The sequence below is a fragment of the Podarcis raffonei genome, chromosome 7 (genome assembly GCF_027172205.1).
Source record: "Podarcis raffonei isolate rPodRaf1 chromosome 7, rPodRaf1.pri, whole genome shotgun sequence".
NCBI classification, from domain to species: Eukaryota; Metazoa; Chordata; class Lepidosauria; order Squamata; family Lacertidae; genus Podarcis; species Podarcis raffonei.
Genome location: NC_070608.1, coordinates 25,856,107 through 25,927,633, shown reverse-complemented (window position 1 = coordinate 25,927,633; position 71,527 = coordinate 25,856,107). Strand labels below are relative to the sequence as shown.

Here is a 71,527-nt window from a genome sequence, read left to right as displayed (position 1 = left end):
AACAGTAACCATGATTCAAGACATCAGCACTGCCAGAACCACATGGATGTATGATAGCAAAATGGAATTCCTGTACAGAATACCTGGAATACATACATACACACACACACCCTAAAATGTGAGTTATCATTTAATGGTTCCAATTTATTCACAACTTTCAAATTGAGTCACTTGCTAAAAGCTAACATTTTCATCTCTACAATTTTAGATACTGAAATGATATATTCTGATAATTAAGAATAAAATTAATACTATATTTTTTTAGCTAATATGCATTTTGGAAAAAGAAAATGCTCGGGTCAGTAAATTAAAAGCAATATCTCAATAATTTGTGAGCAAAGCACTTGCCATCTGGGCTTGGGACTAGGCACTGAAAACTCTTGGGTCTGATTCCCATTTGAGTTTAGAGCGGGCAGAAAGTGATGTAATTTCTCTTACCATGATTTCTGCTCATTTATTCCCCCGCGTAGATTTTATGCTCACTCAGCCCCAAGCAATCAAGATTATTAAAAACATCATAAAACAAATTAAAGTTATTGTAAAGAAAGCCATACTGTAAAAATGCAAATTCTACCAAATTAAAAACCACCTACTGTTTGCTTATCCACAGCAATAAGCAACTAATCCAAACAAAACTGCCTTCCAAGACTTCAAGAAAATGTTCAGGTTCAACTTTTGGCAGGTTTTTAGAGGAAGAGAGTTCTATTACTTTAGGGCCCACAGTAGCCCTATTCATACAAGCACTGGGAATCTGGAACAGCAGGAAAAGAGATTACAAACCCTGTGTATGGTGGCTCCCAACCCATGTGAGTTGGACATGCATGTTTGTCACCATTCAAGGTTTGAATGCTACCACAAATGCTCAAAATGCAACATTTGTAGTGCTTTGTTGCAAACTGCGTCGTGTGTCTGGTAACAGGTGTGCACTGTCCAAATTTCAGTTCAAGGACACCAAGAAACAAAGTACATCTTCTCTGGGAGATCTGTGATGACTGCATCTCCCAACGTTTTCTGAAAAGCAGCTTTGGGGAGCAGACTGTTTCTTTGGAGCAGTGGTCCAGAAGGGTTATTCTCCCACTCAAGACCTCTGTTTGTCCCACGGGAAGGGAGACACAGAGCAAATAGGGAGAGAGGGCACTTTTGATCGGGAAAGGATTGTGAGGGGAAAGGTTAAAGGTTCCCTCTTCCACTACTGCTCCAAAAAAAAAAAAATGGCAGCCTCCATAGACTGAACTTCACTAACAAAACAAACATTAGTTTGCTTTGATATCCTTGTATCTGTCGATTCTCTTGTTGTTGTTGTTTAGTCATCTTAGTCGTGTTCGACTCTCCGTAACCCCATGAACCAGAGAATGCCTTGGCAACTCTCACTTTCTTCTCAAAGCTTCTCCTTTTTTATGTCCATGGAGTTTTCTTGGCAAAATACTGGAGTGGTTTGCCAGTTCCTTCTCCAGGTGGATCACATTTAGTCTAAACTCTCGGCTATGACCTGTCCGTCTTGGGTGGCCCTGCACAGCATAGCTCATAGTTTCTCGGAGTTATTCAAGCCCCTTTGCCACGACAAGGCAGTGATCCATGTAGGGGGTCAATTCTCTTACTGCCTCCCTAACAGCATAAGAAGCTTGTTGCCACAGACCAAAGGTTCATCTACTTCTGCATCCTGTTCCCTCACAGTGCCCAACCAGATGCTCTAAGAAAGTCCACAGTAAGGGATGAAGGCAATGGTCTTCTCCTGCTGTTGCTCTCCAACAAATAGTATTCAGCAACACATCACCTCTGAATAGGGAGGTCCGACTCAGCTATTATGGGCAAATAACCATCTCCTGCATGGTCTTATCTCCTTTTAAAGCCTTTCTAGGGTCCCCCTGAAAGTCACTGCACATGAAAAACTATCAAAAGAGTGAGAATGAGTCATGTGTTGGAAGTATTTCGCATGAAGGGGCTTTCTGCTTATGTGAAGACACACCTGAATTCTGAAGTTTCAGAGTCCAATGAAGACTGCACCATGCTCTTTTCTTTCAAAGTTCGGATCAGCTTTGTGCTGATTAACTTTGAGGTTCTACTGCATAGCTAAGCCGCTTAGAGATTTTTCTCACAATCAAGCAGTGTATATGAATTTTGTTAAAATAAAAATAGATAACAGAAATAAGATCACATTGGAAAATATGGTGGTTTCTGCTCTGTTTACACACACACACCCTTCTGTCTGTCACGCCATTAGGATGGGGAGGAGGGCAGGGTGAGCAAGTGAGAGGAATCAGTGGCTATAGCAGTAAAAAAACCGTTCACACCACCACTAGTTGTCTTGCGCTGCTATCACTCTCTCTAGCCACCCAAAGACCATCTAAAGTTCCAGGCATCCCCAGACTTGCCCCTCCAGATGTTTGGGGACTACAACTCCCATCATCCCTAGCTAACAGGACCAGTGATCAGGGATGATGGGAACTGTAGTCCCAAAAATATCTGGAGGGCCAAGTTTGGGGTGCCTGAAACACTACACCAGGCATAGGCAAACTTGGCCCTCCAGATGTTTTGGGACTACAACTCCCATCATTCCTAGCTAACAGGACCAGTGGTCAGGGATGATGGGAATTGTAGTCTCAAAACATCTGGAGGGCAGTTTGCCTATGCCTGCACTACACCAACCCAGATGGAAAAATGAGAGGAGGAAGAGCCCTACAGCCACAGTGACCTCCACTCCCTGGGTCACCTGCCTTCTCGCTCCAGGTGGCAAAATGATTGAGGATGGCTCTGCACTATCCAAAGACACAGCAGTTGCTCCAGAGATTGCAAAGAGCCCCCTTCCCTCCTTCATCGTCCTCTTGTCTGTCTTGTGCGAGGTGAGGGGCTCATGTAGCTGGCTGTGGAGTGTTTGCGGGTCGCTTTGGATTGCCATGGGCGACATAAAGACAGTGACAAATAAATAAACTGCGTTCAGGACAGCTCAGTTGGTTATGCAGCGCGTGGTGCTGACAATGCCAAGGTTGCAGGTTTGTTCCCTGCAGAGGCAGCTGCATATTCCTGCATTGCAGGGGGTTGGACTAGATCACAGGTGTCAAACACAAGGCCCGCGGGCCGAATCCGGCCCGCCAGACCTCGTCATGTGGCCCGTGTAGCCACCGCCGGCCGCCAGCCTTCACCTTTTATTCTCGCTTTTTTTTTTTTTGACACAAGAAAGCCGCCTCTTCAGCGCATGCGCAGCAGCCTACAAGCCAGAGAACGTCTGCCCTCTAGCGGCGCCGGCCGTTCTACACAGGAAACCTCCACTTTACATGTCCTTTACATAGTCCTACAGATACAACCGGCCCTTTGAGGGTGACCAAACTGCTGATGCGGCCCCCGATGAATTTGAGTTTGACACCCCTGGACTAGATGATCCACAGGGTCCCTTTTAACTCTACAGTTCTATGATAATAATAATAATAATAATAATAATAATAATAATAATAATAATAATAATAATAATAATAATAATAATATCATCTTTATTGTCATTACCCCCTCTCGGGGACAACGAAATTCTATGACGGAAGAATGGGGGCTCACTGAGGTCTGTGGTACTCCAGGCGCTGTTGGGACTACAGCTCCCATCATTCCTCACATCTCGCCACCTTATCCGGGCTGATGGGAGTTGGAGTCCCGCATCATCTTGGAAATGCTCTCCCCACACCCCCTGCTCTAAAAGTACTGCCGGAAAGGGCTCCCTTTTAAAATAACGGCGGTCATTTCCCCCCGAACTGACTCTGAAGGGAAGAGACGCGAGCCTTGAGCCGCCTCTCTCCCCTCAGGCCCGGCTGTTTCGGGTGGGCGAGGCTAGGCCGCGCAGCCGGGTGGGCGGTCCTCGGTTTCCAAGGGAACCGGCTGGAAGCCGCGAGCGAGCGCGCGCGCCCGCGGCTCCTTCCGCTAACTGCCGCTGTTGTCGTCGCTGCGGCTTCTGCCGCTGCCGCCGCCATGTTGATGCTGGGCCGCGGGCTGGACGCCAGGTAACGGCTCTGCGGAGAAGCAGAGGGACAAGCTCCCCTCCGCCTTGGCTGCTGGCCGCAAAGCGAGGGATCTTCGCTGACCGGGGTCGGTGGGGGGAGGCGCAGCGAACAAGGATGCTCGCCTTGGGGTGGACGGGGGGACGCGCGATGGCCGCGCCTTCCCCGTAATTGGGGGTTTCGGGGAGGGGGTAGGTTTGACTGACTCGGGGATCCCCCCACCACACCCATACAATGGGTCCCCGGTTTTGTATCCTAACAAGCAAGTAGCCCATCCCCTTCTCTTCATCCCCGAGTGTGGCTCGGCCGCGGGGGGGAAAGGCACTCTGTACGCGCTCAGGAACCCTACGCGTATTTTAGAGCTCGGCGCTGAAATCCTTGGGGGCGCATATTTGGGAGGTCCCGCTGAACCTAAGGGGCCGAGGAGCTAGATTCAAAGCTCCGCAGCAAGTTCTCCTTGCGCAAATCCGAGCGCGATGGAAAGCTTGGAGGAGAAACGAAGCCCGGCCCCAGTCTCAGGCGCCCCGTCGCTAAAAGCACCCACCCCAACTTCGCTGTCGTTGCGCCTGCTTCGAAATCGCCCTCGGGAGATGTAATGACTCATTCTTTTCTCCATTCCACACACACGTTTAAGATACTAAGGAATATGTAATCCTTCTGGGTTTTAGAAAATGAGCTATACTATTTTTGCAATGCAGCTCGAATATGTATTTGAAAGGTTTGTGCCTGTAGCCAAGGGGGCGCAGGGGGGCAGCTCCCCCTCCCCATCAAGTAGAACAATAGATATACTGTACTTAACTAACTTGGTTCTGCCCCCCTCCCCAAATCCTGGCTACGCCCATGGAAAGGTTTTTAACCCATCTTTCAGGGCACACAGCCCTCATATGGTACCTCCTGAAAATACATTTGCAAAGTACACGTGCACACCAGCAGCAGCATGGTTTAGTAAATGCAGACTTGAATAAATTTGTTTTCATATATTAATAGCCAGCACTGAAAAGGGCATACACCACTTGGTGGAATGCAGGGGGGCTGTTCCAAAGGTGTGGGGCCACCGCTGCGAAAACTGCCCCTAGTATTCACCAGCGTAACAGCTCTTGCTGGCATTCAGGTTTTTGAATCCTGTAATACTTGGGCATGTTCATACAGGTAACTGAAGACTTGCTCTGAATATATTGTTCATCACTGAACTCCCAGGAACATTTTTATTACTTCCAGCAGATAATCAGATGTGGCATTTGGGGAATCCCAGGAGCTGGGGAACCTTGGAACACCTATATTCCTATATGCTGTTCAAACTTGATGGAGGGGGAAGTATACTTGAGAAAACTATAGAAGATTAACAGCAGCAATAGCTCAGTTATGAGCCCCACGTTGGGGAAAAAGATACCTTCATTGCAGGGGGTTGAACTAGATGACCCTTATGGTCTCTTTCAACTCTAGAATTCTATGAATCAATGATATTCACCCTAAACACTTACCAATAGAGTGGATTGTTGTTTTCTTCTCTTCAAATGAACTGAGATCAAAATAATTGTTGTAGTATTACCAGAGTTGTATTACCAGCTGTTGTTAACGTTGCCTGACCATAATGCTTTAACTTCTTTGTCTAGGGACAACCAGACTCGTCAAGTACGAGAATCTGTGTCAAAAGTGGAAAAACATTTTGGTGAATTGTGCCAAATATTTGCAGCATATGTACGAAAAACTGCCAGACTGCGAGACAAAGCAGATCTTCTAGTAAATGAGATTCATGCTTATGCAGCTACAGAAACACCAAGTTTAAGGAATGGATTGAAAAACTTTGCAAATGAGTTTTCCAAACTTCAAGATTATCGCCACGCAGAGGTATACAATGCACTTCATGGTGGAAAGTTTGTATTTTAAATTATAAGCTATTACTTTTATTTGCACTTATGACTTTATGCACTTAAGAATAAGAGGTTGGATCCAGAGTATGTTAGTTGTGCTAAGGTCCTATGAGACAAGTTAGTCTGAACTTTTTCACATTGATTTCAGGGGGATTCAAGTGCATCTTTTCTTGCTCTGATGCAGCCCAAGGAAACCACTGAATCCACTGATCAGCTAACAATATAAATACTGGGGAATTAGCAGCACTACTACCCCTTGCAAATGACCGTGGCCATTTTTGAAACTGTAATTGCAATGTACTCATGACCACCTTGAATCTGTTTTCATGAATTGTGGTATATAAGTATTTTAAATAAAATAAACTCCTGCCATGATGGTAAAAAACTTTTGAAAAAAGGGCAGTCAGGTGTAGGCTCAAAAACAGGTTCTGCATACTAAGCTGATACTGCTCCTCTTTTTCCTGCTGCCACTTCCTCCCCCAGTTACAACACTGCTCTTCCATCTTGCCATTTTAAAATGATTATTCTGTTCTTATGTGCTCTTTTCTGAACTGTGACCTGTGTTCAACACTGTTGAGATGAGTGCACACCCTGCACATTTTCCCCTTAAAGAATGATACAGTTGCTAGTTGGGTTCTTAGGCTTGGAAAGGCAAAGACAGGTTGCAAAGCTGATATGACTTGGAAATGTTTCCAGTAATCAAAATAATAAATGTTAGTATCTTGCATAGATCTAATGCTACTCTCATGACAGCAGTTTATTCCTGTTTTATTTTTTATCATCGTAATTTATAAGGTGCTTAAAATACTCCTAAGCAAAAGAGCAAAAAAAGCACCTGCCTTATTGGCTTCAAATCTAATAAACACAAAAAGAAGAGACAAGCGTTCAGATAGCATGTGTCACATCATGATTTCACTTAGTAGCCACTGTGGTACAAGATCCAAATTGCAGCTAGTCTATGAAGGTGCATGGAGACATCCTTGCTGTCTTGCATTTCTCAAAATGGTCATGTTTTATAGTTACACAAATTGCCATGCCATTTTCTGCTTTTCCCCCTCGTATCATCCAGCAAACTTTTCCTTGCAGAAATACCCCGTGTTTGAAAAAAAACTCATTTAGAAACTTTACTCAAATTGAATAACTAAATCTTCAGATGATGAGGGCAAATTTTACCAGATGGTACTGAAAGTTAATGACACATTTATTTACCTGTGTTTACTTTGGTCCTGCCATGGGACACGGGTGGCGCTGTGGGTAAAAGCCTCAGCGCCTAGGGCTTGCCGATCGAAAGGCTGGCGGTTCGAATCCCCGCGGCGGGGTGCGCTCCCGCTGCTTGGTCCCAGCGCCTGCCAACCTAGCAGTTCGAAAGCACCCCCGGGTGCAAGTAGATAAATAGGGACCGCTTACTGGCGGGAAGGTAAACGGCGTTTCCGTGTGCTGCGCTGGCTCACCAGATGCAGCTTTGTCACGCTGGCCACGTGACCCGGAAGTGTCTCCGGACAGCGCTGGCCCCCGGCCTCTTGAGTGAGATGGGCGCACAACCCCAGAGTCTGTCAAGACTGGCCCGTACGGGCAGGGGTACCTTTACCTTTACCTTTTACTTTGGTCCTGCTTTATTACTGTAAATGGGAATGAGGGGGACAGTATTAAATGTTTTCTTACCTACTATGCTTATTTTCTTCAATATTTCGAAAAGACAACTGTGTTTTGAGAGATGTCATTTGTATTTCAATTTATTCTTTCAGCTAAAAGGCATATAATTAATCAACTGTATTTTAAAGTAAAAATGCAGGTGTAATTTGTCAGATACTAAAACCAAAACTGAATTTTCTTACTGCCGAACTGTAGTATGTTTTCCTTCTTCCTTAGTTGTGTGTTTGAATTTTCTCAAAACCAGTTTTAAGACTTGATTGCCAAAATTTAAAGTTAAAATAATACTTCATTGCTCCTCTTTACAGGTAGAAAGACTTGAAGCAAAAGTTGTTGAACCTCTGAAATGTTATGGGACCATCATCAAACTTAAGAGAGTAGGTGATGGATTTTGTTTTCCATTGCATGTTTATTTTCTTTTCGAGGAAGGTAAATAACTAAGCAAGTTCAACTGATGCTTCTGATCTCATAAATTAGTATTTCAGTAATCAATTGTTGGTAAATTCAGCAACAAAATGTCATATCAATAATTAAACTTTACATACCTGAACATAACACTAAAACCTAAGGTCATACAATGAAGTAGAGTTAGACAGCTTCATGGAGGATATGGTTGTCAGTGGCTATGCTACCCGAATGATCAAACAAAGTATGCCTCTTAATATTGATTGGAAACCACAGCAGGAAAAGGCTGTTCTGTTGACATCGTGTCATGCTTTTAGGACAGCACAAGAATGATGTGAATCAGTTAGTAATCTAGCAACCACATTCTGAACTAATGCAGTTTCAGAATCCTATTCAAAATGCTGCACCAGAGGCAGCTCTTGCGTTTATGAGACTGAAATTCAGAATACACACAGTTCCCGCTATCTGCATGCTCTTTATACCAAAATTCACTTATCCACACATAAAGAAATATGCCCAAACCTTGCTATATGCTTGGCAGATTCACGTATCTGAACAGCAGCTTACTTCCTTATTTGGGGGTTTGCTACTCAGCAGTTCCCATTTTCTGGCAGAAACCATGGAGAGAGGGAGGGGGAATGAGATCAGAGAAATCAAAGAGCAAGAAAAAGCAGATAAATTAGGGAGCAAGAGAGATCATACAAATCAGTTTTTTGCTTTGTATCTCTTTTTCTAATTGGCTGCAGCAATTTCAGGAAGAAACCATGGAGACATGGGAAAGAGCACACAAATACCTCATTAGAAGTGTATCCATGGGAAATATTGAAAAGCTATAGGCCTGGAAGTGGGAAATTACCACCGATTTAGGATTGCCTCCCATGCATTTAAGATGATATTTTATGGAAAGATAGTGCAAATATTGCCATTAAGAATGGGGGGAAATGGGAGTTCTGTTTTCAACCTTTCGTTGCCAGTTATAAGAAGAATCAAGTTTTTTTTCTTGTTTTCTTTTACTTTATTATCTTTTATTTGGCAATTGCATATATTCTGTGTATATTGAACTTTGTCATGTGATATCTGATTAAGATTGTCTTGTATTAATCCTAGTATTATATGGATACCCACAGCATTTCTTGAAGATTAGAGAACCTTTTCTTTAGAAAATCCCATCTCTGATTATTTTTATTATATATTCATTTGTATCCTGCTTTACTACCCAACAGGGGCACAAGACGGCTTATAGATAAAATAGGAATTTCTAAGGACAGAAAAAAATCATTTAAAAAACCAACATTAATAGAATCAAAACTATATATGTAATATAGTAGCATACAGATAATTTCAATAAAAGCACAGCACCAGTCCTGTCATTAAAAGCAGTTTCCAGTTCATAATCCCGTCTCGATTAGTAGTCTTAACTTCCAAGACCTGGTATTGCACAAAATGAATAGCTAGTGTGGTAAAACTGCTTTGACTTGAAGGCTAGTTATAAGGAACTCAAATGAACAGAAATCTTTTCTGTAAAATCTTTAGACTTTGAGTGTGTCCCTATATATGATTTCAGGAGGATCTCAAAGCAACTTTATCAGCAAAGAATCGAGAAGCAAAACAGCTCTCTCAGCTTGAAAAGACGCGTCAACGAAATCCATCAGACCGGCACATTATTGTATCCTTTGCAAACAAGTGTTCAGCAGCTTTCAAATATGCGCTTTACTAGATGACTGTTGCAAAATTTATGTGAGAGATATGCCTCTTCCACCTAGTATGTCCCTAAAGCAGTGGTTTTCAACCAGTGTGCCTTGAATGATGGTCAGGGGTGCGGCAGGCAACGCTGGCCTCTGTCCCTCTTTCCTTCCCTCCTCCTCCTGATGCCCTCTCACATCTCTGCTCCCTAAAGGCTTGCACAGCTGTTTGTTGCAGTGGCCCTGGCTACAAGCTCCCCAAGCGAATAGTGTCTCTGGGGCTGGCCAGGGATGCTGGTTGCCAGGAGCTAAGGCAGCCTTGGAGTAAGCAAGGGAGCTGAGCCAGCCAGTCCGTCAGTCCTTGCTGTTGGGAATGGGCAGACAAGTGGAAGACTGGGCAGGCTGGCACTGGCCTTTCTTGCGCTTGCTGTGTGCATGGCCTGCCTGGGAGCTGAGTGACCGGTGCTGAAGGAGAGCCCTTCTGCCATGCAGGCCCAGCAGCGTCCACTGCTGCCTCCTAAGGTAAGGTGCTGGCCTCATATTTACCTTTGACCAGTCTCCATTGGGCCACTAAGATTGGGGACATCCTTTTCCCAGCCCCTGTGAGGCAGTATGAGGAGGCAGCTGTCTTTGGGGCAGGGGAGTGCAGTTTAGAGACCAGGGGTGGCAACACTGACTGCCCGGAGGGCTTCCAATAAGAGGGGAGAGGAGAGGAGGAAGCTGAGGGAACACCCTGCAAGGGCGGGTGTTTGGAAAAGGGTGAGAGGCTGCCAGCTCTGCAGGCAAGGGGTGACATAACTGTGCTCCTGGGCCCCACAGGGAAGCTGCAGAAAGAATGTAGTTGGTCAAGGGAGCCGTGGACTCAAAAAGGTTGAAAACCTCTGCCCTAAAGTATTCTGGCTGATTGATAGCAACATCAGAAGATAACATTACAGTGGTACCTCGGGTTAAGTACTTAATTCGTTCTGGAGGTCTGTTCTTAACCTGAAACTGTTCTTAAACTGAAGCACCACTTTAGTTAATGGGTCCTCCTGCTGCCGCCGCACCACCAGAGCACGATTTCTGTTCTCATACTGAAGCAAAGTTCTTAACCCAAGGTACTATTTCTGGATTAGCGGAGTCTGTAACCTGAAGCGTATGTAACCTGAAGCATATGTAACCCGAGATACCACTGTATTAAAAAGGAGTTGTCTACCAATGAAGCTCCTGAGAGGAAAACAGTCTTCTTTTCTTTGTTCCCTGTTTTGTCATAGTTTCTAGATTTATTTTTTTTAAATCTATCAGAAATTCATTTGAATGCCTAAGAGACACTGGGAGCCAACTGAGTTATTTGTATATAGATATGCTTTTATGTCTGTAGAATACCAGTGTGTTAGCACTTTCCATAACTTAAAATATTTCATTTACTGCAAACTTCAGTCACAGGTAGGTCTTCTTTTTTGGATGAAATATCAGATTAAATTCTACTATTGTTAATTATGTTTCATCAGTTATTTGTATATCAGCATCCCAGCTGTACAAGTTACTGTATCTTTTTTACAATCATTATGGTGAAGCCAATAACCACCAGATGTCATCAGCTGCTCCAAGGCTCTGAGTTTGACAAATCATGTTCTTTTCTGGTAAAACAGCAGCTTGAAAAAGTAAATGAAGAAGTATTCTATTGCTTAAAAAAAATACATGCATGTGGTGGTCAGCTTGTTTTGGCTTCAAAAAATTTCTTAGAGAAAGGCAAAAATGCTAGAAATTCAATTGTAAGAGACTTTAACTTCCTTTCTGGTGCAGGAGACAGTAGTGTAGCAAAGGTCTTTGAGACAGTACCAGGTTAAAGTGGCCTGAAATTCAGTTCTGACTTGGTTAGGTGCTTTTTGAAGTTGTTCATTCACTCAACAGAAACCTTTACCATTACTTTGATCGCTACAGCATTTTCCACACTATTGCCTTACATAGAGGGCAGACTTCAGTTGGTGTTACTCCACTGATGAAAGACATCCATCAGAAGGGGAGGAAATCGATTTCTGGAGATTCCTCCTCCCCCTTTTGTCCCACAAAATCTCCTTCAGACTCCAAGCCTCTGGAGATTTGCAGGGGCTGTAAAGAGAAATGATTTCAAACTGCTTAACTGTTCCAATTGTTGGATGTCTTCCACCAGCACAGTAACCCCGAATTGTATTCCACCCAGAGTTTATTATCATCATAAAGCAATTTTTTAAAAAATCCTTTATTGGTATTAGCAGCATTTTCGCATGTGAGCCATTAGACCAGTTATTTTCCAAACCGTGGAAATGGTAGCTGTGATGCAGTGTAACGCATTATCTGCTTTGGACGTCTGAACTGACAGTTACTGACCAATAAAGAGATCTTTGATAACTCAGAACTGTGAAAAGGGCGAGTTCCCTGTTAGGGATCATTAGGAAAGGGTTTGAAAATAAAACTGCTAATATCAGAATGACATTAAACAAATATATGGTGCAACTGCACTTGGGGATCATGTATACAGTTCTGATCACCTCCTCTCAATTAGGGTATTTTAGAACCTTAAAAGTTCAGAAAAGCTAAGCCAAATAGTCATTGGGCTGAAATAACTCCCTATGAGGAAAGGTTGCAAATGTGCGTCTTTAGAATGAAGAAAATCAAGGCAGTGAATTGGCATGACCAATGTCTATACAGTAATGCATGAGGTATATAAATAGATATGATGGTGATGATGTGGAAAAAAGTAGATGGAGATGGTTTTCTCCTCTCAGTACTAGAACCCAGGGTCATCCAATAAAGGTGAATGGAGGAAGATTAAAGAAAAACAAGGGGAAGTATTTCTTCATACAGCACATAATTAAACCATGGAATTTGCTATCACAAGCTGTTGCAACAGACACCAACCCAGCCAGCTTTACAAGGGGTTTACACAAATTCATGGAGGATAAGGCTAGCTGTGATGTCCAGTATCGGAGGTAATGTTTCTCTGAATACCAGTTGCTAGGGAGCCCAAGTACAAAGAGTGCTGTCCTGCTCATATCCTCTTTGCAGGCCTTCAATGGGCATTTGGTTGGTCACTGAGAACAGGAGACTGGACTAGAACAGGGACTGGGCTTTGGTCTGATCCAGGGGAGCTCTTCTTATGAAATACAGTGGTACACAGATTAATAGCTTTGTTCTGAGAGCTACCACTATAGTGGTTCATATTTCCAGGGCATTCTAATTAATAGTGTCTGTTCAAAATTATAGGAGTAACATCTATTTATCATTTATATTTAAAGGCTGAAAGTGAATTACAAAGAGCTTCATTGGATGCCACGCGGACAAGTCGGTACTTGGAAGAAACCATTGACAACTTTGAAAAACAAAAAATAAGAGATATAAAGGTGTGTGAGTGAGTGTGTATACTCTAATATAAATCAACAAACTAAAAAATGGCTCAGGGAAACAGCCATTTAGAGCATCTATTTAATATTCCTTCACCATTTATTTTAACAAACATTAATCTGCTATTGGGGACCAATGGGTCCCCTTGTCCTAGCTAGAAATAAATACAATTATAATTTCAAAATGACTTGTTTCACATAATAAAATTTACTTTATATCTCCTTTTAAAGTTTTCATTGGTATATCAATAAAGCACACAAACTATTGGGGTACATTGGACCCCATGTTGTTCCCTTAAAAAAAATGTACAGAGAGCATTATTTCTTTTGTGACACAATTGGAGCAAAGCTATAAGCCACCAAGTAGACAATCTTCCTTGTGCTATCAGGAAGATAGCACTAGAGAAGAAAGCAGTACAAAAAAGAAGCCCAAAAATGCCTAGATAGTATATAACAGATAGTATATAACAGAAGGAATATAGCATATCCTCAGGAGCAGGTTTGGGGGCTGCGGGGGGGGGGGGAGAGAAGGGTAAGTCCTGTTCCACAAGTCTGCTTGCACAATGTTGAAGACAACCCATTACAAATAAGAAACTAGTGTTGCAAGTTTGCACTTATAAGAGTGTTTACTCCTGTGTCAAGATAATGCCAATCTGAATCAGAATTAACTCCCTAGGATAAAATTTACTCCAAGGTTCAGTAGACTGCTGTGGTGCTTTTTTAAGGGTTTTGTGTGTGCTTGCACACAGAGGAATGTACAGACAAAATAAACTAAAACAGAAAATCCACTCCACTGCTCTTGAAATGGTATACTTACAAAAAAATGGAATTACAGTACAAGCAAAATGCTAACATTTTTCAACTACCTAATTTTGAGATATTGCTGAGGATAGAATGGACTCGTTTAGCTTAGGCCTTAGGCAGATTTACTTTCCCATTCATTTCAATAGGGATATTGAGGGAATTGAGACCTCTGATTGAATAGGGAATTGAGACCTCTGATTGTTTAGTTTCAGAAATGGAAATGATGATGAAACATCACAGGACTGACCCCATAACGGTGGAGAACTATGAAGTAGCTCATACTGGCTAATTTTAAATTTAAGAAATATTTCGAGCAGCTGCTGGAATTCACAGGAACCCCAGTGGGGTACTAGTTTGCCCCAGTTGGTGGGGAAAATGAGGTGTCAGCTTGTACTAGAATGCTAAAGGAAAGTGTAAAAACTGTAAAAATTGAATTTTTAGATAATACATGCTGCAGTGTAGTATCACAGCCCACTCACAGCTAGTTTCTACTTGTTATAAAAATAGGAAAAGCTGTTCCAGTCTTGTGCAGAACTTAAAAAATCGAGGGGCCAGAGCAGTGTACTTCTTGTTTAGTTAAGAATTTGGTCAGGTTCCTAGCACTAACATGTTGTCTATAAATTGTAAGGAACAAGTAACTTTGTGGGTGATTAAACAGGAAAGTAATTCTTACCATGCAGCAGCTCCCTGGGCAACAGAAGGGAAGTGCAGTTAGGTTCAGGTAGGAAATGCTAAAACAGTGGAAGGCTTCTAGCCAGAATGGCAAGGGGTGGGGTGAGGGAAAAGTATCTAGAGAAAGACAAAGTACTTGGCTGTATGCAGAAGTGAGCTGGGACTTCGTTGACCTCATATAGGCCAATACAAGAAAAGCCTCGGCCTATGAAAGGCTGCCAGTAAGGGCTGCTATGTAATGATCCATATTCTTTTTATACAGACTTTATCAGGCTACCAGTCTTCATATAGTGACAGCCCAGTTAGTATGCCTTTATTATAGAGCAGTTACTGTAACACTTTCTCCCTTCATTTGTTTTTAGAATATCTTTTCAGAATTTGTAACAATTGAAATGCTATTCCATGGGAAAGCCTTAGAAATTTACACTGCTGCCTACCAAACTATACAAAATATTGATGAGAATGAAGACCTAGAGGTAAGAAACATGATGAACTTCTAATGTACTGCTGTGCAGGGTTGCTGGTTTTTGTTTTGCCTACACAATTTACACAATATTTAATGTTATTGAGGCATATCTGTGGACCAGTTTAACTATGAGCACCTTACCCAATATGCACCCATTTGACCCCTTAGATCAGTGGAATTGGCACATATTGTGGCAGCAGCTACACTTTGGAACTCCCTGCCTATTGAGATCAAGCAAGCACCTTCACTGTACTCTTTTCGGCGCCTGCTAAAAACATTCCTGTTTAGACAGGCTTGCCCAAAGGCTTAAAAAGTTTTAATGTGTTTTAGCATTTTAACTTTTTTATGTTTTAAAGTAGGGTTGTGAATTTTTCTTGATTTCACGGTTTTATCTTTTGAGGTTTTATCTTTTGAGGGGGTTTTTACAATCAAGCAGTGTATAACTTTCATTAAATAAATCAAATATCTAGTCCTTGTCCCATTGGCAACTCTTCAGTGAACTTCAGATAACTGAAAATCCTTAATGTATTCAGCCATAATGAACAAAATGAAGCCTGTGCTAGTGACAAGATTTAAGAGCAATTTTAGATCTTAACTTATTAAGGTGGAATATTTCTAAAGATTTCTTAAGGGAAATCTCACATGCCAGCCCCTGTGGTGATCAGCTGCAAGGCTTGGTCTATTCTCCCTTAGGCTACCATTTCACTTCATGGTAAGGCATAGTTCAAAAAAGAAATGAAGACAAGTTTGGAGCCGTAGAGGCAAACACCGTTTAGCTGTATTTTATCCCTGCAACCTTGCCTCAGACATCCACTCCAGCAAGTTAAGTAGAACTACTAGAATTTATGCCAGTATCTGTTGGCCATAAGGCAGTAGCATACCTGTTTTCTAGTTGGAATGTATGCTAGAAAAATCCTGTGGGCTCTATATAGCAGTGCAAGCTAACCATTTTTTGGCTCCAAGCTGCAGTCATCCTTGGCTAACCCTCTGGAAGCTGCATGTGAGTTTGGCCCCGTCACACTCTTGCACATACACACAGCCACCAGTTCATGCCGATGAGGTGAGGAGAGGGGCTTATTACCCCCTTTGCTCATCAAATGATTGATCGGATGACTGAGGAGTAATGGGCATCCCCATTAGGGCACTAGGCACCATCCACTCCCTCCCACATGCTGAATCTTTTATTCTTTTAACAAATAAAAATTGCTGCCACCACAATTAGTATCTTGCTGAGGACTGAAAAATTTTCTTGTCTGCCGGATCAGGCCTCTGCTCTAGGCACCCGTGCTGCATCTTACCTAGTTCTTGAGGAGCTTTATAAGTGGACAAACTGTGAAGCTTAACAGGACTGGCCAGTGTCCCATATGAACTATGTACACTCTTAGACAACACACTTCAGAATCATTTGCAAGGTGCTGAGGCTGTGGGCCAGACATGCACAGTGTGTTTCCTTGGGTAACAAACTGATATAGAAAAGGTTCACAGCAGGTAGATTTGAAAACCCCTGGCCTCCTGTGTATTCTGAACACCAACATTTATTTAACAGATGTTTCGGAGTTCACTTTATCAAACAGAACATCAGTCTCGTTTGGATATTGTCCGTGCAAATTCAGAGTCTCCCCTCCAGAGGACTGCTTCATCCAAATCTTGTCCTGGAATAGTTCAGGTTGGTTCAAAAGCTTGAATGCTTTCCTTAGCTACATTCCATGAAATATTATTACATTAATGAATTAAATTTCCTCACTTTCTGATTTCCATCAACATCTTCTCTGGCCCTTTCTCCTCAGAGTAGGAAGACCTTCCTTCCTTCCCTCCTGAACTTTTGTCACTGCTACTTTTATTCACTATGCAAGCAATTCCTGGTGCTGACATTTGTTCAACCAAAGGTCTATGGTACTGCAACAAAGCAGGGCAGCCAAGGGAGGAGGAGCTGTTTAGACCAGCAACTTTTGACACCATCCACCCACCTCTCACTCCACCTTCCCAAAGGCCAGTGTCTCGCTTACCCGGCTTTGGGAAAACAGCATGGAAGCTGACGGGGGAGTCAAATATGAAGCTCACTCCCACCCCACACGTGTGCTAAGGCAGTGTGCAGCCTGCAGGGTCTATATCAAATTACTCTTGCTGTCCATTTGGTATGAAAGTTGGCCTGCCTTCGGTTAGAGTTTTACAGGAAAGCTCACCTGCATATTACTCCACACCTACTGGATCCTGTTTGAGCCTTATATGATCACCTGGCAAGCATACACCCATACTGTATACAAAAATATTTTTTAAAAAAACAAGATACTGAATATATTTTTAAATGCAGATTGACTTCATTCAAGGCTAATGCTTTTTTTAAAATTCTGATTTGTCATATTCTGTGTAGCAGATTTCCAGAAATCCATTGAAAAAGGAGGAGGAAGATGAAGAGTATGACAATGAGGATGAATATGAAGATTAGCATTAAAACCACCAAGGAAGAAAGCACCTTTGAGACTAGAAAGCGTTTCCCCTGCAAATTGTTATTTTTCATTGTGTTGCTGCTCGGTGATGGACACAATTAAGACTATTCATTTAAACTACAGTAAAGAAAGAACTGATCACTGTTACCTGACAATTATGATTTTTTAATGGTATAAAATTTAATGGTCCACTAAAAGTAGATTCAGCAATATTAAAGCTATGTCAGTGAGTTTAGTTGTGTTTCAAGGGATTCAGAGTACCATAATTATGGAAGACCTGGATAGCTCAATTGGTTAGAGCATGGTACTCATAACGCCGAAGTTGCAGGTTCTATCCCCATATGGGAAAGCTGCATATTCCTGTACTGCCGGGGGTTGGACTAGATGATCCTCAGGGTTCCTTTCAATTCTGAGATTCTATTTCAGAATACATTTTGACTTTTCATAAACTACCTTTATAGAAAAAATAGCCCCAATCCCTAGCAACCAAGTTAATCTTCCGTTTCCCAATGTATGCCGAAGCATGGAAGCAAATTAAGCAGCTGGTGAAAATAAACAGCACTGCTTTGTTCAGTTCACTTTATAATCTAGTGTTCTCATAAAGGTGTCACAAAACATTCCAAAATTTTCATTCTCAGACTTATCATATTCATGGAGTGTTAAATTGGGTGGCTGGCATACAGGCTTATGTGCCTATTCTTACTTGAGGTCTTTCCTAACATCCTGCCCCTCAATCTTGAACTTTCTTATAGCTGCATCAATGCAGATGGCAGCATAAAATCTGCATCAATGCAGCAGTTAAGCTGCTTCAGTATTCTTTGTGAAAGTGCCTTCAGTATTACAGAACTTCTAATTTACATTTAATTTTATTTTCCTTGTAATTCCTATAGGGATACTAAATGCAAGGCAGCTGATATTTGGGGTGATTTGTTTTCTTTTTATTTCAGATGTGAGGAACCTTGGCCTTCCAAATGTTGCTTCTACTGGCTATGCTTGCTAGGGCTGGTGGGAACTGCAGTTCAGCAATGTCTCAAAGGCCAAAATTTCCCCACACCTGCCAATCTTTCTTCATACCAGCATTTCTGCATTAATTTTTTATTATCAGTATTATAAAGTCTAGTCTTTCTGCATAAATTTCAGTTCTGTCATTGACTTTAAATACAACTATATTATGGCATTATCTAAGCCACTGGGAATAATTACAATAAATAAATACTTGTATTTTTCACAAAATAGCATTTTTCTTCTGTCAGTAATTCTTAACTGTGGCCTGCAGAACAGAGATGGACTTGGAATGATACAATTAAGAGGGTAAAGCTGGAAGACTTTTCTGAAGGTGCCAAATGTAAAACTCGCCTGTAAAGGAACCATAGTGAACATTACAACCATCTCAGTCATACGCAGGACAACCAAGCAGCAATACTCACCTCTCACTCATTCGTAGCGTACTATGGTTATGTAGTGTACTACAGTGGAGTGTAGGGACGATTGTTAACCCTCCAAAACCACTAGGGTTGCTGTACACCCTTAACAACCGTTAGAAATGTTTTTTGAACAAACGAAGCAATTTATACTCCATCCTCAACAGTTAATGTGTTCAGTTGTCTTGAAGTGATCTATCTTCCCCCTACCCCTTCAAATTTAAAACAAAAACCCCACACTAAGTAAGTTATCAAGTCTATTTTGCACTTACTGAATGGGTAAGTAAAAATAATTAGGTTCCATTCTTTTCCAAGTTTTACTTATACACACACACCCCTAAAAGCACTGCAGGGGTCATTTGGACCCCAAGAGTAAGGCTTCTGCTCCAAATTGTCCTTGGCCTGATGGAAAGGCTAACACTCTCATAGTTCAAACTTCCAAACACTGCTTTCTTAGATGTAATGTAATCAATCCTAATACATACATGAAATCGGAATCTGCATGTTAGAACTATGCGATTATAGATTATACCTGTTCCATTAGTAGCAGCCCACCCTAGGCATTCTGGGGGTACTGTTCCTGATAGCCCAAGGGGAATTTAGATTAACATAGCCAGAACCAATATACTTGGATAGTTTGTGCGTTATCGACTACAGTTTTTAAAAAATCTCTTACTAGGTAAAAATTTAAAGGTGTCCTCTGGCCCCCAAATGTTGAATACTGTCAAAATTTGTATGTGATGGGTAATTCGCCAACTTTTCAAGCATCCATCCCCATGGTGGCTTCAATGTGAAATAAGATGGGTTGTCTGAAGAAAATAGTTGTCTAAAGAAAAACAAACCAAAACAATGGCATGTAATATAAAAAAGCAAAGAAGGGAAATCTGGCCTTCGAGATGATGTTGAACTACAACCAACCCTGAACTTTAGCCATACTTTAGCCATGAGGCTGATAGGAGTTAAGAGTCCAACCGGTTTTACAAAGTAAATGGGGATTTGCTACCGGCTAGTCAATAAAACATCACAAATGGTGCTGAAACTGGCAAATATCCAAGGAGAGGAATAAACCATCGCAATAGCAATTTGCCAGAGGTTTGCCAAGCTTTTCGTACCAGTGAGCACGTTTTGAATTTTGAGAGAGTGCTGTGGGAACCAGTCACAAAATGGCTGCCATTGGGGACATGGCATAACACAAAATTAGACTAGAAACCCCATCAACCTTAGGCTTACCACAAGAAGTCAGCTATGCCCTGCTGGTCCTGATTGTGAAGATCACCACAATACTGAATATACACTGATGCTGTTGCTGTCTAATAACAGGGAGCACAGCTCAATACCAAGAAAACTATACAAGGTGGCCACACCACACTCACTCTCATCTCACAGAAATCACTTATTTATTTCATAAAATTTATACACTGCTTGATTAAAAAACAAATCTCAAAGTGGTTTACAAAAATATAAAATGAGGAAATCAAGGAAAATTCACAACCATACTTTAAAAGATAAAAAGTTTAAATATTAAAACAGAGGTAAATTATCTTGAGGTAATAATAAAATTACCTCAAGGTAATTTAGAAGGTACTGTACATTCTGCCACATAACTTTCTTTCTGAGAGGGCTGGAGACCTGCTTTTTTCTGAAAATGAAAGCTAAGACTGGGGGACACTTGCCTGGAGACACACACAAAATCCTTTGCAAATGTCAGATTGATGACCCCTGCATTTTAATATTGAAAATGCATTATAACATTGAAAAACTCCATCTAGTAGTGCTTCCTCAATTTTCATTGTAGGTGTGCAGTTGAAAGTAGTCTGCACTAAATATCACAAAAGACTGCAGTTTGAAGAAGACCCAAACAAAAGTGTTGTGCAGAGAGATATGGAATAGAAAATGGCTACATTTCCTTTTTTCAAAAAGATCAATCAGGAAGCTCGCTGATACCAACATCATGGGAGTTGAAGTTTGGGGATAATACAACTTCCCTTTAAACTCTTGCTTTTACATATTCATCCAAGCAGCCTTTTCATTCAACAGACCGTTTCTTCTTCCCTGGATATTTTTTTTAAAAAACACTCCGTAAATCAGTAGTATGAGGACACCCAATTACAGTGGTACCTCAGTTTAAGAACTTAATTCATTCCGGAGGTCCGTTCTTAACCTGAAACTGTTCTTAACCTGAAGCACCACTTTAGCTAATGGGGCCTCCTGCTGCCCCCAGAGCACGATTTCTGTTCTCATCCTGAAGCAAAGTTCTTAACCCGAGGTAATATTTCTGGGTTAGCGGAGTCTGCAACCTGAAGCGTATGTAACCCGAGGTACCACTGTACCATTATTCAAAAATTTGGGAAGCCAAGTGGACATGAAAATATGCATCTTGGGTTGTTTAACCAATAGCCCTAGAACTTCAAGAGATTCAACTATCTTCTAGTAGTACCAATATATTTCCTGTATAGCCTGTAATTTGTACAATTTATAGAGGAAGACACTGCCAAACTACAAGACTGGTTCTTATTAGGGCTGTCATACGCTAATGGGTGTAAAAAAGCAATATACAAATTAACCATCCACATATTTCATTTAGGTACATTTATTTTAAAAGAAATGCTAAGCTGAAATTAATAAAAAAAATCAATGTGCCATTGAATGTTACAGACAAGAATCCAAAACTTGCATTCAACTTATTATTTATATTCAAGAGTAACTAACAACCTATGCTTTCTAACAGATGCAACTGTACTGCATCAAACAGCTTTCATTTTAAAGCAATTAACTATTTACAAATAGATGGATGTTTTGTCATCACTTTCCAAAGAACAAAAACACAAATCTAGTTTTATTCTATTAATACTGCAAACATCTTCACTTTGCCTCCTAGGCATTTTCACATCTACCCAAAAGTTAAACTAACTTTGCGGTTGCCAATTGGCCTGTCATTTAATTCATTAATAGCAGCCACTGCCTCATTATAATTCATCATGGCAAGAATAGCTTCACCAGAAGACATTCCATATTCATTGCGCAGAATAGAAAGAGATTCTGGTATGATTTTATAACCGTGGAAGAAATCCAGAATTTCATTAGGAGAAGCCTGAAACGGTAAATTCTTTAATTTAATCAATGTGACACGATCTGAGGCACCACTAGAATTATAGTCAGGCCTAAAGTTCCCTTCTTGAAAACTACCAGGAATGCCGTCACCAGGAGGCCCTCTAAAAAGATCAGATGAGCCGATAAAATCATCAGACGGGTGTCTACAATTAGACAGGTGCTTTAAGTTCCCATGCAAAGAGGATCCTTGTGAACCACTGGGGTAAAAATGTTCACTTCTTTCATATGTATGGAGATTATCCTGCATCTTTGCATTTGATGTTGATGAAATATTAATACCAAACTCTTGCATTTGTTCCTCAGAAATGCATCTTAGGAGTACCTCTGTTCCCAAAAACCGCCGGCGATTTAAGCTTTCAGCTTTGCGGGCTTGTTCTTCAGTTCTGAAGTTGACCAATGCTTCCCCAAGTCCAATTCCTTTGTCATCATAAAGCAAATAAATGTCACTGTTATCAATATTAAATCCTGCAAAGAACTTCTGTACTTCAACATTTGTCACATCAAATGGAAAGTTTCTCACATATACGCAGGTCTTTAAGCCAGAATATTCATCTCTATCACTTCTTTCATTTGCATGGTGCTGTCTCTCTGGTGGTACTTTTGCTTCAGAAGATCCAGTTAAGAACAACAGCTTTTCTTTTGAAATGGGAAAGATGAAAATCGGCTGGCCAAGCAGTTTATCCTTGTGAAAGGTCAATACAAACTCATACACCTTCAATGAGTCACACAGCAGAATTGCATCTTTCGTCTTTGCATCACCTTCTGGCTTTAAAAATATAATAGGACTGGCAGTCACACCTGGATGCCCAAAGAACTTTATCAAATCTTTCTTCTCAACAGTAGGTTGGAGATTTTTAATGAGTATATAATATTCTCTGTGTTGAGAACGAGACTGTGTCATAAACCTCTGTTGTGGAGACCTTGACCGGGTGCATGCCACAACCCTCCGTGGTGGTGACCTTGACCGGGTGCGTGCCATAACCCTCCGTGGTGGTGACCTTGACCGGGTGTGTGTCCTTACCCTCCGTGGTGACCTTGACCGGGTGCGTGTCCTTACCCTCCGTGGTGACCTTGACCGATGGTGTGCCTTAACCCTCCCTGGAGACCTTGAATGGGCACGTGACAAGCCCCTCCCCACAGGAGACCCTGAATGGGTATGTGATGTAATCCTCCCTGCAGGAGACCTTGAACGAGTGCGTGCCATAACCCTCTCTGGAGACCTTGAACAGGTGCGTTTTCTTGAGGAGAAATAGTCTGGCTCTCTTTGTGAATGCTCTCTGCTTGAAGAAAATGTTTCCTCATTCAAATGATAACTGAAATGTTTGGTATTGACAGGACTGCCAATCTTTCCACCAAACTTAATCCATGTTCCTTTACCAGAGGTTCGTACAATAATAAATCTTGAACCCATATACTCTCGATCACGTTGAAGCCCTTCCGTGGCATCGCTTAATGTTGCAAATTTTACCACAGCGTCTCCATTATTTTTACCATTAACTCTTCTCATGGCTATTCCCTCCACTTGCAATCCAGAGAAGAAATTGCGTACATCATCTTCTGTTGCAGAATAAGGCATACCACGTATAAATAGGTACACACTTGGAAATGGCTCTTTCTTAGGCTGATTATAGTTTGGTTCCAACATATCTGTATCACTGTTTCGAGATCCATTTGAACGGAACTCATTCCCCAATGGATCCATGGAACTACAGCTAGATTGATGCATTCCTTTATTAATGGCTGCAACTAAATTTGAAAGATTGCCAATTCCAGATGCACCTGAGTTAATGGAACCTGCCCGTCTTCTCCTACTAATTTCTATTATAGTCTGCATTTCTGTCTTGCTGCTAAGAAAGAACTCTATACGTGAATCCTTGATAAATCCTCCAGAATAGCTCATTGCTTGTCGTGCATCTTCATCTGTTGCAAATATAATGAAAGCTTCCCCCTTTTCTCCTCCAATGATATGTACACCTCCATCAGGAATATTCAATCCTGAGAAGAAGCGGCGAATATCTGCAGAACCCGCAACAACAGGAAGCCCCTGTAAACGGATGACTACCGCCATTCTGAGCTCAGCCCACAGCAATAATCACCTGTAGACAAAAAGGTATATGTGATAGCAAGCCTTTAGTACACTGGGAAAGTTAAGCACTACAAAATAAAAAATAATTCCTTCATCTGGAATAACAAACCTATTTTAGTGTGAAAGTTTATACACTATTCAATCTGAAATTCCGCACTGTTCCAACAGCATTCCCCATTTTAAAAGCAACAATATCAAACATCACTCTTCTTACAATCTATAATAAGACATAGCAAACCTTTCACAGAATATATTCTAGACAACTGTGGTCCCATGTTCTTGCCATGCAACAGCAAAAGTCAAGAAAGATCTGTGATCAAAAATGTCTCACAACTCTCTAGCAACTTACACAGAAATCTTAGATTTTCAGACATTTATGTTCTATCAGTAGAACTGCCCACCTCATAATGAATCAAATTTCAGTCATCCTTGCCCCATGATCAGGATATTGAATTGCACATCTTTTCCAGCCACAAGTCTGGGAGAAAAAAACCATCATCTCAGATCAGACAAAAGAAGCATTAAGCTTTGAAGCTTACCTTTTTTTTTTCCCCTCTAGAAGACCTGATAAAGTCTGTGAAATCAATTTAACTGTGGAAAGAAAATGAAACATTATTAATGGTCAAGAAGCAGGTTTACATACTATGCTGTGTTACTGTGGTATATTCATAATCATGGTCAACATTAGTAAGAAATCAAGATTGGTATTCTTGTGTTAAAATTATTTCCCAGTCCAGAGAGGCACAAAAATCAAAAATAACCAATCTCAACTGAACAATGTATCCAAAGCCAGTGTATCCATTTAAAACAGATTCCAACAAGTGAAGAAAATAGTTTGAAATCAGACTTCAAAAGATCCACAGACAGTTGGGTGGAAGAACCCAAACATTTCACTGCCTGTAGTTATAGAAAACTGAAGTCCCACACAAAAATAGGAGTCGGCAGTTGTTCTTAAATTCTTTTCAGAAGAGGGTGGCAAGATGTTCGCCTGTAGTTTAATTCGTTGTTGTAAAGATGACCATATTGGATGAAAAATCCAAAAATTAAGTAAATTCAGGAAAATATACTGCTTATGCCCATTCCAATTTCACCACGAATGCTTGTCATTCAACCACAAATCCAGAATACAATATATTCTATGATATCTCTTTAGAGCACTAAAACATCACAAAAGTTAAGGCACTCAAATATACTGACTACATTCATAAAACATTTTCATGACGCTTTCCAAGCCAATTTTTTCACAAATTCCATAAAATACATAAATATGAAGCAACAGAAACTGGGTAGCCCAAAACCGGAGGTTCAACTGAGTTCAATGAAACCTCCTCAAAAATAAATGTCCGAATTATCTAGCATATATATAGGAACGGTGCAAGAACCCAATTCATCTATAACTGATCCACACGACCAAGAAAGCAAACTATGAAATCTTATTTACTTTAAACTTGATTTCAGTAAAGTACATAGAAAAGGCCTACTTTCTTTCACCTCCGCTGCAAAGATCATAGACCACCAATCTGGAAGTTTCTAACAAGGGCTTTTTGAGAAGTCTGAATAGTTCTCTAAAAGCACTATCAATATCATACTGAAATCAATGGCAGTATTCTAATCAATAGGGATTAATAACATCTCATTACTCAAAAGGCTAATATCAAACATTCTTCTTGTATGTTGTTATTGTTGGGAAGCAAGAACAAGAACATAAGAATAGCCTACTGAATCAGGCCAGTGGCCCATCTAGTCCAGAATCCTGTTCTCACAGTGGCCAACCAGATGTCCTTAGAAAACCAGCTAAAACTGTTCTAAATACTCCTAGGTAACTCAAGATCTTACACCAACACCATGGATAAAATCCACCATGTTTTTGCGGTTTTTAAAAAAAGACAACTATAAATTCTTTTTCAGTCCCAGCAGAGACCTCCAAAGCAAGTAGACAAGTCTTCACCGCAAGGCAAGCTTTTACTTCTAGAGCCCCATCCCCCAACAATAACAAAAAATGAAACAAATATTAACAATTTACTGTAGCAACTCTTAGTTATCAGGTGTGGACAAGGGATACAAATATTTAGATGAGTAAATAGAATATAGATCAAAAAACAACTAGGGAAAATGGAGAAGCTGCAAAGTGTTTTGTATATCCACAAAATAGTTATTCCCAATTAAAAAAACCCGTAAGTGTACTTTACTCCTATGCAGTCCTTGCTGAGAAAGAAGCTAACACAAAACAAGAATATAGATTCCTACTAAAACAGGCACTTCTAACTCCTATCCTTAACTGTTCATGATAATGATGTTACTGGAGTGTCTACGCTATTTCTTCCCAGGGATTGGTGCATGATAGAACTCAGGGATATCCTGGCAGAGCAAAAATATACTTTGTACAGAGTATGTGAAGTGCAGAGAAGGCACGTCATCCTGAGCAACTAGCATTCTTCCTTTTTCTGCACGTAAATGCTGGCTAGGAGAAATCACACCACCACAGAACATTTCTTGGGCAGCCATCAAGAACCATTTGTTAAAACAAGCTGTGAATGCGGTCGGCATCTCCTTAGTCCTCCGTGGTTCTCCCATACCAGTTCGTGTACATTCCAATGCACTCCCAGGGATGCCAGCGGCAGAAAGGTCCAGTGGGTTCCAAGGGATTGCTATTAACCAACCATCCGAGTACGCGTGGGAGAACAATAAATTCTGTGGCTAGGAGGACAAAAAAGAAAAACCAAAAGCCATGATGACCGTCACCTGACATGAACTGGAATCACCAACCGGATCAGCCACTCCTAAGTCAGAGCTGTAATTGGTCCCCACGCCGGAATGATTTCCGTCCACACAAAAGAACTGTGTTCGTTTGAAGGTAGCATTATTCTGTCACCGCACCTACTACGCCGGAGTGGGGAAGACATAGGCGCGGCCTCCCCCTGCAAGCAGCCACCAGGCTCGCCCCGTCACCGGCTGCCCGCGCACCATTGAATACCTTTAAGTTATCACCCACCGGGGTATCGCTCGGCCCCTTTTACCACAAGGGAGAGAAGTGTCCAGTACGGGGCAGGAGGTGTTTCTGCAGCTTAAGAGACTCACTACCGAGAGCAGCCAGGCAGCTTACCCGCGTGCCAACAAACAAACACGCGTGTACACATACACACGTGCACGCGCACGCGTGTACACACACATATATACACACACACACGACCACCCTTTAGCGCTACTAACCAGGCCCGTGTGAGGCGAATGGACCCGGAGAGCGCCCAGGCTCCGCGACTTCCCTCAACGGACGGAAGGAAACAGCGCAACCGCTTTGCTTTTGCTACTGCGGGAAAACTCGCCAGACCCAACGGCGCGGCCTCTTTCGTACGGCCTCGACACGTCAGCAAGCGCGCCTCGTCGCGGCCCGCCCGGCTACACCAGCTGAAACACGCGCGGTACTCGCTCGCCTCCAGCAGCAACAGCGCTACTCTCCCCTCGCTCTGCCTCACAGAGGGAGAGGCCCAACTGCAAGGGACAAAATGGCAGCCGCCCTCGTCTCCGTCTCCCTCAGAGAACCGCCAGGACGTGCGCAGCGAGGGGACGGAAATGGTTCTGCTGCGCACGCGCACGCGCACAAAGAGTCCCCCGGAAGCCGCCCGGCAACCAGTACGCATGCGTCTGTTGTTGTACGGGAAACTCGAGGCTTCACCAATCATTTTGCCTTGTCGTATCTCTTCCTGTTAGTATGGCACATGCGCAGAAGAAGTAAGTGGGGAAATCCAAGTACTTGCGCACAGTGTTGTTTCGATGAAAGGGAATTCGAGTGTGGAAATACAGCAGCTGATTTTTTACGTGTCTTCATTTCCACCTCTAGTTCAGAAATCAATCTGTGTGCCCTTTTTGTCTCCTGCCAATTTTCGTTTAACTGCAGCTAAGATATAAACTTTGCGCAGTTTTTTTCCTGTCTGAAATCGAATGGAAAATAGGAGTTGGGGTTGGCTATTCCGGTTTCTTAGTGTTTGTCCAAAAAAAAGTGGTGCTTGTCTAAATTTTTGGGGTTCTATCATCACCATTGGCAGTAGCTCCTAACAGCAGTCTTATAATTAATGTGTGCTTTATGTGGCACCTACACAGTAATCTCAAAGCAACTTAACTACCAAATAAATGCACTTATTCCCTGGTATGAACGAAACACCCATCTTCCTTGATCTGAAATTTGCAATCCTGCGCTTTAACTGAGAAAAAAACCCTACTCAATTTGGGGCGGATTTCTTCTGCGTAGACATGCTTAGTCTTTCCCCGTAGAAAAACCGTTTATTCACTTGATGTAAGGGTGACCGCAAAACAGGAAAAAACTGACTTGCGAAAGGCCAATTTCCCCCCTTTATATTTGTCGAGAAAATTTTAGACAGATCTAACTAAGGCTGTAATCCTAATCCCAATTACTGTACCTTGGAAGCAAACCCCGTTGAATTCAATAGGGCACCTACTGGGGAATGGTTATGATTTGCGCACTCTGATATTTTTGGTCTGCCTGGCGTCCCGTAGCGGTCGCTCCGAGACGCGGGAGCCTATTGGCTGCGCCCCTGCGGCAGGCAGCCGCGGCCGAGGCCTCGGTAGCCATGGCGACGGCGAGGCGCTGGGTTTGCGCGGCCTTCTTCTTGCTCCCGTTCGGCGCGGGACTGTCGGGAGGCCAGGGCTTCTTCCTCCCGCTGCACCGGCCCCAGGGCTGCGGTGGGACGCAGTACTTTGACATCGCCAGCCTGAGTTGCGGGCAGTGCGGGGCCTCGCAGAGGAAAAGCTCTCGGGGTGAGGCGAGCTGGGCGAGCGCGGCTTACAGGCGAAATCCCTAGGAAGGGCCGCCTGGCGAGGAGCCTCATTTCTTTCCACTTCAGTCATACTCCCGAGTACATCAGCCGACCCATTGAAATCCATGGCGTTCCCATTGATTTTAATGGGCCTGCTGCTGCGGGTATAGCTAACGTTGCGTATTGCCCTATGTCTCCCTCCCTCTAATGTTTCAGTTCAAATGCAGCTACAACGAAGAAATCGTTAAAGGCCAAGCGAAATAAACTGCAAGGGTCCAACCCCAAACATCTTATGTAGTTACAACAGAACGCAACTGTGTATGAAGTGGGTCTATGGGGGTTTTCCTCGACGGGTGAAGTGATGGGATTTATTTCAGGGCAGTTGATAAAGCATTTTAGAGAAGTGATGCCTCTCTACAGAGAAGGCTTTTTCATGAATGCCTATTTGGTCTTGGTTTTGGACATGTAAGGAGGGCCTTTCCTGCCATCTTCGCAAGAGCTAGAGAACTCTGAGCTCAAGAATTTGTTTTGAGAATCACGGCTGATTTTGCTATCCTTTGACAGAAAAATCCACGCATCATGACCCCAATCTTTATTCATTTCATCAGTCCCATTAGGATGGGGGGAGAAAAAGTTTGTTGTTGCCATTGTAAAACTATTGGGAGTACAAAAAAACCCAAGTGATCTACTAGTAGACCCAGATATGATACCATGCTGTAAGGTGTGACTGCTTCTGTCACTCCCTGGTGTATTGTTATTTATATAGCATTGTCAGTGTGCATGATTAGGTTGAAAGAGTGACTGGTCCAGGGTCAGTCAGTAAGTTTCACAGCTGACAATAGGCTTTGAATGCAAGTTTCCCCAAGCATAGTCCATTACTAGCTATCAAACCACACAAAAGTGCCAATGGAGATGCGGGCTTTTAGGATATATTTCAGAGAGGTAACCTTGATAGAGCAAATTGGATTTCAGTTTGTAGCAACTGAAATAACAAGTTATTGTGTTTGTTTCAGGTACATCATGCGCTTGTCTACCAGGATTCAAGTTAGTTTCTGATAATGGTGGATCTTCTATAACTTGTGAAAAATGTCCAGAAAGCACGGTAAATGTTATACTTGCAATAAAATCTAAACAGTTTTTACTGCAAACAATGTATAGATGTACTATATAGTTATAATGCAGTGAGATTTAAAATATTTTAATATGTGTTTTTTTTAGAGTGGAGTTACTCAAGATGGATGGGACTGCATTACTTGTCCTAAAGGCTTAACTAGTGAAGGAAAATGTAAATGCCCTGTTAATGAGATATTGGGTAAGAATTATATGAAGTTGTTCATTGTGTTAAAATATTTGATTTCTCCAGCAGAGGAAGCAGTACTGAATATTTTTGTGGGTTGTACCTAATATTTTAAGTCCATGAATGGAAAGAGCTTCAATACATGGAAAGAGAGTTGCACACCAAGGCTGTGTATACACCATACATTTAAAGTACATTATGTCCCCAAAAGAATCATGGGAACTGTAGTTTACCCATCACCAAGTTACAGTTCTCAGCACCCTTAACAAACTATAGTTCTCAAGATTCAGGATGCGGAAAGTCATATGCTTAAAATGTATGATTCATACACAGGCTCAGAAAGGGTCTTTCTATTCATGGGATGAAAAGATTGGATACAATACTATATGTTTGATTTCTGTCTTAAGAAAGTAATAATAATATATTAGTCTTTTCACCCACCCAATATCAAATACTATGCTGCATTTGAGGAAGGTAGTTTTTGCAGCTATTCTACTATGGGCTTCTTAACTAACATCAAGGGGTCAATAAGACAGTAACAGAATGATAATAACAGAGAGAAAAAATGAACATATAAACTTATTAACTTGCTTTATATTGTCAGATGATTTGTCTGTCTAACTTGGCATTGTCTCCTCTGACTAGCTTTACAAGACTTGAGTTGAGGTCTTTCCCTGCTACCTTAGATGCTTTAATTCAGGAGTGAGGAACAGGATCCAGTCAGTAGGCTATATCCTGACCTCTCCCCTGCCTGTGGGTCATTTTGACAGGTTTCTATAGCATTAAGAGACCCATCCATGTGTAAAAAGCACTTCCAAGTAGCTGGTTTTCTAATTGCATCAATCCCTTATGCCACATGGAGTTTCACTCCAGAGAGTTCCAAAAGATTTTGGAATGATTTTTCAGTATCCGCCAGAGCCTATGGAAGGAAGAGCAGTCCTAGAAGGCCCCAGCGTATGTGCAGAACACTGAAAAGCCCTTTGGATCACAGTAAAGTTTTAAATTTGTGGCGTGTGCATTAGGCAACTGAATGTTCTAACTTTTTTTCTGAAACATTGCATTTGTACACGGTTAATCACATATAGATATTATATGAACCTATATGCCATGTTACTATATGTGTTCATATTCTCTTTTTACTTAGTGGAAAGAGACACCAATGGTGCATTGTTGGCAGATGCATTATGTATTCAATGTGATGGGAAAGGGAAGTCATTTGCTACCTCAAATGCATTAAATAACATGTAAGTATTCTTTTTGTTGAAGACTTGCTTTGGGAGAAGGGGTTGTTGATTTATTCTTTTATTCATGCACAAATATACAAAACTGGAAGTGCGATTGATACAAATTTGCAAAAAGTTGCAGGATTACGGTTGTATGCAGTGCTTTTTTTCTAAAAAAATGTTTAGGGGTACTCTCATTTTCCTACTCATATTGAAATACTGCCCCTCAATGAGGCCAAACTTAGATTCACAAAATGTTTAGGGGAATGCATTCCCCCAGAAAAAAAGGCTGGTTGTATGCAATATTACCTAAGTAACATTCCATGCGTGCAGTCTTACCCTGATCTCCCCATGCACCACAAAATCCATTTCACAGAGCCCACCAACCCTTTCGGAGCAGACTTTGAAGGGGGCTGCAGGGGAGAGGAGGAGGAAGTTCCGTTGTGCAAGCAGAACGCTGCTCTGTGAGCTGAACAGCATTGCATACAACCTATAATTTCAAACTTTCTGAAGCGGTCCCATGTTTAAAAGAAAAATGGAATCAGATCAGATACATTTTCAGCTTTATAAGTCATAGTTTAACTAAATGTCAGGTCTGTGTGGTTTGCCCTTCTTCCTCTTTCTAACATATGTTGGCTTTGGTGCTCCAGTCTTTGTCTCCTTATAGCAGTTTCCTGCAATATTTTTAGATTTAGGACCCGCCTTTAACACAAGCACCTTCTTAGTTTTTTAACCATATATTTCCCTGCTGGTGTTACCCACTTTAGGCTGGGTTGCAATCCAGTAGTGGGTTCTTACTCATTGGTTGAAGACCAATGCTTTAAAGCACAGTTCCCCATTACAGCTGAAATGGGGAACCTCAGCTTTATGTCAGGTTTCTAAAAAGGATTTAAACTTGGTTAGTGAACTGATAGAATTGAGTGCTGTGCTATGACAAATGTTCTAGCTGCACAAGCATTTTACCTGTACACTATTTCAGGGGTTCTCTTGAGGGACCCCTAACCAGCCAATTTCAGAGGGCACAGTGGGAGGAGAGGGGGAAAAGTCCCATAATGGGGAACTGGCTTGAAGATACGAGAACTGAAGCACTAGAGGAAACCAACAGAAAACTGAAGCAAGGAGGCTCAAACCCAACACTTGTTCTTAGCTTTCTATATTGTAGTTTAGGAAGCTGGCAGTGATATGTCCAAAAAGATCCATTTTCAAGAAATTACTGATAGCATGCAAAAGGAAGCTGATTCTGGAATATAAGGGCAGTAGTTTTTCTGTATAGGTGGAAGAGAAAGTTCAACTCAACATCCTCCTAAACATGTGCATCATTGAAAAAACCTCAGTATGTTTTTGCTACTTTTTCAGTGCTGAAAAATATGTGTAAACCTATAGCTGCCACTTGAAGATATTTCTATGAGAACAAGACATTATAGAAAATGCTAGGTATCAGACAAAAATAGCATTCCCACATCTATGCCACATCTCATCTATAGTATCAGGTGAAACTCACTGAGGGAAATCAATACATCATTCTGCTAGTTTACCCAGCAGCAGTCTCCAATGCTTATGAAGCTAGCATGAGAAAATCTATAGTGCGATCACATTACATCACATAGTGAGTTTCATAAGATATAATGGGAGGAACAAGACACAGTGATATCATTTTTTGCAGCATTTTTGTCTTCCATAACTCTACTTATCTCTCACAAGCATATCTGAGTTGGATACTCTGAACTGCTAGATATGTGCCCCTGATAGAACAAATGGTACAGTCTGCTTTTCACAAATGCAGCAAGTCTGTTCTCTGGTGTTGCCTGTGTGATGTTATTTCATTACAAAGGATTACTAAAGTATAGGGTATGAAATGCCTTCAAGGAATGCCTTCACATTCTATTTTTATCTTTTTAGGTGTATAAGATGTGAACCAACATTCATCAGTGTAAACAAGTCATGTAGCTGTTCTGAGCCCAATATTTTAGTAAGTATAATAGGACATATTTGGGAGAAGGAAAGGCTAAGGAAATAACCCCTACACAAATCTGGAGTGGAGTCCCTAAGACAGTTGGATGGTGTCTTGTATGCCTCCTTCCTGCAACTCCTGCAGCCAGGTTGGTGCCACATGCATTGCTCTGCTTTCCTTTGGACCACATAAACGAGGTCAAGCGGGGGTCTTGTTTTCTGGGCAGCCCAGGACCTCACTGCTCAGGCGTGCACCCCAGGTGAGGTCACTGGTGCTGCTAACACAGCAAAAACAATGCAAGAGGCAGCAGTTAAGAGTTACCAGTCTCTGCAGCTACAGTGGGCAGTTTGATTCTGCAGTGATTTGACTTTGCTCTCAGAGGTGTGCTGCCTTGTTCCTTGAGACGGATGCCAACAAAATAATAGGACAGTATGTAGGAGAAGCAGTATAAGTTATATCCCACAGTGGGAGGTTTGCTCATGTAAGCTACCTTCCCTGTCATCACATCCCAGGTCCCCTGACCCTCAAAAGGTGCTATGTCATGGTACTGCAGTAGACGGAGGACACAGAAAAGGCCCATTGTGCAAGTGGAATTCTGTCACCTAACTCTGGATTCATGCCTCTTTCCATTTGTGACAAAGCTATGCTAGATCCAAGTCTCTGTCTTTAAAAGTAGATATTTACATAATTTGGATTTTTAAAAAAAATATATCTTTTCAGACAGGAGGTTTATGCTTCAGGAGTACTGGGAATTACCCCCCAAAGGGAATTGCAACAGTACGCTTTGGAAAGCTAGTAAGTCATAATAATAATCATTTTGTTTGCATGCTGCCACAGAGTGTTTGCAGACATTCAAGGTGACACATTTACACTTAAAACGAGCACACACATACGTCCAGCAACAATAGAAATAAATCAATCAATGCAAAAATATAAGTACATCATAGATATAAGAGCATAAGACTAAACCCTCATGGAGGAGTCGCGCACAAGAGCATTCTCCCTCCTGTGGTGTCCAGCAGCTGATATTCAGAAGCATTACTGCATGCCAAATGTATCCACACTATGTTAGTATAAAGAACAATTCAATAAAACAATTTATATCAAAACAGCAATGTGCAATGCAATAAATAAACAAATAATCAAGTTTATATATTATTCCAAAAATTGGCTAATCTAACAATATAATTCATTGCATTAAGCAAATAGTTGTTTTTTATTCATTGTTTATCCCCCTTTTATTGTGCTCCTTATCTAACAGATACCAGTTTTGTGTTGCAAAACATATATGAGAGCCAGTGTGGTATAGTGGTTAGAATGTCAGAGTAGGACCTGCAAGACCAGGGTTCCAATGCACACATTTTCTCTGAAGCTCACTGGGTGACTTTGGGCCAGTCACTGCCTCTCATCCTAACCTACCACACAGGGTTACTGTGGGATTAAGTGAGGAGGGGGAGAACCAGTGCTTTTTTTCAGGGGGTACTCAAGGGTATGCTGTACCAGCACCTGGTGGGTGTTAGGGGGTGTTAAAAAGTGTAGCACTTACTGTAACAACTTCATGGTGAGTACCGGCACTTATTTTTCTAGGGGAAAAGGCACTGAGGAGAAGCATGTACAACACTGAGCTCTTTGGAGAAAACAATGGGATATAAATACAATAAAATAAATAATACAACTCCTATAAATATTTACAGAAGCACCTACTACCCACTAGCAGCATATTACTCCAAAAGCAGAATAAAGTTTCTGGTATCCATGGCAGTTCAATCCTCCCACAACAACAGTAGCATTAAAAAGAGAGCACAAGCCTCTATGAGATGAGGGCCTGCTCTTCTACCTTGTACCAAAACAATTTGCTGTAACCAGTTTGACTTTCTGGTCTTATTAATAGGGCATCACCTTGATATCAGCATGGTTTTCAAAAAACCTACAAGCGTCAGCAGCGGCTTGCTGGGTAAGCTTTGAAGGTTTTTCCTCTTTCAACAGGATTATTGATAAGTATTACTAATACACATAGTTTATTATTTTGGGATTCCATGGATAATCTGTGTATTGAAACCTGGTTGCAGTTTTCCCTGGTGCTTTGAAACAGTGTAAAAGTGTAAAATGTGCTGCAGAATGCCTCTTCCCAGTGTTACTTAAAACTTCTCAAAGCATTAAAAAAAAATACCTTAGAGCCAGAAATGGTATTCTAAGATGATATTTTCAGTTTTAAAATATCTTTACAATCTTGTAATAATTGTCATTGGCTTATCTCCTTGCAGCTGTACTCCAACCTTACATCTTGCCAAACACTTGGAAATATGTGTGTGATGAACATGAATAGTTTGAGCTCTGCCAGCACAGATGCATGTGGTCTTTTTCAGTACGTTTTTGCAAATACTGCTGGACTTGGTACTGTTCATTCCATATCATTTTGGTATGTGGCATTTGCTATTCATTTATAGATAGATAGATAGATAGATAGATAGATAGATAGATATTCTAAAAATTAATAGTTGTAACAAACATCATATAACTGTTTGCAGGAGACAGAACCTTCCATGGCTATATTATGGTGACCAGCCAGGATTAGCATCACAGGTCCTTGACACAACCCAGTTTCCTGCTAGTTTCACTTTTAAAGGAACAAACAAAGTAAGTTACCTTTTTTTATATAAAAATACTTTTGAGTCAGGTTTATTCTTCGTGTGATTCAGTTATGATGGGATTGCACAGGTTGCCAGTTTTCCTCCAAATTTTAATGCGTTCCTTGTAATTGAGGCTGCAGCCCTCTACTCCAGGGGTAGGGAACATGCAGACTAAACAGAGAAAGAAAGATCTGGGCCTCTGGCCAGAAAATATTCCCCACCTCTGCTCTACTCCAGGGGTGATTAACTACATTGGTCTAGATGACTGGATCATTCCTTAGCAAAAGGACTTGCCTTTGACACGATATACATTTGGTGCCAAACGCAAGCCCCACAGAGATTGGTTCTGCTCCACTGAGGCTAGCATTCAGCACTAAATTTGAACAGTGGCAAATGCAAGTCCAGTTGCTAAGCAACAGTAAAAAGCACATGTGTATGCTTCTGATTGTTCCTTGGCAGCCACAACTTTACCTACTCGCACATGGCATCAGGTGAGCAATAGGTGGTCATGGATGGCTTCAAATGACTGGCCTAGTGGTCCCAATTTGGCTCATGGGTGAGACATTCCCCACCCGTGCTACACTCATCTGGCAGTAAGTACAATTTAGTTCAGTGAGGCTTACTTCTGAGCAGACATGTAAATGATTGCACTTTTGCAATATAAACTACTTTAAGTATCAGTCATAAAATCAGAAAGATGGGGGGAGCAATATACATGAAGTGACCAAAATGTTTGTAATTTCAACTCTAATGTTTTGGAGAGTTTGATTCTACGTTACACTGGCATACCTGCTAGGTTTGATTTCCTTGACTGTTTCCCCAGCCAAACCGATCTTTTACTTTACCCAAATAAGTTGAATTCTCTTCAAGCCCTTTATTACTGAGTTTATGCACAGCAGCTCAGCTGGTAGTTGACAGGAAGCAGGGCTTGCAGACAAGTTGATAACCAACTGATGGTTATATGTTGTATATAACTGTAATGTAACTCTGAAATGATGGTTAATTTCTAGACCAAACAAGTAGCATGTACTCCATATTATTTGTTTTGCTGAAGCAGTTTTATTATACACTTTAGGAACATCTTGGGGTCTGGTTTATTATACAAAATTCAGCTTTCATTTCATTGATAAGTTTTTGTTAAAATATGGACTTTGTTCCCCACAATAGTTTGAGAACAACAAACTAACTTTTCACACTTGCATGGTATTGTGCGTATTATATAATGCAGCTACCTGGTAAAGCAGGAGATTTAAATTTGATATCTAAATTTCTTTGGCAAAATTATAGAGGAGGAAGTGAAATGCTAATGATATTTTAGTTTTGTTTCATGTGTGCTGTAAGAAATGTCTAAAATATAAAACCTGTTTTTAAAGGCACTTTTATCTTCATTTACAGAATATAAAATTGCAGTTTATTGCTGCTTCATATGATGCAGGGGGAAATTTTCTTAAATGGCAGTATTTAGAAGGTGGTGTTTTGCAGGTAAGCTTGTGTTTGTTATTTATGATACATCATGGATTAAATTTAGAGCCGTGAACCAAATGAGGGAAAGAATGAACACATCAGTTTAGAGCATCTAATATTTAGTATATCTCTTTTTTTCTATGGCCTCACAGTTTGTAAATATGTTGGTCAGCAAAGAGGGGGGAAATGGCTCAGTCCAATGTGTGCATGGTTCTAATGAACATGCAGAGATCCAACTAAGCTGGATCTGGCTTGTTACTTCAATGTCAGGAGAAACTTTGTGTACATAGACTCTGCTATTGAAGTGAATTTGACAGTTCCTGCTCATACAGAGTTTTGAATATGCATTGGAGCCCCATGTGCTGCCCAGAGCCACTGAATAGAGGGCACTTTGATTATTAATCATCATTTTTTTCATTCTCTGCAAGTGTTCTGTTCACGTTTTACACTTCCTGGTTGACTTTTATTCATCAGTTACATATTAAGTTAGCAGAGGGAGCTGAGGTGACTAAGGCTATTTCTTTTTTCCCATCCACATATGGCATAGTTTGACCTGCCTGTCCTGAGAGATTATTTCTGAAATGTTTGAAAGCTTAATTTGCTTTGGTGGAATGTGAAAGAAGCAAAGTTGGCTTTTAAAGGACCAGCTACTGTCACAATATTTATTATGTTACTTTTAAAGCTTATGTTTACCTTTTATTTAAAAGTGATAAATGCAGCAGATTGTGTTTTGTGTTTTTTTGAGGGGGTAGCAGGTATGTGAAGAATGCACTAAAATATGCCAAATGTTTGATTATTATATTATTTTAAACTGCAGCTTTGCCCAGATACGCTAACTAAACTGAATGCTGCTTTCATTTTTGGGACAACTTATCAACAAAAAGTAAGAGTAATTTAAAACAATATTAAATACAATGGTACCTTGGGTTACATACGCTTCAGGTTACATATGCTTCAGGTTACATACGCTTCAGGTTACACACTCTGCTAACCCAGAAATAGTGCTTCAGGTTAAGAACTTTGCTTCAGGATAAGAACAGAAATCGGGCTCCGGCGGTGCGGCAGCAGCAGGAAGCCCCATTAGCTAAAGTGGTGCTTCAGGTTAAGAACAGTTTCAGGTTAAGAACGGACCTCCGGAACGAATTAAGTACTTAACCTGAGGTACCACTGTATGTTCATGCAAACTGGAGAAGGTGCAGAAAAGGACAACCAAAAAGATTGGGGGCGGGTGCCATTCCCCTGCAAGGAAAAGTTACAGCACTAGAGCTTTAAATGAAAAAGAATGCAGGTAGGGGTAGGAGGAACATGATCAAGGCTCATGAAAGAATGCACTGTATCGAGAAAGTAGATAGAAGTTTTTCTCTTTCTCTCATATACTAGAATCATGGGTCACCTAATGAAGTTGAATGTTGGGAAATTCCAGACAGGTGAAAAGAAAGTACTTCACAGAGCCCAGAGTGAAACTATTAAATGCGTTACTGCGAGATATAGTGATGGCTCCCAACCTGGAAAACTTTAAAAGGGGATTAGGTAAATTCATTGAGAAGGCGGCTTTTAGTGATTACTAGTTAGGGTGGCTATATCATACCTCCAGGCTCCGAGGCAGTTTTTCTGTGAATACTGGTTGCTGGGGAATAAAAGCAACAGAGGGCTATTTACCCTCAAGCCCAGCTTGTGGGCACCTCATGGAAATCTGGTTGGCCACTGTGGGAAACAATATACTGCCCTAGTTAAATCATCGGTTTAACCCAGCAGCGCTCTTCTTGCATTCTTAAGAGGAGAAATGCAGCTACTTTTCAAGTCTGATACTCTGCTCTGCAACATAAATTTTGATGCAGATTGAATCATTTCTCTGTACGGTCGCTAGAAAGTAATTGCACGTCTATACTTTTCAAAGGGTAGAATTTATTAAGAATTCCAGGGGACCAATTTGCAGCTTCTGAGTTTTCTTTTATTGGAACAGTGAAGATACATACTTTATTCTAGTTCATTTTTCCTTTATGCTCTTTTTCTCCAGTGTACAATATCAGTTTCCAAAATTTTAAAGGATTATTCTAATCCTATATTTTATGATGTGTTCCTTGAATATTATGATGAAGAAGATGGACAACAGTACCTTTGGGCAGTGCCAGTGTTAAACTTAAATCTTCAGTATAATGAAATGTTTGTGAACCGAGGTAAGAACGTTCAGTCTCTATTCTCAGTGAGTTTAGATTATATACATTCTGTTACATGCAATAATTCTAGTTTTTTGGCAACGTATTGTTTCACTGTGTCTGTAATTATATTTGTGATGTAATATCACACAAGTCTTCTTTTGTAAACAGTCACCTTGTTTGAACATAATGTGGCAAAGTCACAAACTATTTTTCTCCTGAGGACTGCTGTTCATTGTAATGCATGTTGACAATTGGTGGTACCAGAGCCAAGCAACATTCTTTGTTGCTCCCCATAATCTTACAAAAGGAAGTGTGGTGGTGGTGATCTAACAAAAGAGAGAGTGAGTGCTGGGTGGCAATAATCTTAACTTTAGTATTACATGAAGAAGCCTCAGGTTGCCCTCTCGTCCAGTGCAGCACTGAAAATAAGCTTTCACTTCTGATTTCAGTTAATTGCAATTTACTGTTGCATGTGAACTCTAAACTTTTTTTAAAGAAGCCAGCTTCATGAACCACTGCTTTAAATTGATAGTTTCAGTAAAGCATAGTTAAAGCTAACCACAATTTGTCTGATTTTCTCATGGCCTCAGCAGAGGAGGGATGGGGGGAGGCACACAATCCTGAGGTACATTCACATAATGTTACACCATAGTTTAGTGTTATGTCCAAACAAGTTCATTGACTTCAAGGAGAATTTGAAATGTAGTTTATATGAGGAGGCTGTTGATTTTGAAATGAGAGTCAGAATTTTGATAGATCATTCTTATTATAGCTTTCCCTGTTGAATTAGAAGCATGACATAGTTACCCTGCATCTGAAAACAAGGAAATGTTCATTTCTCTCTGAAAATTTACTTGCCCTAGTTTCTTTACTACTTATCATTTTCACATGTTAATATTTTTTAAAGCATGTTTCATTATTTCTTCATTACACTGCTACTGTTCTATATTTAAGTTTTTTACCTTGAAAATTTAATTTTACATTTTTTTTAAAAAAAGGTAGCAATATGAACAATTGGCTTTTGACACGTCGAATGTTTTTGGTGGATACTTTAAGTGGACAAGAAAATGACTTAGGAAACCAGCCAAGAATAATCAGAATTGCTAGTGAAATAACAATAAGGTGAGATCACATGACAAGATACTACCAGCTATAGCTTCCCAATTATAAATTTGACATTACCATGATTAACTTATAATTTACTTGTTATCATTGTTTACCTTATTTGTTGTGAGAAAAGATTTAATAAATTTTGCAAGGCACTTAGCATACTAACAATGCAATCCTGCATGTGTTGGCTCAGAACTAATGTGCTTTTAAAATTTAATGGCATCTTGCCTCTTTGGGAGTGGAAGACAATTTAAAAGGAAAATCCATTCTGTATATATGGTTCACTGCAGAAAATTAACAGTTCTTTTACTGTAAGGCAGACTAAAATTAATCTAATTTTTGACTTTGTGTATGCACATCGCAGTTGATTATTATAACCATTGTTAAAATAAAGTTTTATTGATCAGAGATCTGGGTTTTTGTTTAGTGTCTAATTTCTCATCTCCTTTTATTTCCTTGTTAACATTGTGTTGTGTATATTTCTGCAGTATTCGTCTTGTGCCTAACACTCAGAGAGGAGCCATTTATCCCCCTCTGATTACAATTGCGTACAGTGATGTTCTGGTTCAGAATCCCAGTGCTGAGAATGTGGTGGTGAGTTCCTATGTAGCTCCAGCAATTACTTGAATTTCCCTGGCATCATTCAACAGTAACTCAGTCAGTCAATGAAAAATGGTATAGGTGAGGTACGTAATGCCAAGGAATCGAATAATGAACACTATTTACAAACTAGCAAAAATAATAGGGCCATAACGGTACAGATTTCACATTTTAAATTAACAGCAAAATCGGGCATGTTTTTAAAAGTGTCAGAATATACTGAATAAAAATAAGCCCTTCCTTCTTGCACCCTGCTTGCCTGATGACTGTCCAAAAGGCAGCAAATTCATCTATGAAGATTCTTCAACTTTGTTCAGACTTATTGGGGAAGAAATGGTTCTGATGAGCAAGTAGTAGTTTCTGCTTTCCCCATGTGTGTAGCTGTGTTGGAGGCAACATTTCTCTGAATACCACTTGCTGGGAACCACAGGTGAAGAGAGTGCTGTTATGCTCAGGTCCTGTATTTGGGCTTCCCATGAGCATCTGATTGGCCTGTGAGGACCGGTTGCATGACTACATTTGGCCTGATTCAGGAGGTTTTTCTTACATTCTCATGTGTATGGTCCTGGTCCTCTCCTCCTCTTACTTCTTGGTTCCTAAATAGGGCTGCATCTGGAATTTCCTGGACGTAGCTGGGATTCATCCTTCAAAAATGGCGTCTGGGTGGAATTTTCAAAAATCGCTTGAAATGTCCAGGGAAACCCAGTTGTATGGCAGCCCATATTGTGTGTATTTTTGGTTTTTTTTATTTCCCCCCAAATAGCTTAAAAACTTAACTTTGCCAACAAAGTAATAAAAGCTCAGCCTTATAATTGCAACCAGCAGTTACTCATTGCAGGAGCAGTGATTGCTATATAGGCTTGAGCAGTGGTGTCACATGTCTCCAGCTACACCCTGGTTCACTGCTACCTGTGGCTGCCTCTACCAAACAGCCCAAAGCATTCCTGGGTCTTGACGACATCATCTTTAGGTAACGTGGCGTCATAGACACACAGAGACCACAAGGCTTTATGAACCAAATTTAAAAGCTTACTTAACAAGGAGGTTATTCTTAGGTAAAAGATTTATCTTCTGAATGGTTGCAAGCACACAAATCAATCCCAAAAGAGCAAAAGGATAATTAAAACAGGATGAACACATCTAGCTAATTTTATCTAAAAGGTTTCCTGCTGGCTAAAATTCTGATAGGGAGCTTGAAATTCTTCAGATCTTCCTGGGAGCTACCTCTCTATCTCTCCAGGCTACCCTGTTTCCTATATCCCAGTCCACAAACAAACCAAACATCAAGAAAGTACACTTTAGTCTTAATTCCCTCTGCAAGTCAGACTGCCTGAAATCCATACTTTTAATGCCTCCTGAAGTGAATACCTGCCAGTCAATGTTGGCATTAGGAAGCAAATTAACTCCATAATTCCCAAACCAAACTATCTACAAGTTTTGCAAAGTTCACTTACTGAGTATTGGCATAAGTGATCTGTTGTAGTCTCTTCCAGATCCCAGATAAAATTCTGTATGTAGACCATAGATATTGGCAGGCATTTCCAACACTATATTCATTCCTTGGTTAAAAAGAATTTCATACAATTGCAGGCGATTTTCATGCAAAGCTAGTATTTCTATTGTCGATGACTGTTACTCATTTCTTTCAGCAAAATTCATGGTTTCTGCTGGAAAAGCTATGCAACCACAGCTTTTCTTAATGTAATTCTCCCTCTTTTCGTGCTTTCATGCCATCTTGTGCCAAAAGTTTTAAAAGTGCTCAGCACATTGAATTAGCAACCCTTAACTTAACATTCTGTTTTACTTATTTATTTTTTATGTATTGTAATTTAATGCAGCATGAAATGTGGCATTCAGGATAGAATGATTTATTGGAGTGTTAATGGAATTGTTTCACTGTTCAGGTTTCCTTCTCAGTCAACTATGAAATGAACCAGTCAGAGGCTCGCATTCAGACTGATGTAAGGTTTCTCTCCTCATCAAATGTTAATTCCTTTACTGTATGCTTGCTGATTTCTGTACAAAATGCAGCAGAAGCATAACTCTTGATTCATTTATCTTTTCCTGCAGATAGCTCTAGGTGTTTTGGGTGGCCTGGCAGTTCTATGGTCCCTTCTCAAGACAGCTGGCTGGAAGAGACGTATAGGGAGCCCCATGATTGACCTCCAGGTATGAACGATCAGGAATCCTAGCAGATAATACTTTTTACACATAATATTTACAGTTTTATATCAGTTTGAGGTATCCATAGTTCTTCATGTACATAACCCCAGTAATCGTTACAATTTTTGTAAATTGGCCATTATTATTATTCCTATACAGTGGTACCTCTGGTTACGTACTTAATTCGTTCCGGAGGTCCGTTCTTAACCTGAAACAGTTCTTAACCTGAAGCACCACTTTAGCTAATGGGGCCGCCCGCTGCTGCCGTGCCACCGCCGCCGCACGATTTCTGTTCTCATCCTGAAGCAAAGTTCTTAACCCAAGGTACAATTTCTGGGTTAGCGGAGTCTGTAACCTGAAGCATATGTAACCCGAGGTACCACTGTATAGTGGATGGGGAGGGCAAAGGTTAATTAAATCCTAGCGTGTTAATGACTGAGGACTTAAGTAGTACACACGCTTAACCACTATACTACACCATACCAACTGTTGCTGGATATGTTTCCAATCGTAGGTCTTCTTCTGTGCCTTTCATGTCTCATGTTGAGGAAAGCATCAGAGTAGATACTGGGGTTTAACTTGGGTAAATAGATCTAGGGAGATGTTGGGAGAATATAGCTGTTGTACGGCCCAAGTATTTGGTTTGAACTTCTGAGAATCTTTACAGATCATGGAGGATTTTGGTGAAATGTGGAAGGAGACCCACTAGGAAACAGTTTATTGCCAGAAAAAGTCAGGATTGTGAACCAGAAAGATGGTTGCATCATAGTAAGTTGTATGAAGGAGAGCCAGAGATCAATGAAGCCAAAGTTGCAGATAGTCTAAGGAAGCAGAGACTGACAAGTGGGGAGTAATGGACCACAGAAATCTGGCTTTTGCCAAGTCAGTCCCTCTTGGTCCATATTGTTACTTTAAATGGCAGCAGCTTCCCAGGGTTTGAGACCAGAGTGTTTCCCAGTCTTATCCGGAGGTGCTGGGGCTTTCTGCATGCAGTTTGTTCTCTGCCTTCTCTGTTCTTCTGGCCCTCCCCCAGGCTAGATGTAGGCTAGGAGGAAAGAAAAGCACAAAATGGGAGCCTGAGCCAAAAACACTGAACCCAACCTTCAAGCTTTTACCTTCTAGTCTTTTTGTGATTATAAGCTGTTCTAAACTGTTTTAAATGTTGTATTTTAAATTGTTGTAATCTGCCCGGGATCTGTAGGGTGAAGTGCAGGCAATACATTAAAATAATAATAGTAATAGTAGAAGGGTTCAGTCAGGGATAACCAAGTAGGTCTGGCGGGTCAGGGAAGGCTGAGTCTGCTGCTAATGAAGATCTGCTGTATTGGTGGCTTATGGAAATAAATAGTTGGGCACTGGATCCATAGTACTTGTTCATGATGCTTACACATATCAGGATGACCGGGAAAATCCTGATTTTCTTTGTCTTACTGTTATAACTATGAAGTGATGGCTGCAGATCATCCTTGGAATTCAAAACAAATGAAGAATAATTATATTATTCTTTAGCTGCTCTTTTTATTTGATAATGATTGCCTTTATAAAAAGAGACTACACAGAGTCTTTTCATTTCAGGAGGTGATTTATTTTTTTTACGGCTATAGCTAACAACATTTTCCAATTAAAGATTAATTATCAGCTGATAGAGTACAGCAACTTTAAGTTAGCTCTTCTCTTTGGACATCTTTTTTTGAAGTGTTTGGACATCTTTTTTTGAAGCAGCACCTCTGCCTATCCCTGCAAGTTGCCAGTGTGACTCAGTTCACTGAAGGATTACTGCAGGTGATGAAATCCACATGGCCAGTGTAGCAGTATATAACTGTGCATCACACTGGCTCATTTCACAAAAGCTCCAGTAAAAAGTATGGGTAACTGTTGTCTAAACACAGTTCCAAAATCAGGTACCTCCCCATTTTCTGAATCACTGCATAAAGTTACTAGATACAAGTGTAGAGACGCTGTGTAAGAATAGCATTTCTGTCTCTGTTGGGACACCTTTCTGTCATTTCACCTAACACATTTGTACTCTGATGTTGTAGACAGTTCTGAAGTTCTTGCTATTCTACTCTGGTGACCTTGCAAATGTTTTCTTCATCATCTCAGTGGGAACAGGGATATATTGGCTTATATTTTTCAAAGTAAGTTTCATCATATTGTGTTTCTTTAAAGATGAATAAACAATTGTGCACATATAAAAGTTATATATGACATCTAAATGTTTGTGTGTTTTGTTTTCCCTATTTGCTTTTCTCACCAGACCATTGAGGCAAGTTGTACCTGTAAAATATTCTCTGTATTTGTCCTTTATACTTTACCTCTTCCTCTAACTTTAAATGTGCATGCAGTAGTAAATAGAGATAGTTTTTTTTTAAAAAAAAATGCTCCAAATCCTAATTTTCATCAAGCTCTGGTAACTTCAGCAAAAGCAACCATTATTTTAAATTCAGTTGTAGAATTGTATGATATAATTCAACATACATGTAGTTACAGCTTGTTTGATTTAATGAAGACCCTTCACTCCACAGGCACAGCAGTATGTCTCTGTTCTCTTACCATTACCAAGTCAAGAAGACAATTTTGTTTCTTACATTGGATGTGCTTTTGCTCTTAAGGTAAGCAGTAGGACCATGCTCTGGATTTGTCTAAGCCCTGAGCAGAAACCGGCTTGTTCAGAGGGACTCGGGCATCAGGTGAGTCGGATACAGAGAAGCCTCTTGCTGTTAAGCAGAGGTACCAATACTTCCTGACACAGGGAACTCTTTTGCAAGCAAATTCTCTGCAGATCCCTTCCCTCGTCAGTTGGGAGAGGAATGTTTTATTAGGTTTTTTTTAACTAATTAAACATAAGCCTTGCCCCCCAAACTATGTTGGAACTGGATCCATGGTGGGGTGAGTGTCTCCCAGGTTAGCCCTGGGAGGGTCATCCAAATCTCAAGGGTAGGGGGAGCCTTGTGCAGAGCCCTAATAATTAAGTTGCCCATCTGATACTGTGGTTAATTTTGTCTTCTAAATGAAAAATTGTATCAGGGTTAGCATTTTTAGCACAAGCTGCAGTTCTCTCCAGTTCTGCTGTTTTCTAGAGAAAGAAAAATGGTTTCAGTGGTAAGGTATCACTTCTTTATTTGTCTTCCAATAGCAAAAGATTTAAAAAGGAGAGACCTAACAGCAGATGCAGGCAAATTAAGTAGACTGGCCTTTGCTAGAACCTGAGAGGGGACTTGTATGCAGAATTTTGACTAGAAATCCAAGCCAGACTCAGCCCCGCCTCTAAACTGTAGTATTAACAATGGACTACATTGGAGGACTGTTGCAAGCCACACTCTCCCACTCATACCCCCACCCCAGCTGCTGCCTTGCAATATAGAAATAATGGGTTATTGACACTGGCAGGTCACATTTGTCTTTCAGTGTTTTAAAGCTAAACAAACATATTTTTTTCAAATGAAATAAAACTTGAGTTGGAATACAATGTTTCGTATCCAACATTATCCACTAATGCAGCAGATTTCCACCTGGGCAACAGAAGGCTCCTCTTCTCTCCTCTTCCCTTCAGCACCCCATGCTCTCTCAAAATCTGCTCCAGATGTTTTAAGGGCACAGGAAGAGTAGAGGAACAGCATTGGATGCAACCCAATATCCAGTCTGTTTTTGCAGAGGGAGAACTGTCACTGTCCAACCACAGCTATGCTACAAACTATGGGCATCAGGTTAGCCCCTTGGAGATCAGTATGTTGAACTAGGGAGGCCTTTGGTCTGATCCAGCAGTGGTCTTCTAATGTTCTTATGTCCCATTGAACTCAATGGAACTTGCATCTCCATGTGAGTAGGATTTGCACAGCAACAGTCCCATAGATTTCAGTGGGACAGGTGTAAGCACATGTTCTTTCACAGCAATCTTTGGAAGTTAAAAGTTCCTAATTTTTAACTGACCCTGTTTACAAAATTGTGATAGTTTCAGAGTGGGGATGAGTTAAATTGCCAAACTAGCAGCAGGTTTTTTTAAGTGGAAAAACGCTTTAACATACTACCCATGATTTAGAGTTGCCACCACCAACTCTAATGCAGCCAGCTCCTGTTGATGGATATAGGAAGTGGAAATATTGATCAGGAATGAGTTTTTATCCTATTTCTGCAGCCAGGTTTTCTGGATTGCAACAGAAATTGTACAATTCTGAATGATGATTTCCTGTTTTTAATTAGTTGTCTTCCTGTCCTAAATGCTAATTTAGGTTTATTTTTGTTTCATTAAATGGTTTCCTTAGGCACTGCAGTTTTTGCATCTGCTTGTTTCCCAACTTACGGTAGATATCTTTTTCATCGACTGGGAGCGCCCTAAAGGAAAAGTTCTTAAAGCAGTTGAAGGTATGTGTTCCTACAACTTCCGTCAGCCCTAGCCAGCATTGTTAGTGGCCAGGGGTGACGGGAGTTGCAATATCCAGATAACCACAGGTTTACCATCCCTTTTCTACGTGAATGTGTGGAATAGCCCCCCCAAATTAGGAATATTTCCATGTCCCAGCTGTAGTCAGTTAAGACACTGTTTTATTTGAATGTGAGCAACATCTAATGAAGTAGCACTGTTGACGCAAGGATTTCCACCTGTGCAGCAGAACTCCCCCCCCCCCGCCTCCTCTCCCCTTGTGCCCCTGGCATCCTCTACTGAAGACATTTAGGGGTGTATGGAGAGAATGGAGAGTTTCCTTGCAGAGTCTGAAGTCCTTGTGCTAAAAGAACTTTTGCATTGGATACCACCCCTTGAGCTGCCACTAATACCTGGCCATGTTCCTCTGCTTATGGCTTTTAAAGCACTAAATGATTTGTGACGTATATAACCAGTTGAGGTCCTAAGATTGGCTCCAGAACCCCTGCTCACAGATACACTATTGTGTCCCCCTCCCATGGGATGTATGTTTGGCCTTCAATTTTTAATTGCTTTCAAAGAGGCATTAAATACCTTTTTATTCCTATCTGCTTTTAATTACTGGTAATGGTTTGAAGTTTTTTTACGGTTTATTTCTTAGTCTTTTGCATTATTTGGATTGGGATATTTTTAATTCTTCTGTCTTAAGTTTTCCTGACTTAATGTCTTTTTTATATATATATTATAGCTTGTTTTTGAGATTACTGTTTATTATATTGTGTTAAAATGTATTTTAATAGATGCAAGCTGCTTTGTGGAAGCTATTTAAGCTGGAAAAGCAGGATATAAAGAAATAACATTTAAGATCTTTACAGTTTGAACTATGCTTCTCCACAGGAGAAAATGGCGTAAGAAGTATTTCTGCACCTGTCAGCATATGGAGAACGTATTTCATAGCAAATGAGTGGAATGAAATTCAAACCATCAGGAAAATAAATCCTCTCTTCCAAGTGCTTGCTATTCTCTTCTTCTTAGAGGTGACTTTCAGATTTCATTATCATTCATTTGATTTTTGATCTTTCTAAAGAAGTTGGGTAAACTGATGGGATGTAACCAATGAAGTCATCCCATTTGTGCAGGGACTTCTGCCTGCACAACAGGACTTCCCCTCTGCTCCTTCTGTACAATCCCCCAACTGCTCTGGGGGTTCCCCAACCTTTCCCAAGCAGATTTGTAGGAAGTATGTGCGTTAACAGGGCAACTTGGCTGGATGCAACCCAATGGTTATATTGTGTGCTGTTGTGCTGCTTCTTTTTTTTATTATGAGCTCCCATAGTTCAGTTTTAGTTCTGTTATCTATGTCCTTAGTGTATATGTGAGCCACGGAAGTTGTATCTTAAAAACAAATAGCATGACACAACTAGACATCAGTTTTAATCTATTCATCATGTAGCATCAGCTGAAATACTTGTTCTAGCTGAATTAAATGATTAGCAAATGCTTTCTCCTGAACACATAATGAGAAGGCAGGTGAGGACTAATTGTCTTGTGCATAAATTATTAGTGAACAGGACAAGAGCTCTGTTAATGCTGTTTGTGTGTAACCTGCAGAGCTATTACTAGTATTGCCTTCATTTTAGACTTGCTTTTCCATAACAATACTTTGTAGATTCGGTTCTTGGCTGCCAAGTGATATTTATGATGCAGGAAGTGAAGCAAGCTGCTCAGCTAAATACTTGACATCATAAAGCAGAATTACAATCAATGTTCATTCATCGGAATGGTCAAATCTTTAAGTTCCGGAGCTAAAATTATCCTGTTCTAGTGTTAATTTTTGCTAAGTCTTAACTAAAAATGGCTCAGTTGGCTTTGGAAGGGAGCTGAAAGTACAGCTCATGAAATTGTTATATTTTGATTTTATAGAATCATCTTCCGGTTTTATCTAGCATAATCCACTACATCTGCGTCATAATTGCAAGTCTTTCTGTACCATCAGTGTAGAATTATTATTTTTATTTGAATAAAAGTAGAGATCAATAAAATATTACCTCATGGTCAAAGATATACACTAAAATAACAGAACACAATAAGTCCAGCAGTTTAGAAGATCTTTGTTAATTCAGATTACTAATGAGATACCTTTTGGTATTTTCAAAATTATGCTTTCAGGTTGTGGGGTTTTCAAATCTGGCCTTAATGGATTCTTCTTCCAGTCTTAAAAGGAGCCCAGAAAGTTACATAGCTCCCTGGAGTCGTATTCTGAGATTTGGCGTGTCTGCTGTCCTTTGGCTAGTGATTGCCATAATACAGGTAGACCTTTCCATTGCCACTATATATTTAACTGTCTTCAAGTTATACAGATTTGCCTTTGTTGATTTTGTTGTTGTTTAAAGATTATAATTCTGGTTGTATTGGATGTCCTTGGAAAGGCACAAACTATTTGTGTGTTTCTATATTTTTCTTTAGAGGTGATTATTTGAAGATCTATTTTCATTGGGAAGAACGTAGAAGTTGACATCCATCAATATTAGCATAAAGGGTCTCAATTGGTGTTAGTGATCTGCTGTAACAAAACTTGTTTGTACACATATGTGTACAAAGAGCATACATGCTGTATGACATACCTATGAACATACAGTGGAAAATCAACTTTCCACTGGAATTCTATTGGTGGATTTGAATTTTGGAAATTTCAAAAGATACTTGAAAAAAGTGGTTTAAAATGCCTAATTGCAATTTGAAATACATGTGCTATTGGAAATAGTTCATACAGAATCTACAGATAAGGGAAGATTATTGAAGACAAAACAAAGAATGGGCCTCTCCTTGCAGTTTTCACACATAGTTGAAAGAGAATAAAAACAAAGGAGGCGAGGAGCAGCAGCAGGAATGCTCAACTGAGAGTGCAGTTTCCAGATTTCTCAAGAAAGGAAAAAACACCAAAAAACACACCAGAATTGCTAAGTCACCTCTAGGTCATTAGTCAACAACAGGCATAGGCAAACTCTGCCCTCCAGATGTTTTGAGACTACAATTCCCATCATCCCTGACCACTGACCCTGTTAGCTAGGGATGATGGGAGTTGTAGTCCCAAAACATCTGGAGGGCCGAGTTTGCCTATGCCTGGTCAACAACATAGGGGCAGACAAAACATATACAACTAACTGCCCAGCATCCTAGACTGAAGTAATTTGAGATCAACACACTACATCCCAGCTTTTGCTTCTTTTCTAAATTACCCCCATCTTCTTTGGAGGAGGCAGAATGCCTTGGACTTTATAAAGTGGCATAACAGGCAGCTCGTGGCTTATACTCTTATGACTGTTTCTGTTTAAAACTGGCTCCTAAAGCAGAGAAATTGAAAGTGCACATCCTTAACTCATTAGTAAATCTGATTTGTTACAGGTGATATACTTTTCTGTCTTCTATGAAAGATTTATAGAAGATAAGATAAGGCAGTTTGTTGACTTGTGCTGTATGAGCAATGTAAGTATCCGATCATTTTATGCTTCCAATTAGTGCCTTTCTCTGTGAAGTATGTTAATGCTTTAGAATGCTATAAAGATGTAGTTAGTTTTGTTCTAACAGTTAGCATAGTATAGTAATTAATAAACCAGAGTTGCTGCTCTTTATTCCACCAGTTCTTTGCCAAAATCTCAACAGCGTTTGATGTCTTGCTCACTTGTGTAACAAGGAGAAGACAATACTATATATAGTTTAGTAGACTCAGGACCTTCAACAGTAATTTGAGAATCAACCCAGACCTCTCATCCTCACTCTACGAGTCAAGTGGGGAAGGGGGGGGTGAACTATCTACAAGCACATCCTCTTTCTCACAGATGTACACACACAGGTTTATAGATGCCTGGAAGAAAGATATGCCCAGTTTCAAAATATATTGTATCTCACTAACTGCATCATGGTGGAACGTAACTCATAAATAACTGCAAAATAGATTAGTTGTCCAGAATTTTGCTTTCTTTGCAAAGAATCTTCATATCCATTGAAAAGAAACACTGTAAAGTTATATTAGTATTTGAATCTGTATCTTTTAAGATGCTGAATTTTATTTTTCTTACATTGTAGATTTCAGTCTTTCTGTTGTCACACAGATGCTTTGGGTATTATATTCATGGTCGGTCTGTGCATGGGCATTCAGATACCAATATGGAAGAGATGAATATGAACCTAAAGAGGGAAGCGGTATGTAAAACAGCTAGGGAAGGGGAATCCCAAAACTCACTTATGTATCAAGAATCCATGCACAAGAACTTTATTTATTTTGTATTTCATTGTACTTCAGTATGTGCTTAACTGTTGCCACTCTTGGGGGGGGGCGGAATGAGAGAGATTTAAGAGTAGGTCAAGCAATAAAATTGGTTGCATTTTTTAGAATCCTTTTTACACCCTCAAATATTTTTTCTTGCTTATAATTTTGAACTGACTCCCATGCTTTATCAACAACTGCATCTGAAACTCCTCTTTTTTTCGTAAACAATCCATCACACCAGAATGGGGTATTTATGTTTCAGAGAAACAAATAGAAACCACCCTTTTACACACCCAACTTATTTGTCCTTTGTATCCTTGCCCATATTTTTGAAAGCTTGTATTTTTTCACTTTTTCCTTTTCTTTTTTTCTCTGGCTTGTAAATAGCATTTATAGTGCAGAACAGCAGTGCATTAATAATTATTAATTATTATTATAACTTAACTCTCAGTACAAAAGGGTAAAAGCAGATGTTGCTCAGGTTCAGCGGAATGGATAATAAATTCTTGAGTTCATTCCTTGTTCAAGTTGTTCCAGCAATTCTGCTTTATGTCATTTCCTTAGGAAAATCTGTGTAGTCAAAGAGGCTTGTTACCAAACACAGATGGTCAGACTTTTCAGATTTCCATTTCAAGCAAGATGAGGCAGCAGTATGACAGGATCCATGAAACATTAACAAGGGTATGTATATTATTGGCAGACTTGCTGCGCTGTCCTCTGGGTTTAAAATGTCCTTGTCCAGATGGATTCTAGTTCAAGAAGACATAGAATCTTCCACATCTATTTTTCTTAATCTTATATACCCTTCACCGCAAGGGCATCTTCATTCTTCTGACCATTCATTGTGCATATGGATCATTCACACACAGACAAGAACAGATGATATGAGTGAAGTTTACATTGTGCATCTTTGTATGGAATGCTTGCATTTGAACTGTGGCCTCCCAGGACAGCAGTGCCTTTTGTCTATGAGTATTGTTTTGTGTCTGGGTCCTTTAAGTATCCGTGTAGCAGAACCTTGATGTCCAAAAACTGAAATTGAAGATATGACACATGGTGTTGAATGCTGTTCTAGTGCTGGTACATACCTTTAAAGCCTTACTTGACTTGGGTCCCAACTACCTTAGGGATCATCTCTTCACATACCAGCCTGCCTACATCTTAACATTTTCTGCTGAGTTCCTGGTCTTAAGTGTTGTCCTCAGAAGCACAGTTTATTTACCCATGCATTTTAATTTGTACAACCCCTTAGTCTGTGTTATAATTGTATCTGCTGTCTTTTATTATAATTTCTAGTGTGAATGTTTTACTATATTGTATTAGATTTTATAGGGACGCGGGTGGCGCTGTGGGTTAAACCACAGAGCCTAGGACTTGCTGATCAGAAGGTTGGCGGTTTGAATCCCCGCAACGGGGTGAGCTCCCGCTGCTCGGTCCCTGCTCCTGCCAACCTAGCAGTTTGAAAGCACGTCAAAGTGCAAGTAGATAAATAGGTACCGCTCCGGCGAGAAGGTAAATGGCATTTCCATACGCTGCTCTGGTTCGCCAGAAGCGGCTTAGTCATGCTGGCCACATGATCTGGAAGCTATACCCCGGCTCCCTCGGCCAATAAAGCAAGATGAGCGCTGCAACCCCAGAGTCGGCCACTACTGGACCTAATGGTCAGGGGTCCCTTTACCTTTAACTTTTATTAGGTTTTATAAAAATTATTATCTATATTCCATCCTGGAATCAGTTTTGATGAAATATTGTACAGAAATGTTTTAAATCAGTCAATAAGTATTCATACCACCAGTCATTAAAAACTGAGATCACAACTGGACTTTGATAGAACTTACTGTATTTTCAGCTGTGTGTTTTTGTGAATTTCTTCTACTAGGACCATCTTCTGGTGCAGTGGATTATTGGATACAGTGAGTGGTTTAGAATTTTGTGCACTCTTACATGATGTTAAGGACAATTTCCTGAAGCAGGGAGCCTCCTGTATTCACAGAGGCCTCCTGTGAGTTTTAGACCCTGGATTTTCTAGGATTCCAAAACACGTGGGAAACCTCTAGAAGAACAGGAAGCTCAGTGCTTCCAAAGATTGTCCATAAACTATTTTACACATCCATTATGTCAAATGAGACCTTGTGTGCATTTTAAAATCATTTGTATTTCTTTTTCTCCCCAGAAACAGGGTCCTGTTAGACTTTTGAATTCATCTGCGACTACATTTGAGCAGAGTACTAAAGCATATCATACCATGAATAAATTTCTAGGCTCATTTATTGATCATGTGAGTATCACAATTAACATTTAATGAAAAGATTGAATAATGTTTTTGATGTTAAGGGGCTGTGATTTAGCCTCTGTTTTCATGTGATCCTGTAGAGTAGAGATTGTGCTGTGCAGATGCTGGTACACTGCCCTGCAGTCAACACCACAAATGTTGATCACTTGTATAACAAGTTGATACAAGATCACCTTACTTACTCTCTGCTGATTTTCCAGTGCCTTTTGATAACTTTTGTTTCTTCGCTTTTGGAAAGTCTTTGGCCTGATCCTTTTTATTTTATTTTTATTTTTTACTCCCTCCCTGAATGTTTTTGTAGTTTTCTATTCTGCTGCTTTTGATGTGTGTTTCTAAAGTTGCTATATTCTTGTTGTTTGCTTTTAATTTGTTACATCAACCATCTTTAGTTCTTTATTCTGAAGTGCAAAGGTGGGTTATAAACCCCTAAATAAATAAAATAGTGCTTTTCTTTGTTTCTTAGAAGTGCTTTTATAATGAAAAGTTTGTTTTGTTTTTCCACTTATAGGTTCATAAGGAGATGGATTACATTGTAAAGGACAAATTGCTGCTGGAGAAAATCCTTGGAATGGAGTTCATGGAACCAATGGAAAAGAGCATCTTTTACAATGGTATTATCAATCTAGATGTTAAATTTTTATGTTAGGTGAGCAGATGAATCCTAATGGCTTGTGTCTACAAGAGTCCCAGCAATTTCTGTGGTTTATTTTTTGACCAAGCACTTGAATGCTACTGGAGAATGCCAGAAATGCAGCAAGTGATATGGAGTTTAAATTCTCCAGTACCTAGGAGAAATGAAATTTGCCTACAAATAAATGAATCACATAATAGTAGGAGAAGCGAAGGTATATCTGAAATAGAAAAAAAACATCGTTATTCATCCATGTAAGAAAAGCTTCACTAGCAATATATGAGTCTGCTGGATAAGGCCAGTGGCTCATCTAGTCCCAATTGGTGTCCTCTGCAAATTTGATGCACATCCCCTCAATTCCTTCATCCAAGTCATTTATAAAGACATTGAACAACAATGGGCCTAGGACAGAATCCTGCATCAGCCCACTTGTCACTTTTGAGGAACTATTAATAAGCACTCTTTGGGCTCAATCAGTCAACCAGCTACAAATCCACCTAACGGTAACCTCGCTCAGCCCACATTCTACTAGCTTTTCTGCAAGAATATAATGGAGGACTTGTCAGAACCTTGGCTGAGATCAAGATCAAGATAGCTGAGATCCAAATACACTATGTCCACAGCATTCCCAGCCCTCTCTCTCAACTTGATGTCAGGACTTGAAACTTCCTCTTAGATGTCAACGGTGTCTTATCCCACGGTGTTTGTTCAGACAGAACCTGTTTCATCTTGAACTTTGTAGTCCTTCCAGCACTGCACTTTACAGGCATAACAAAAGAAGTTTCACCTGTCATAGTGTTAGCCATTAGTTTCAGTACTTGTTCTGCTGCAGCTAAAGCTGATGTCCAGAGTAGTTGGACTACTATACTTTCTTCCATAAAGTCTATCAAAACAATGGAAACCAGATGCTCCAAACTCTATTTTTATAGATACTGATTTTCAGAAAGGTCTTGAATCTCTGCAATGTCCTGGTAGAAGTTCCTGAGACAGTTACACTGGCCAGATAACTAAGGGTTACCAGATAACAGTAGTTGATAATGACACCATAAAGTTTAGATGGCATTTATTGGTTGCTAAATTCTTAGTCCTATAATTTTGAAATTTATGTGCATAGCTCATGATTTAGTCATGCTGGATTTGGTATCTTTAAAACATATGATTTTGAGGTGGAGTTGTTTTTTTGTTGTTCTAAGTTATATAATAAAATATACTCAGAGAGATTAGTAAGAATGTGCCTCTTGTTCAGAATGAGTCTTGGTGATCTGCTTCTGATTTTTAAACAGTAAGCACTTAATGGACATCTGTGCACAACGGGATGTCATACAATACAAAGCCATTTTATAAAATTAAGTTGTTACAGCTCTCACGGTAAAGGAATGAAATAACTGTATCTATTGCAGATTATTATGTTTCTAACTTTTTGTTTCAGTTTACTTGTTTTACTTTTGTTGTTTTTATCCATTCTCTAGAAGCTTTTCTCCCATTGTACAGCTTTTTTGATGCAGATATTATACATGTTTTTCAACAGGTTGTTTCCTTATTTGCAGATGAAGGACATTCTTTCAGTGATGTGCTGTATTATGGCAATGAAGCCACACTTCTCATCTTCGACATGCTGTTTTTCACCATCGTGGATATGGCCACCCAAAGTTTTGTTTTAGCAGCTGTCCTGACGTATTTGCAACAAGAGGTAAGCCTCTTTATTGGAATGGAGTAGAGAATGTTTTTTTTAAAAAAATGATAGCATATAATAGTTTGTATTCTCAGTTATCTACAAAATGTATTATTAGACATAACAGATAATTGTTTATTTATTCCTAAGATTGCTAGGCACTGTTAAAAAAACAAAACAGGTGCTGCAGACTTGGAGTCCTAAGAGTAAACACTGCATGTTGGAACAAAACAGGACTCCAATGCTGTGGAAGTTTCTACTGGAGGCAGTGTAGGAGAGATGTTTTTTACTGTCCCCCCCCCCCACACACACACCAGCACCACCTCCCAAGCTGCTCCCAAATATCTCCCAACCCTCCAGAGCTGCTTTTCAGGGCATATAGGGGAAAGGAGAAATGAGCAAAAATCATCTCTCCCCCTCCCATCCTCCAGTGGAATTTCATGTAAACAGAACTCTACTCACTGCAAACCTGCATCCAACCCAAAATACATTGGAAAAGATAGGAAAGGGGTCTATGGTAAAATTTAATGACTTTTACCATTGAAGAATAATATATGCCAGATAGAATGTATGTGTGTATCAGGCCTATCATCCCGGCTAATTTATCCCTCCCAAGGAAGGATATTTTAAGAATCTCGTCATTCCACTTCTTGCTTCAAGTACTGTGCTAGCAGATATTGTAAGTTCAGTTAGGCTTTTGCAAACATCACCCTCTGCTCATCAATTAGTGCAAACTGGCAATTAGTGCAGAACTGTCTAGTACTGCCCCACTTTCCAATAAAATCCGCATTGTTCAAACAACAAAGGTGCACGACTGCTGTAGTTCCTACCGACTCTTCAAATGCTTTACCACATGGCTTCTAGGATTTTCAAAACTTTGATTCCTAAACTTGTTAGTTTCCAAATTTCGAAAGGATATCAGGCCCATTAGCCTGACCTAGACAAAACAGTTTATAAAACAGAGCCCGAATCTCAGTACGAGAACACAATTCAGTGCTGGCACTGCAAGCAGTTCTAGCCTTGGCAGGCCTCTTGCATACTGCCTGCAGGCAGACTCAAATGAAAGGGAGCATTTGCTACGATTGGTGGCTGTTTCTCTTCATTTCTGGTGATGAGATCATGCTGAGGCCCCCATCATCTACCACTGGGGCATACAGTACATACTGCACAATGGTCAGTCATAAAGCTGGGGTTTTTTTCCTTCATTTATACTGTTTAGCTATGACAACCTCTAAATGGTGTGTATAAGCAATACAATACAGAAAATGTAAAAATCAATAAAACTATAAAATCAGGTTTCAATTAAAATGCCTACTGGAATTTAAAAACAAAAACCTTAAGAAGTTCAATGGGGGGGCTGTCTGACCTCAACCAGAAGGGAGTTCCACAAAATTGGGCCACCAATACTGAACACACCATTCCTCTTGAATACGAACCATGCATCTGAGCTGTGGAGGAACCACTAACAGTGACTCCCCTGAAGACCTCTGTGATTAAATATGGATATAGTAGAACCTCTACTTTCAACCACCTCCACTTGCAGACATTCCAAGTTGCGACCAGGGCAAACCCAGGAGTAACCGGCAGGTTTGCCGCCATTCGCACATGAGCAGGAACGGGCAATCGCTGCCCGTGCATGCGCACATCGGCGCCTCTCCCAGCGACCCGTTTTGCCATAAGGATGGGCCTCTGGAATGGATTGTGGTCGTGAGTAGAGGTTCCACTGTATAAGGGAGTAGGTATTCTGGACCCAAGTTATTCAGGGCCTTGTGAATTAATGCACGAACTTTGAACTCAACCACTAGCTTATGGGCAACAAGTGCAAGCTTTTGAGCACTGGAATTATGCACTGACCATATTCTGTCCCCATCCACAGTCTAGTCGCAATGTTTTGCACCAGCTGGAGCCTCAGACCAGGCCAAAGAGTAGCCCCACTTTGATGCATCTCTTCTAGGCTCCCTTGACAACGAAACCAAAGTAACAATAAAACCATAGAAACACTGGTTGGTTGGTTGGTTGGTTGGTTGGTTGGTTGGTTGGTTGGTTTTTGTCGCACATCTCTATTGTAACATTAACTGGACAGTCATTATGAAGATCTTCCAGTAATAAAGATGTTTGAAGTTGACAGCACAGTTTTGAAATTGATAACAAACTCTGTTATACTACATTTGTGGTTTCTTTTTTATAAGAGTGGTCTGGAAATAAATTGTAAACAGCTCCCTCACTATGAAGAGCAGCTTGCTTTCAGCTTACTGTTGGGGTGACTAAACAACAAGTCTTATTTTCAGCTTTTTTCAGTTACTGTTTATTATGTGAGGTGCTTAACTTGGATTGATCATACTTGACAAATCTAAGACAGTAACCTTAGATGAGATTAAAGAGCATCTAGCATTAGCTTAACATCCTGTCAAATAAGGATTTGCTGCTACACATGGAGTATTTTGTACAATTTATGCCATAACATCTGAAGTTGGTTTTATCTTTGCAGATTTTTAGGTTCATTCGTAATACAGTTGGACAGAAGAATTTGGCATCTAAAACTTTGGTGGATGAAAGATTTCTTATATGAAAAGACTTCCTGGGAACTAATTACGGCTTTAAAATGACACACATACACAAAGGATTTGCTTGCAGTACTTTGTAAATATTCATGTGTAGAATCTTTCTTTCATATTGTGTACTTGAAAACTGCTGTTTTGGATTAAATAAATTTGTACTTGTAATGGATAGTCATTATTCACATGCCTTAAAAGGGATGCCAAGATACAGAAAGATGTCACTGTCAGTATTAAAGCTGAACCCATGCATTAGTTTTGCAGATATTTTATGTGTACAGTGGTAGCTCGGGTTAAGAACTTAATTCGTTCTGGAGGTCCGTTCTGAACCTGAAACTGTTCTTAACCTGAAGCACCACTTTAGCTAATGGGGCCTCCTGCTGTCGCTGCACCGCCACTGCACGATTTCTGTTCTCATCCTGAAGCAAAGTTCTTAACCCAAGGTAATATTTCTGGGTTAGCGGAGTCTGTAACCTGAAGCGTATGTAACCTGAAGCATATGTAACCCAAGGTACCACTGTATGTGTACATCTCTTGTGCAGTGTTTTAAGATTTGTGGGTAGGAGCTGGGTGTGTATGGAGAAAATGATCAAAAGGTAGAGGATTCAGGTTCTTGTGTACAATGAATTTTCTGGATTGAGTACAGGAGGCACGGAAGCAAACTGCATGTAGATACACAGTTCCTGTGCTTTCAGAGTTTCAGAGGTAGGTGTGATTTCATAAAGTTCAAGAGAAGCCTTGCTCTTGCCCAGTTTGTAAGAGGAGCATTTGAAGCACTTCCTGATTTCAGGATTTAATGAGAGAAGAAATTAATCCTGTGTAGGACAGCCCTCATCACTCTCTCTTATTGCTATGGCTGTATGGGCTTGAACCACAGATGGAATAAATCAGGAGGTCTCTTAAAAACAGCTTTGAAGTGGAAAAACACAGTTCATATATACATGACTGACTAGCTACTGTTCCTGTATTTCGTATAAACAAGAATGCTGTGTGTATTTTCCCAATCGGCTTCATGTACTGTCAACAAAAGGATTCTGGAATTTTGGCTTTTTAGCTGACAGTTTTGCTGATCCATTAGGTGAAGGAGTACAGGGTTTCACCTTCAACAGAAGAAAAAATGCTGACAAGTATAAAAATGTGCTGATCTAATTAAACAATAGATGTGGCTTGGGCAACAAAACAGGCCTCCACTGCAGGAGTCAAGGGCTAGAAACAGGGCATGCCTGACCTAACAGAAAGAGAATATTACAACCAGTGACTCTCAGAACTTTCTGCAGACTTTCTGCAGCAATGCACACTAAAATGCAAACTCATTGAAATCTGGTGAACTGAATTTATGATGACAATATTTACACGTGCACCATTAACAGTGTGTTCAGATTACAGAATTGGGTTTCCAAAGAGTTCGGCCCATTTTAATTTTAGTCATGTAGGAGAGCATGCATTAGTCTATACAAGCTGTATATTTAAAAAAAAGATTATTTAGGGTTGCTTTTTATTTGCTAGCAGTTGTGAAGATGGCCACTTGAATTTCTTTTTTTTCTTTTTTTTTAAAGCTTTTTATTAAGTTTCAAAAGTTATATAAAGACATAACAGAACAAAAAATACAATAGTACAAAAATAGAAACAGACAAAAACAAAGAGAAAACAAGAAAAGAAAAAAAAGAAAAAAAAACGAGTATACTTTCTAACCCTTATTTTCTTATAACTTACTTCCCCGACTTCCTCATACCTCCCCTTTCTGTATTCCAGATTTTAATTTGTTAATTCAGCAAATCCTTTCCCTAAATTTCATTTAAATTTTTAGCTTTCTTTTCTTTTTGCTTATCCGTTACAGCTGAAAACCACATATATTCTAAACCAGCGTCATACTAACATTCATTAATTTTGCAATGTTTCTTAAGATAGTCCTTAAATTTCTTCCAATCTTCTTCCGCTGTCTCTCTCCCCTGGTCTCGAATTCTGCCAGTCATTTCTGCCAGTGCCATGTAGTCAATCACCTTCATCTGCCATTCTTCCAAGGTGGGTAGATCTTGTGTCTTCCAATACTTCGCGATAAGTATTCTTGCTGCTGTTGTGGCATACATAAAAAATGTTGTATCCTTCTTTGACACCAATTGGCCGACAATACCCAAGAGAAAGGCCTCTGGTTTCTTCGGGAAGGTATATTTAAATACCTTTTTCATTTCATTATATATCATTTCCCAGAACGCCTTAATCTTCGGGCACGTCCACCAAAGGTGAAAGAATGTACCTTCATTTTCTTTACATTTCCAACATTTATTATCAGGCAAGTGATAGATTTTTGCCAGCTTGACTGGGGTCATGTACCACCTATAAATCATTTTCATAATATTCTCTCTTAAAGCATTACATGCCGTAAATTTCAAACCGGTGGTCCATAACTTTTCCCAGTCAGCAAACATAATGTTATGACCAATGTCTTGTGCCCACTTAATCATAGCTGACTTCACTGTTTCATCCTGCGTATTCCATTTCAACAGCAAGTTATACATTTTTGATAAATTTTTAGTATTGGGTTCTAACAATTCTGTTTCCAATTTTGATTTTTCCACCTGAAAGCCAATTTTCCTGTCCAACTTGTAAACCTCCATTATTTGATAGTAATGAAGCCAATCTCGCACTTTATTTTTTAATTTCTCAAAGCTCTGCAGTTTCAGTTTGTCCCCTTCTTGTTCCAAAATCTTGAATTTCTCCCCCTGCCTTGAAGCCCTTGCAAGAGCAAGGTGAGAATTTTAGAAAGCACACCAAGAGGCACTTCATGCAAGCAGCCTCCATCAGACTGCATTTCAATCAATTCCTCACACTGCTTCTGTGTGCATGCTTACTATAACAACTGGCTCTTTCCTTTTTCCCATTCAGTATAAAACGTTCAGTGCCTCTTTAAAATAATTCTGGCAGAGTAAACTTCACATTCCTAATACATTTACTAGGCTGTGCTCCCAACATATTTTACTTATGAGTAATTGAGGAAATGAGCATTTCCACTGCAGCAGAGTTCCTGCCTGTGCCTTGTACTTTCAATGAGTCATCAAGTAGATTAAATTCAGAATGCCATGCATACTAGGCTTAGGGCCCTTGGAAAACGACATCTCTCTGGCAAATGCCACTACAACATATGCTTAAAAGTTCATATAAAGAACACTTAGTTATAAATTGTTTAGAAAATATTGAATACTTTTTCACCATTATTTAAAAAGAAGAAATGGGTGGTATATTTATGCCTTGGGATCAGTGTGTTGAAAATGACCTGTAAGTGATCTTGTCTGAGCCAATCCACTGTAGCAAGATCCTCTGAAAACAAAACAAAAAAACACTGCTTCTTTCTCCCCCACACCCCGCTTGCCCTTCTTAAAATAAAATCAGTTGAGCTTATAATTACATAAAATTAAAAATGCAACAAAGTGAGGAAGGCTTCAATACCATGAAATAATAATAGGGGGAAACCATCAAATCAGGTCGCTAAATGCCTGTCTTGAAATGTTCGCTCATTAAAATCTCAAGACTGACCCAAAGCAAAGCTTCCTCAGTGAATTTAAATTGGTTTCAGGACAGTTTGCACAGGAACAGAAATTCCCTACAATTTACATGTCCCAGAACATTACAGGTCAAAGCCAGCCCCTTGAAGAGTGTCCAGAAGTGAAATAATGCAGTTTAAAAATAAATCTTAAATAAGTCTGGCAGCCCATGCCCATCTAGCAGTGAGCTGCCAAATCCTGCAGCAGCTGGTACTTTCAAGCACTCTTCAAGGTCAACCCCAATCAGAGTACATTGCAATGGTCTGGTTTACAAGAGCACAGGGCACAGCGGTTAAATCCTTGTTCTGGTGGGGGGAACAAGTGCAATGGATAAGGGCGATTTTGAGATACCATCATCACCTCTTTATGTCTAATTTTGAGGCTGAACCAACAAAAATGGTTTGCAAGCCTTTTAGTTCTCTTCTATGGTGACTGGTTTAGGATGAACCTACTGGACTCGAAGTGACTGAAACCAATGCAAATGTCAGATGGTCTCCATGGTTTTAAAACAATATAATCAAAAAGGGTGATAGATGATGGGAACATAGGAAACTATACTGATTCAGACCATTGGTGCACCTAACTCAATATTGTACACACTCACTGGCAGCAGCTCTCCAGGATTTCAAGCACGAATTTCCTCCAAGCCCTACCCAGCCATCTACTGTGTAGCCCTGCTAGTTGCTGTTCTCCTTGCTGCTGTTCTCCTTGCATGTTTATACCTCACTCCCCCTTTCCTGTGCCATTGCCCAGGAGGGGGGTGAGCGACCTTCCATTGTTGCAGTAGGTGTGTGCAAGGTGTCCTCAACATTTTCTCTGGTTTGGAAATTACCCTATGGGCCCCAAGGGGTTTTTGACCCTTGGTTTTATGCCTTGTCCTTGATTTCAACCAGGTCACCCTGTTCCAGGTATGGGGAAATCTATGCCCCTCCAGATGTTCCTGGACTACAACTCCCATCATCCCTAACCACTGGCCATTGAGGCTGATGGGAGTTGGAGTCCAACAACACATGTAGGGCCACTGGCTCCCCAATCCCTGCCCTATTTAGACAAAAGGCATTAAGCCCAACAGTCCCTAACTCCTGGTTTAACCACTGGTCTTTTGGAGATGTCTGTATTTTGTTAGCGTGAGGTGCTGGCATTCTCCTTCTTCAGCATTCAGCTCTCTTTCTAGAAGTTAAATCTCTGGATGCAAATAAATTGTCTCTAGTACACAAACAGAAGAGCACATGGCATGAACACTTAATGGCACCACACAGTGTAGAAACCGCCATTAACAATCTTCACCTGCTGAGATACATTTTCAAACAGCACTGTATTGCAAAACAATTGTTTCCCTAATATATATCTTTAACAGAAAGAACAAACATCCCATTGGCTTCGAAATCAGTGGAGAGGCTGTTTGCTGAGTAAATAAATACAGCAAGTGCTGAACTATCTTCAAGGACATGTAATGGATGAAGACTTTCTGGGGCTTGGGCAGTGATGCTTTCTAAGCATCAGGCAATGTGAAACAGCTGCATCAAGTAGCAAATCTGGGAGGCAGTTTTGAACCTGCTTCTTGTTGCTGTGCCTTTAGGGGACTACTTGTATGCTTGCATCTATGTTCTGGCTCAGACTACATCTGTAAGTAAGCAGGTATTTATAAAGGAAGAGCCCATCTGTGCCCTCTTCTCTCAAGGAAATTTATCTAAAACTCAAAATGTGTTTATTTTCCCATGTGTTGGAGAACCACCTACCAAGGAGAAGCAAAATTGTGCACACAATAAGCCTAATGGTAGCTTCATATCTTCTTTTAATACTGTCCAGTCAATGTATCAAGAGCATTGTGAGTTACTTTGAAACCAAACAATGACAGCAAGAATGTTGACAATTAAAAAAATTATGTCATTCTACTATTTCCTTTAAAAGGTGGCTGAGATCTGAGCTGAGAATGTGTTCGATTACAATGTTTACAAGGCAGACAATGCTCCAAGACTTGGACCAAATGTCCCCTTTTGTGGGATTTTGGAAGAGAATGTATAATTTGAAGTTTTATTATTATTACTAATTGAATTTATATACAGCCCTATATCTGCAGGTCTCAGGTGCCTCACAGAATAAAATCAGAATATGAAACCACAAAGTACATAATCAAAATAAAACAACAACAACAACCGAATAACCTCTATTTATATAGAGGTTTTCCTGTCTTGGAAATACTTTTTGTATATTTTCTGTATTATTTGATGGAAAATATAAAATATGTTTAAGAAGGAAAAGGTCCAGAGCATTAATTTCTGCTGTTCAGAGGAAGAACACTAACATTTCAATGGTACTAAAATAAAGGTCTCATATCTTGCCTAATGACATAAATGAGTAGCTTCACTGCTTGCTATCTTTTTTGTATTCAGGACAGAGTCACAATGACCCAGTTTCTTCTTATCGTCTCCCAGTTCCTTCCTTCTAAGATTTCTGCCCTGGAGCCAAGAATATAGTTAGGAAGAGTAAGCAACCTTTGCTCGTAGCTCTATCTCAAATCCTGTGTGCAATATCCTGCTAACCCAAACATGGCTTCTCTGGACACAGGAATGTAAATAAGATAACATGAAATAGGCTTGGGATCTTGTTTGCAGATGCCAGGCATTCAGAATTTTAAGTATATTGTCTTCCCTGTGGTTGGTTATCATCAAATATGTAAAAAGATAGGGGGCTGACTGGTTTCATTTTTAAGAAAAAAACTTGATACAGTTCAACAAAATGAGAGAGTCTGTTTGACCCTTCCCATGCTGGTTGTGGCTAATAATAATAATAAATTTTAATTATATCCCACCCTCCCCAGCCGAAGCCGGGCTCAGGGCGGCTAACAACAATAAAATAGTACAACATTTTGTAAAGGGATTAGAGTCCAACAATATATGGAGACGGGTGTAGGAGGGGAGGCGGTGAGGGCGGTCCGCCCCGGGTGTCATCCCTGAGGGGGGTGACAAAAAGGCACACCGTGGGGGGCTTGCCCTGCCCCCCCCCCGGGTGCACAGCATAGCCGCCTCTGTGTGGAGAGCCACAGGGTCCCCACTGCTGATCTGCAGAAACTTCCTTCTCTAACCATTGCTTGATTATGTTTTTGTTATTACATCTTTATATTGGTAAAATAGGACTGTGGTTGATCTGAAGCTAAATATTCGTCAGCAGTGTGTTGCAGCGTCAGAAAAGGCTGGCGTGGTTTTAGGCTGCGTTAATACAATCATGGTTTCCCAAGTCACAAGGAGGAAGGATGAGGAAGAAATTAAAATCAGTTCACTTTTAAAGGAGAACATGCCACGTTTGTATTTTCCAAAACAATATGTGAACTGAAACACAGTCATATTTAAATTTAAAAATTTTTTTTCAAAAAAAACCTACTTCAAACTGATGTGGAAATGTGTAGAACTGAACTTAAAATGGGGGGGGGGGAGAGACTAGGAGAAACCAAAATTGACAGATTCTCCAATGTGCCTACTTTGTTCTGGGTAAACTGACATGCGATTGTTCAAGTTGCCATTATTATTATTATTATTATTATTATTATTATTATTATTATTATTAGAATTTATATACCGCCCTATACTCAGAGGTCTCAGGGCGGTTCACATAAAAAGATCACAGTATATAAAATAAAAACAAAAGCAATAACCCAATAATACCGCCCCCCCCCCAAAAAAGCCACATTTTAAAAGAGTATGGGATGTTGATTAGGTCAACCAAAGGCCTGGTTAAAAAGGAACGTTTTTACCTGGTGCCTAAAGGTGTATAATGAAGGCGCCAGATGAACTTCCCAGTGGAGAGCTTTCCACAGACTATACTATATCTACAGTGAATTATTTCGGCTTATCAGTTCTATGTAAATCACTTGGGTTTTTTTCCTTTAATGAGGTACTTGCTGCTGGGTGCTGTAGGTCAGTAGGAATTCCTTGGTCTGTGCCAACCCATCTGAAACTTAAACACAAATATATTTTGCTGCTAGTCTCATATATCCTAACCTGGCAGGCACCCAGAACAGGCCACGTTTTGAAAATAACACATTTTCATGACCTCTGCAGCACACTAGCTTGGGTGGCTTTTCTTATAAGAGTTTCAGATGGGCTCTTGTGGGCACTGAAAGGTGAGGCGGGCTATGGGAAAAAAGAAAAAAGGATGAATGCAAAGGCAGGAGAAAGTGCTGCTTATATGGCTTCCAACCCATGTGTGATTGAAACTGAGTAACCTGGATGGCTCTGGCGCCTGGAGAATGACAAACAGCAGCTGTGATTGACGTGTTGCTCACTCGGTTCTCAGAGCACACAGTTAGAACAGGTGGCCTCAACTGAGCTCCGGGCATCTCGGGGGAGCAAGCTTTAAAATAACTCTGATTATATAATATCAACTCAAATCGAAGAAAATGAGGCCAAGTAAAATTAGTATGTCCCTGCAAAACTCCCACGAACCACCCTATGACTGCCTGAACTAGTAATTCACAAAAAAGAAAATAGAAATTGTCTGTTAGGACCTATGGGTTGTTTCACTTAATTTAATTTCAGCTGGCAGCCTTTAACTCGGGAGAGAGGAGCCTGTGTGGTTCTCTGGATGTTGTTGGACTTCAACTCCCATCAGCCCCTGCCAGCTCCACTGATCTATCTGTGGTATAGCTGGTGGCTGTTTATACCACACAAACAATTATTAAGAAGCCCCAAAGACTCAGCGAGGCAACTATGGAGAGTGCATTGAGTTCTAGGGACACCAAGCAGCCTTGCCAGTTTAAATCCCTCAAACGCAAATTCAGTTCCACATAATCTAGGACAGGGGTGAGGAACCTGTTGTTGGAGCCCACCTTGCAGAAGACCCAGCCTGACAGCCAATGGTCAGGGTTCACGGATGATGGCAGTTGAAGTACAACACCTGGGAGAGCCATGGGTCCCCAATCCCTGCACACAGGCTTTTCCTACTTACTAAAACCACAGGTTGCTTTGTGTTGCTGTTGTTCAGTGGTTTTTTGTTTAAGATAATGAATCTGTAGGTAGGGGGTTTATTATCTAATTACTGGCTGCTATTACTAATATTAAGGGACGCGGGTGGTGCTGTTGGTTAAACCACAGAGCCTAGGACTTGCCGATCAGAATGTCGGCGGTTCAGATCCCCGCAACGGGGTGAGCTCCTGTTGTTTGGTCCCAGCTCCTGCCAACCTAGCAGTTCGAAAGCACGTCAAAGTGCAAGTAGATAAAAAGGTACCGCTCCGGGAAGGTAAACAGCGTTTCTGTGCGCTGCTCTGGTTTGCCAGAAGCGGCACAGTCATGTTGGCCACATGACCCGGAAGCTGTACACCGGCTCCTTCGGCCAGTAAAGCGAGATGAGAGCCGCAACCCCAGAGTCGGCCACGACTGGACCTAATGGTCAGGGGTCTCTTTACCTTTACCTTTATTACTAAAATTGAATTTAGGATATATTAATAACTATGAAAGTAAGTTTATGAGGCAGGAGTGAGGAATTAGTTGTTTTCCAAACATTGTGGGACTCTACCTCCCAGTAGCCCCAGCCAGCATAAATGATAATAGAATAATAGAGTTGGAAGGAAACATGAGGATCATCTAGTCCACCCCCGTGCAATGCAGGAATCTTTGCCCAGTGTGGGGTTTGAATCCATGAACCTGAGATTAAAAATCCCATGCTCTACTGACTGAGCTGTCCTAGGTCCCAGGGATGTTAGGAGTCACAGTCCAGCATCTGGAGGGGACAAGCTTGCTGAGTGACCTTGGGCCACTCGCTCACTCACTCTCGGCCTAACCTACCTGACAGGGCTGTTGTAAGAATAAAATAGTGAGAGGGAGAACCCAGTACATTAACTTAAGCCCCTTGAATTTTCTGTTATTAATTAAAGACACATTTCTTCACCCAGGTCTTTGGGATATCTTAATGTTTGTGCCATGCCATCTATATTGATTTACCAGGTACAGTACTGTGTTGCTGCTATGAAGTGTGAAATGTTGTGTTTAATGTTTTGCTGTTTTATTGGATATAATGATATTGTTGTATTTTTATTGCCTTGCTTTTTGTAAACTATCCTAGGGTTTTTTGAAAAAGGGTGGTCTATATAGAGCATTGTGCCAATGTTAAGTGACTTACTCCAAAGTAGTCACATTAGATGGGTTAATTATTCCAGATGAGGTTAGCAGCTTGAAGATCAAAGCCACAAATTGCAGCACTTGTTATTTATGTAACAGTGGTATTAAACAGGGATCTGTCCTTGAAGGTGTGAAAGAGAAATGAATGAATGAATTCACCCAACGCTGGGCATGCAGGAAAAGGCAAAGTCTGCCATCTTTGCCAGGAAATAATGATTGTTTCTTGTTTGTGCATGTTTCAACCTTCCTCCAAGAAAGCCTTTAGATGTCATACAAGGGGGGTTGGGGTGGCGGCTTCTGCTCCCATTATATCAGTGTAGTATGGATTCTATAGCAATGCTTCACTGCAGCACAAACAGGGACCAGTTACAACCACGGGGAAAGTAAATTTTGCAAAATAAATTCAGGAGCAGCAGTACTACTTTATATTGCTGAAAGCAGCAGCCTAAGTATGCCACAACCACCAAAAATATTTTGCTGACTCCCCAGTGGACTAAACTGAAGGCCTACGCAGCTTTTTTTTTCACAGGCATTCTGCCATTCTAAACATAGTACGAGCAGACTAAACGCAAACCAACTGACCATCAGGTCACATCAAGGTAAACTACACTCAGTCAAGACACTTGTAAACTTTCGGGGATGACAGAAAAATGGTGAATCAATGAGGCAACATTAAGCAGAGGGCTGCTATCTCAGGTGAACAATACTTTGTTTTTAAAAAGTCTCCCCCTCACCTCATTTTACCAAGTTATTTGCAGACCAGCAGCACAAGTCAGTAGCTAATGCTATTAATAGTTCTGCCCTCTGAACATTGTTCTGCCCTCTGAAATTGGAGATTACAAACAGCACCAGCCACTGTTCTAAAGCAGCAGCATTCAACAGTTTGAGATATAGGGTCCACTTTTAACTACAACCTGCAACATGAGACCCACTTTGTTGGTTTTTTCTTAAACATATACATCTACCTTCCTTCTTTTTCTACAGGCAAGAGCAGGGCTTCTGTACCTTTCAGAGTTGCATTGTAGGCGGAATGTTGCTAGATGTAGTGAAATGGTGAGAAGCTGCAAGCGCTGAAATTTCCCTTTTATACACAACTATCAAAGATACAAGTGATCTATCCTCCTTTACATCTCGTCACACACACCCCGCCCCTCTTAAACATAATAAATTGGAGGGAATGCCACTGTGGTTACTGACCTCAGACTGTCATGCCAACCAAGTATGAGTCTTGACCCCCCCCCCCCCAGTTGAAGATCAATGGTCTAGAGCAGGGGTCGAGAACTTCCAATACTAATTAGGCTCAGCAGGAGTCCTGATTGGACTTCTAAATGACTGCTAACTAAAACATGCTCATTGCAGTTGCAAAACACATTTTAAGACTTTCATAAAGGCTGTTGTATGATGTAACTTGAAAAGTTATCTTCACTGATATCAATGTAATTTTAGAATCCAAGTGTTACAGCCTTATCTTAATTATACTTTCATAACCACACATTTGTTTCTTTGCTCCACATGTTGCCATCCCCCCTTTCTCTGTTGTTTCTGCATCTATTTTGATTAAGTCCAGTGGGGTAGGAACATGTTCCTTGCAAAACGCCACAGGTGCACAGATGGTCATCAGGGATCTCTCCCAAGGCATGCAAATTTAATTTGTTGGAGTAAATTTAATTGAAGGGAGTCTGCTTCTGAGCAGCAGTGTCTGGACAGGCGACCAAAGTTACCCTGACTGAGCTGCTTGAAAGAGTGGATAATAAATAGAACTATCAATCATATTGCGTCTTCACCTCACCCTCCGTTTCTCTAATTTGGTGTCGCTTTGATTCTGCATGAAGACCAGAATGACGTTTAAAAAAATGTAATGCTACTCTAACAACCATGTAACAGGCAGAAATCAAACAAGGGGAACTTTTTGCAGCATAGAGATGCAGCAATGGGAGAAGTCTGAGCTATCAATCCTCATGTCTTGATTTTATGATGCAGTTATTAAAAGGTGCAAAGCCTCTTGCCTGATAAGTGGATAGGTAGGTCGAGGGAAAATGAGGTAATCCTCAAGGGAAAACGAGGTCAAGGCAGGATCACATTACTTTGAATTCTGGAACAGCATCACCAAGTGCACTTGTCTATTCATTGTGTGTGTGATTATTATTTAATTGTTTTTAATAAAGGTTTTATTGGGTTACAGAAGTACATACATCGTCTCCATGTTCAGATTATAAAGTCCTTTTTACACATCAGCTACATTCGTTTTAAATGGAAAACAGTACACAGGTGGGGACCTGCAACAAATAAAACTTGTGAAGAGTGCTCCTATCAAGAGGTCCAGCCTGCTAGCGCTAGCCAAGCCTGCTTTCAGGAGACTCCCATTTCATTTCCTCAAAGTATTTTGTGACCAAGGAGCACACTCAGCCCTCCTTACTCTGTTCTGGGGTCCATCCCTTAGGGGGTCCCTCCAGCTTTTACGGACTCCTGCAAACCTGTCTGTTGACACCTTTCTGCTGGACAGTGCCTTTTTTTATGTTCATGGGGTTGAGTTCGCTAACGGTAGAGAGGATAGTTGCATTCACCTCTTACTTCTTCCCCTCTTCAATTATTCTAGAATGTAAGCTCTTTGTGGTCCAAGACCTGTCTCTGTTTGCCTAGTGCTGGGCTAGGACCAGGGGGCAGCAGAGCTTTTCCCATCCCCACCTACCCAAGAAGAGGAGGGGAGGGTCCTCCCCTTTTTAAAAGCCTTTTATGACCTGGAAAGCTAAGGGGGGAAGATTGCAATT

General features: G+C 40.5%; 3 protein-coding genes across 8 annotated transcripts; 2 read left to right on the top strand and 1 right to left on the bottom strand.

Moving 5' to 3' along the window:
• Positions 1 to 3,859: 3,859 nt before the first annotated feature.
• On the top strand, positions 3,860 to 17,483 carry CIBAR1 (CBY1 interacting BAR domain containing 1). Its single transcript, XM_053395663.1, has 9 exons — positions 3,860 to 3,983; positions 5,594 to 5,828; positions 7,810 to 7,878; positions 9,471 to 9,572; positions 11,008 to 11,013; positions 12,846 to 12,950; positions 14,789 to 14,902; positions 16,439 to 16,558; positions 17,264 to 17,483. Exons 1-9 carry the CDS (start codon positions 3,952 to 3,954, stop codon positions 17,336 to 17,338), a joined length of 858 nt encoding a protein of 285 aa, XP_053251638.1. The 5' UTR covers positions 3,860 to 3,951; the 3' UTR covers positions 17,339 to 17,483.
• Positions 17,484 to 20,140: 2,657 nt separating this feature from the next.
• On the bottom strand, positions 20,141 to 27,273 carry RBM12B (RNA binding motif protein 12B). Of its 4 annotated transcripts, XM_053395645.1 has the most exons (3): positions 27,168 to 27,272; positions 24,497 to 24,548; positions 20,141 to 23,967 (listed from the first exon to the last, which is right to left on the bottom strand). In XM_053395645.1, exon 3 carries the CDS (start codon positions 23,937 to 23,939, stop codon positions 21,651 to 21,653), a length of 2,289 nt encoding a protein of 762 aa, XP_053251620.1. In that variant the 5' UTR covers positions 23,940 to 23,967; positions 24,497 to 24,548; positions 27,168 to 27,272; the 3' UTR covers positions 20,141 to 21,650. The 4 variants fall into 4 exon arrangements, with proteins under 4 accessions (XP_053251620.1, XP_053251617.1, XP_053251619.1 ...); XM_053395642.1 differs by having other exon boundaries at positions 20,141 to 24,945; positions 27,168 to 27,273; XM_053395644.1 differs by having other exon boundaries at positions 20,141 to 24,548.
• A 174-nt stretch (positions 27,274 to 27,447) lies between these two features.
• On the top strand, positions 27,448 to 59,275 carry TMEM67 (transmembrane protein 67). Of its 3 annotated transcripts, none has more exons than XM_053395634.1 (28): positions 27,448 to 27,686; positions 29,743 to 29,831; positions 29,948 to 30,041; positions 31,171 to 31,270; positions 33,149 to 33,218; positions 33,921 to 33,995; positions 35,092 to 35,154; positions 35,465 to 35,619; positions 35,729 to 35,837; positions 37,226 to 37,312; positions 38,112 to 38,177; positions 39,312 to 39,471; positions 40,452 to 40,575; positions 41,052 to 41,157; positions 43,068 to 43,124; positions 43,234 to 43,332; positions 45,366 to 45,464; positions 45,852 to 45,938; positions 47,589 to 47,688; positions 48,584 to 48,723; positions 49,856 to 49,996; positions 51,092 to 51,172; positions 51,773 to 51,889; positions 52,521 to 52,637; positions 54,130 to 54,234; positions 54,758 to 54,860; positions 56,428 to 56,570; positions 59,041 to 59,275. In XM_053395634.1, exons 1-28 carry the CDS (start codon positions 27,461 to 27,463, stop codon positions 59,119 to 59,121), a joined length of 2,994 nt encoding a protein of 997 aa, XP_053251609.1. In that variant the 5' UTR covers positions 27,448 to 27,460; the 3' UTR covers positions 59,122 to 59,275. The 3 variants fall into 3 exon arrangements, with proteins under 3 accessions (XP_053251609.1, XP_053251611.1, XP_053251610.1); XM_053395635.1 differs by lacking the exon at positions 27,448 to 27,686 and adding an exon at positions 28,507 to 28,730; XM_053395636.1 differs by lacking the exon at positions 59,041 to 59,275 and having other exon boundaries at positions 56,409 to 56,515.
• Positions 59,276 to 71,527: the final 12,252 nt, after the last annotated feature.

Coding starts and splice junctions, on each gene's coding strand:
- RBM12B (XM_053395642.1), bottom strand. CDS start 23,939: ATGGCGGTAGTCATCCGTTTACAGGGGCTTCCTGTTGTTGCGGGTTCT.
- CIBAR1 (XM_053395663.1), top strand. CDS start 3,952: ATGTTGATGCTGGGCCGCGGGCTGGACGCCAG. Junction 7,879..9,470: donor CCATCATCAAACTTAAGAGA/GTAGGTGATGGA, acceptor ATATGATTTCAG/GAGGATCTCAAAGCAACTTT. Junction 14,903..16,438: donor ATGAGAATGAAGACCTAGAG/GTAAGAAACATG, acceptor TTTATTTAACAG/ATGTTTCGGAGTTCACTTTA.
- TMEM67 (XM_053395634.1), top strand. CDS start 27,461: ATGGCAGCCGCCCTCGTCTCCGTCTCCCTCAGAGAACCGCCAGGACGT. Junction 43,125..43,233: donor AGGCTCGCATTCAGACTGAT/GTAAGGTTTCTC, acceptor CTTTTCCTGCAG/ATAGCTCTAGGTGTTTTGGG. Junction 51,173..51,772: donor ACTTGTGCTGTATGAGCAAT/GTAAGTATCCGA, acceptor CTTACATTGTAG/ATTTCAGTCTTTCTGTTGTC.